Source organism: Schistocerca cancellata, chromosome 8 (genome assembly GCF_023864275.1).
Source record: "Schistocerca cancellata isolate TAMUIC-IGC-003103 chromosome 8, iqSchCanc2.1, whole genome shotgun sequence".
Lineage (NCBI taxonomy): Eukaryota > Metazoa > Arthropoda > Insecta > Orthoptera > Acrididae > Schistocerca > Schistocerca cancellata.
Window position 1 is genome coordinate 489,982,031 of NC_064633.1, and position 72,089 is coordinate 490,054,119.

Sequence of the window (72,089 nt, forward strand, 5' to 3'; positions counted from 1 at the left end):
ACATTTTGCTTCAGTGTTGGCGGTCCACAGCTGAATTCAGCGTTCCGCTAACAGTGAACCAGTGGCAGCTGGGAGATGCTTTTTACTGTTTCCATCATTAATATGTTGGCAGATTCGGCCAACTTATTACTCTGATTGCTATTGCAGGAGAGGTGGCAGGAAACTTACTTCCGCGTTTGTAAATCTGATACAGGTACAGCCCGGCAATAGTTAATTGAGAAATGCTGAACTGTTAACGGGCAATAGTTCACAATTCACTACAAACTTCAATCGATGCCATTTAAAAAATACTTGTAACAAACTGATATGAATATTAAATGCACCACGTGTGTGCTCTAATAAGTGCTCTGTCCGTAGAGGAATGATATTTTGTCTCTAGATACGTAAAATGATTAAAAATACACGATTAGCGAACCAGCAAGCCCGTTTCTTACCGTTGGCCACTCTGAACAGAGAGTAGCCCAAAACAAGCAATAACGTCAACAGCTTCTATTGCACGGCTTATTATGGTCATATACATAAATTGGAGCGTCAGCATCAAGCCCTGTCTCTAAATTTTTAAACATACAGTGTGAGGCGCGTACCTCTTTCACCTCAAATAACTTTTGACTTGCAAAACATACTTCTAACCTCTTAGACGATTAGTGTCCATGGGCTCGTAAACAAAGAGCAACAAGCATTTGGAACTTAATTAAACACCAAGATACAGACCTTAATTTCTTAAAACTGAAAGTATTATATTTTCTGCGTCAAAATAGCAGACCTATATGAAGCAAAATCAGTTTTTCTTGGGTTGACAGGAAATCACGACGTAAAACTACAATGAATATTATTTTTTGCCGTAGTTTCGGCCGCCTGAATGGCGCGCTGCAGAAAATATTACTCCACTCCTACGAAAACTAGCGCCGCCTCTATGAGACACAAAGTTATGGTTGAGTATCAGATTTTACCAAGGTTTAAATATTCACAGTATCAAAGACAATGACATACTGCCGAAAATCTATCAGTTTAATTTGTACCTAGTGAACTTCGTCTTGTCTCGACGACGCGAATATCCGTCGAGAATTGCTTAAACATCGTACAAGCCCTGTCTAGCTCCCGTCGAGAGTGGCGTAAAGCTTCGGGTGGTATTCAGTAACAGCACAAATATCCATAGGTGAATTGTATTTTGACTCTGTAATTTCTTGTCAGACATATAAAAGAGTTGTATCGCTGAATTTGTTTCGCACAGATCTGCTGCCATGGCGCCAAAAATACTACATACGCATTTTTTAAAATAGTTAGTGACCAATGTATTCTTTTAGAATATGTCACTAAAGTGATTTCTTGTATCGTAAGGAGATACGTATTTCGCGATAAAATAAATTCTGTCAGAACTATTTCCTTACGGCGCCAATTTAATATACTTCTTGCTGACCCTAGAATATTATACAAAATTATTTATTTTACTTTGTTCGTTTCGACACTTTAGGATCAGGGGTGACTTGTCCAGTACGTCTTATTTCTTCCCAATACCTCTTCGTTCTCTCGCTCCTCCTGGTTTTCTTCATATACAGGGTGTTTCAAAATTACACCGACAAACTTCGAGGGGATGTAGAAGGTGTCTTGAGAAACAAAATGAGGCTAGAAACTCGTGTCCGGAAATGTCACCCAACAATGCAACAGAGCGTCGAAGTTATAGGCGCCGGCGGCTGTACATGCATGTATGTACTGCGTGATTCCGTGATGATGATACAAACTTTCATGGATGATGCAGAAGGGTATATGTGTCAAGCTGAGGTAAAGGACCCTGGTCCGGAAACTAACGAGTTGAAAGTTATAATACAAAATCGTTCTGTTGCCTCTGATAGTGGAATACATGTACCGATATTGTTGTTACTATGATTGTAGGGTAAGCAACTTTCAGAGGTAGTAGTATGGAGTAAAACAAGAACAAATGTCTTGTAAACATGGACTCTAAAAAAAAAGAGCTGTGAGCATTTTTCAATAGAAGAAATGTGATTCAAAGTAGCGAAGATGAAAAATTGCTCATAGCTTCTCAGGTATGCATTCTAGAGCCAATGTTTACCTGACATTTTTTTTCTTATTATAATCCACACTCCCATCTCTGAAAGTTGCCTACCCTACAATCTTAGCAACGACAATACCGGCAGAAGTATTACACGGTCAGAGATCTGACAACGATTTTCATTTATAACTTTCGACTTGTTCGATTCCGGACCAGCGTCCCGTTGTTGCTGTTGTGGTCTTCAGTCCTGAGACTGGTTTGATGCAGCTCTCCATGCTACTCTATCCTGTGCAAGCTTCTTCATCTCCCAGTACCTACTGCACCCTACATCTTTTTGGATCTGCTTAGTGTATTCATCTCTTCAGGGTCCCGTAACTCAAATTTACATTTTTATCCTTCTCTATCATCCCTGAAAGTTTCTATCACCGTCATGGAATCACCCTATATAAACACAGGCGCCGGCGCCTATAACTTCGACACTCTGTGGCGATATTGGACGACGATTCCGGACACGATTTCCTACCCTCATGCAATTCCAAAAGACACATTCTACGTCTCTTTGAAGTTTGTGGGCGTAATTTTGAAACATCCTGTATACGCCTATAGCTGGACCTATCCTACAATGGTGGGTATGAATTTTTTTCAGTTATTCCAACTGTTTTGGAGTCGTCCCTGACATCTTTCATTCATTTATTCCATGTTCAGCACGACGCATTCCGTATCTTTTTGATCAACATAATAATGTGGCCGGCAAATCTCTTTATCGCGCTCCAAATCGGTTCAGCATTCTCATACAGCTACTGTCTTGATCTATGTATCCTGCCCGACTTGTTTATTCGTGCCACACATGTCTCTCAACATATTTCTTTCCTCCTCCTCTTCCAGCCGGAAGCAGGCTTTCTTGCCCAAGGTGGTTGTCTTCGTTGCGTATAATATGGTGTTTCTGATTGTCGACGTATAATGTCTCAGTTTAGCGTTCCTGGACAGGTTTTCCTTTCCATAGGTCATCTATGCAACATATTGTAATTTGTGCAGCGTTTGGTACCTGTCTGTAATGGTCTTGTTGGTCTGTAACCTGCCTATTATGCTTTCCTCGAGGTAACGGAAGCTGTTAACATCTTCTCCCACTTGACCGCCAGTTTTCCAGATGGTCTCTGTGTTCAGGTCCTTGGTCTTTTTGCACGCTAAGGCCGGCTTTTGTACCAACTACGTGAACATTTTTCAGTCCATTTGCATCTTTTACGTTGTCCTGTAGCTGCCATAAAATACGTAGGCAGGCAGTGTAATCAGCTACTTCACAATTTGTTCTTGTAAACGGATTAGTTCATAAAAGAATGGACGCTACTAAGCGATATGGGAAGTATCTGACGTTAGACTTCCCCTTAGTAGGATAAACATGAATTGCACGTAAACAGAATAAAAACGTAGCAGCGCGAGGAAAGAGTTAAGAAGAGTCCATTCTTTAACGTAAGTATGTCACGTCGAGTGGAAAAGTCAGTACTGGTACGTTATATGCTGGTATCTATTACCCCGCTAGGAAACAGTCTCCGCCAGCGGAGACGAATGAGGCAGGGAACAGACCAGAGCCGACGCGTTCGAGAAACGTGAGCAGCCAACGCACGCCGTGCACCGTCTACCACGGAGGCGCGTGCTGCTCATCGACAGTGCGCTGCCACCGCACTCGGGTTTCCCCTCGTTTGTCTGGCTTCAGCTAATTTCCTGGATATGGCCAGTCATCGCTGGAACGGCGCGTCATTCCAGTCCTCTCGTCTGCTCAACGGTACTCTCTCCTCATCTGCTCAGTGACACCTGTTGAGTGAGTTAAATCGCAGTAGCATTACGCGTGAGAGATGAGTCCTCGCAAAGAACAGCACGTCCAGTCAGTCCTGATGAGGACACTTAAAAATAGTCTAGCAGTGCGTCACAAACAGGTCCCAACTTACAATACGGCGCGGCATTGCACAGCGTCAACTCACCTGAAACAAAAGTAAGTAACACGTCAACAGCTGCAATGCACTCCTTATATAAGTTTTAATGCTGGCGCCAAAACTACATAATACGAAAAACTGATTTAAAAACCTTTATTAACAACGTGAGTGCCAAGTGACATCAAACTGGGCTCAGAGGGCTTAATAGCAACCACACCGTGCGAATCCACACTGAATGGCGTCGTAATGAAATCGCATTTGTCATTTGTAACTGTGTTAAAATAATGCAAGCGCTTGTGACTATGCTTAGCTTATTGGATTGTACACAAAATGTGGCACCGTTTGATCTATAGCAACTTCCTATCATTCACGCTCATAACGAAGCAGAATATTTTCCTCTTTGTCTCCGTACATATTCAGTACAAAAATTAAATTCAGTTTTAGAGAAAAAAATTTGCCAGGTGCGAGTACGACTTGCGCACTGAGGGTTCCGTGGCAAATTAATTATGTATGTAGACAGTTCATCCACACGGGAATCGAGAGTCTGTACCATTTTTGTCTACTTTGGCACTGATACCTGCAAGATATCGGTCCCAGTGAATACAAGATTTTCGGGACTGTTTTAATTTGAGTAACAGAAATGTGAATGACATGCAGGAGGCAGGCGATCATTATTAAAATAATCAATAGCTCTTCATTTAGGCTGAATTGGGTCGCAATGGTAAAAGTCAAACATCAGGCAAGGAATGACTTTACTGCTCACGCGACGCGTTTCGGAATTTATCCATCATATATCCAGGAGCGATTACTGCATGTAGATATGGCGTTTCAAGTTGTATGTGAAACAAACATTCGCAGACTACCACCGAAACGCGTCATATGAGTGATAAAGTCATTCCTTGCCTGTTACTTGATTTTTATCATTGCGACCCAGTCAGTCTGAATGTATAGCTATTGATTGTTTTAATTTAAAGTTTAACGTCGGACAGCAAATGAGAAAAGAAATATTTTTTCTTGTGAAATAATTAGAAATTGATTGCTTTCGGATTTTTTCTTTAACTGTAGTGTGAAACCTTGTTTCGTGTCAAATTACATGACTCTAGCCCAATGGGAAGTGAGATAAATTTCAACTTGATACGTTTGCCTGTTTCCGAGAAAAAGGGTTCTTAACAGACGGACAGACAGGCAACAAGGTGACCCTATTAGCGTTCCGTTCTTACCGATAGCGGTACGGAACCTGAAAATTATTGTAATCTGTCTCTTCTTTCCAACACCACCTTGAAGAAGCACTCCAGACTGTAGAAATTCTTACAGGTTGATCATTTGCAGCTTTTCGATACCATTTTACTGATCCCAGGAGTAGCAAGAAAGGAAGTTTAAGGTTTAACATCCAGTCAACAGAGGTCGTTAGGGACTTAGTAAAATTTCGGATAATGTAAGGCTAGGGAATGACATCACCTGGATGATTTAAAAATGAACCACCCCGACATTTGCCGTAAATGATTTAGGGAAACAATGGAAAACCTACATCTGGGTTGCCAGACATGGATTTGAAACATCGTCCTCACGAATGCGAGTCCACTGCAACACTTCGCTAGATCAGAAAGTAGCGTGGCTATTCTCATCTATTATATCAAGAATCGGCTTCCATTTCTTTACTACACCCACACAGGGGTGAAGGCAAACATGCCAAAACGGAATAAATCAGGTGATGATACACGAGCCTCAGGTGCACAAACGACTGGAGTGTAATGCCAATGGTCCTATGAGACCTACGTGTCGCCACAGTTCGAAAAAACATTAATTTACCACTAAAATGCAATACTTTGCACATATTTTAAAAAATGTTGTGAAGAATGATACTTTTTTGTACGCTAGGCGTGTTACACAATCTGACAGATGTAGCGAAAAATATTAAATAGTAAAAACTCATCTTTTACATGGAAGTCCCACTTATTTGTCTCCATTTCCGTGTGGAGATACAAGGTATCGTAATCTTGGGAATCCACATTTAAACGATCCAGAATAATTGAAGATCTGATATGTAAGAAGGGTGGTAAAGCGTTCCGCTATGACACACACTTGTGGTCTAACATTTTGATGCACTGTGTGCCACGCAGAACAGAACGTTTCTGAAGCGTTACTGAAGTCGTCTTATTACAGTAGATTTGTTAGCAACAAACGATGTTCACTCTTCTTTGTTGCTGTAAACAGCCATATCAATGAAACGCTGGCGAAATGAGCAAAAACATCATAGTATTAGCTACTGCTGACTTGTTTTGATTCTCTGAATTTCGGGTCAGCAAGAAAAACAGGGTTGAGATGTGATGGTTGATACACAAAGTCCAGTCACATTAATGTGACCACATAACTAGCAGTGGAGGGTATACAAAGGAGTCGGGGGCAGGCAAAGCAGTGCAGTCATTGCCGTAGTACGGAAACGGAGCGATTTATCTGAAGTTCGGCCGGCCGGGGTGGCCGAGAGGTTCTAGGCGCTACAGTCTGGAACCGCGCGACCGCTACGGTCGCAGGTTCGAATCCTGCCTCGGGCATGGATGTTTGTGATGTCCTTAGGTTAGTTAGGTTTAAGTGGTTCTAAGTTCTAGGGGACTGATGACCTCAGAAGTTAAATCCCATAGTGCTGAGAGCCATTTGAACCATTCGATTTATCTGAAGTTCAAAAGAGCATGATAGTTGGCTTTCGGACCAAGGGTGGAAGCATTTCCGCAACGGCTACGTTTGCAAACCGTTCGCGTGCCGTCGTGGTTAAAATATACCGTGCGTGGCAAAATGGCGCTATACAGAACCGACGCCGAGGCAACTGGTGCACCACGGACCATAGATGACTTGGACGAAAGACAGCTGCGGAGATGTATACGGGCCAATAGGCAGCCCGGATGAATCAAGGGGCTACCTACCAAAAGTGTCTCCTCAACGACCGTTCAACGAACGTTGCTGAGTACTGACCTCTGCAGCGTATGGGCCTCCGCATCAGGCGCCTGCTTCATTCACCCACACCGCCTGCTGTTCACTGACGACGATAGCTGGAATCTGCACGTCAATACAACTAGACGTCCACTGAGTGGCGACGGGTCGCCTATGTGGATGACTGACGGCCATTGGCGTGTACGGCGCGATGCGTCTGAAAGCAAACACCCTGCAACAATCGTCGGAAGGGTCCAGGCCGGAAAAGGGAGCGTTGTAGCTTGGGTAATGTTTACGTGGCATTCTCTGAGTGATTTCGTCATTCTCGAAGACACAATGAATCAACACTAGTAAGCACCTATCCTTGGGGACCATGCCCATCCCCACATGCAATTTGTTTTTCCTTGGCACAACGGCACCTACCAGCAGGACAATGCAACGTGTCACACAGCACGCAGCGTATGTGCATGGATCGATGAATATCACGATGAGTTTTCCGTACTCCATTGACCTCCAAACACGCTTGATTTAAACCCAATTGAGAATCTATGGGACCACCTCCTGTGGATCAGTTGTAGAATTTTGGAACATGTATTATGTTCGAGTATAATGACTTTTCTAGAGACTAGAAATCTACTCTGTAGGAATCAGCATGGGTTTCGAAAAAGACGATCATGTGAAACCCTGCTTGCGCTATTCGTCCAAGAGACTCAGAGGGCCATAGACACGGGTTCCCAGGTAAATGCCATGTTTCTTGACTTCCGCAAGGCGTTTGATACAGTTCCCCACAGCCGTTTAATGAACAAAGTAAAAGCATATGGACTATCAGACCAATTGTGTGATTGGATTGAAGAGTTCCTAGGTAACAGAACGCAGCATGTCATTCTCAATGGAGAGAAGTCTTCCGCAGTAAGAGTGATTTCAGGTGTGGAGCAGGGCAGTGTCGTGGGGCCGTTGCTATTCACAATATATACAGGGCTATTACAAATAATCGAAGCGATTTCATAAATTCACTGTAGCTCCATTTACTGACACATGGTCACGACACACTACAGATACGTAGAAAAACTCAAAGTTTTGTTCGGCTGAAGCCGCACTTCAGGTTTCTGCTGCCAGAGCGCTCAAGAGCGCAGTGAGACAAAATGGCGACAGGAGCCGAGAAAGCGTATGTCGTGCTTGAAATGCACTCACATCAGTCAGTCATAACAGTGCAACGACACTTCAGGACGAAGTTCAACAAAGGTCCACCAACTACTAACTCCATTCGGCGATGGTATGCGCAGTTTAAAGCTTCTGGATGCCTCTGTAAGGGGAAATCAACGGGTCGGCCTGCAGTGAGCGAAGAAACGGTTGAACGCGTGCGGGCAAGTTTCACACGTAGCCCGCGGAAGTCGACGAATAAAGCAAGCAGGGAGCTAAACGTACCACAGCCGACAGTTTGGAAAATCTTACGGAAAAGGCTAACGCAGAAGCCTTACCGTTTACAATTGCTTCAAGCCCTGGCACCCGATGACAAAGTCAAACGCTTTGAATTTTCGGCGCGGTTGCAACACCTCATGGAAGAGGATGCGTTCAGTGCGAAACTTGTTTTCAGTGATGAAGCAACATTTTTTCTTAATGGTGAAGTGAACAGACACAATGTGCGAATCTGGGCGGTAGAGAATCCTCACGCATTCGTGCAGCAAATTCGCAATTCACCAAAAGTTAACGTGTTTTGTGCAATCTCACGGTTTAAAGTTTACGGCCCCTTTTTCTTCTGCGAAAAAAACGTTACAGGACACGTGTATCTGGACATGCTGGAAAATTGGCTCATGCCACAACTGGAGACCGACAGCGCCGACTTCATCTTTCAACAGGATGGTGCTCCACCGCACTTCCATCATGATGTTCGGCATTTCTTATACAGGAGATTTTGAAACCGATGGATCGGTCGTGGTGGAGATCATGATCAGCAATTCATGTCATGGCCTCCACGCTCTCCCGACTTAACCCCATGCGATTTCTTTCTGTGGGGTTATGTGAAAGATTCAGTGTTTAAACCTCCTGTACCAAGAAACGTGCCAGAACTGCGAGCTCGCATCAACGATGCTTTCGAACTCATTGATGGGGCATGCTGCGCCGAGTGTGGGAGGAACTTGATTATCGGCTTGATGTCTGCCGAATCACTAAAGGGGCACATATCGAACGTTTGTGAATGCCTAAAAAAACTTTTTGAGTTTTTGTATGTGTGTGCAAAGCATTGTGAAAATATCTCAAATAATAAAGTTATTGTAGAGCTGTGAAATCGCTTCAATCATTTGTAATAACCCTGTATAAATGACCTTGAGGATAACATCGGAAGTTCACTGAGGCTTTTTACGGATGACGCTGTAGTATATCGAGAGGTTGTAACAATGGAAAATTGTACTGAAATGCAGGAGGATCTGCAACGAATTGACGGATGGTGCAGGGAATGGCAATTGAATCTCAATGTAGACAAGTGTAATGTGCTGCGAATACATAGACAGAAAGATCCTTTATCATTTAGCTACAATATAGCAGGTCAGTAACTGGAAGCAGTTAATTCCATTAATTGTCTGGGAGTAGGCATTAGGAGTGATCTAAAATGGAATGATCATATAAAATTAATCGTCGGTAAAGCAGATGCCAGACTGAGATTCATTGGAAGAATCCTAAGGAAATGCAGTCCGAAAACAAAGGAAGTAGGTTACAGTACACCTGTTCTCCCACTGCTTGAATACTGCTCACCGGTGTGGGATCCGTACCAGATGGGGTTGATAGAAGAGAGAGAAGAGATCCAACGGAGAGCAGCGCGCTTTGTTACAGGATCATTTAGTAATCGCGAAAGCGTTACGGAGATGATAGATAAACTCCAGTGGAAGACTCTGCAGGAGAGACGCTCAGTAGCTCGGTACAGGCTTTTGTTGAAGTTTCGAGAACATACCTTCACCGAGGAGTCAAGCAATATATTGCTCCCTCCTACGTATATCTCGCGAAGAGACGATGAGGAGATTAGAGCCCACACAGAGACATACCGACAATCTTTCTTTCCAAGAACAATACGAGATTGGAATAGAAGGGAGAACCGATAGAGGTACTCAAGGTATCCTCCGCCACACACCGTCAGGTGGCTTGTGGAGTATAGATGTAGATGTAGATCTAGATGTAGACCGCGAAACTAGCGCAGCTGGCCACAGCACTGGAGTCGGCATGGCTCCACATCTCTGCCGGTACATTCCAGAATACCACTGACACTCTTCCTGCATGTCTCTCAGCGTCCGCACTGCAAAAGGTGGTTTACTCAGGCTTTTGACAAGTGGTCACATTAATTAGAGTGGACAGTGTACATTTCTTCACAAGTTCTAACACCTTTCATAAAACTCTCCTTACAGCAAAGACAGTAAAGTATTTCGCATTTTTGGGGCCAAGAAAGATTCTAGGTACGTTCTCGGACGAACGAGTTACGTGTCATCGCGGTGTGGCCGTAGCACCGAGAATTCGGCAACTAGCTGGCGTTGGGAGTCCAATATACTACCAACGAGATTGTGAACTGTATTCTGGGTCATCATCGTTGTCGAGGTATTTCTATGACAAGAAGTGGCCAAAATGTGTATCTTCTACGATTATTTTCAGCTTCCTAGTCGATTCCCTGTTTCGGCATCGGGCAAAACAGAGTTTGAGGATTTTGTTACTGTGCAATGCGACACGGTTAACAAGTGCCAGTAATGGAAAAGTATACGAAACCGTTGGTGGTCATCGTCATTACCATGCCGTAAATGCAACAAATGGTTCAAATGGCTCTGAACACTATGGGACTTAACATCTGAGGTCATCAGTCCCCTAGAACTGAGAACTACTTAAACCTAACTAACCTAAGGACATCATACACATCCATGCCCGAGGCAGGATTCGAACCTGCGACCGTGGCGGTCGCACGATTCCAGACTGTAGCGCCTAGAACCGCTCGGCCACTCCGGCCGGCTAAAAGCAACACCTTACTGATGCAGCTGTGTCTCATCATTAGGTTGTAACTGCTGCGCTTCATAGCATTTGTTACAACTTGGGGTATGGATGCTCTGGCCCTACTTCTATATTTTCTCCCCAAAGTTCAAAGGCTTTTTTTCTTTGAGAATGCTCTTTGTACAGTTGTTTTGTGGAATTAGATTTCCATTTCATATCTGGTGTTAATGTTATATTTTAAAATGTGCTGCTGATTGCATATCCTTTCAGTACATGATTTCTTTGTGATTCTTCTCAATAACAACGCTTGAACTTTGAAATAGTTTATTAATTTGTGTTTCATTGCGAGTCGATCCAAGCATTTTACATTTCGTATACGTCTCGCTAACTCCCTGGAGCGCTAGTTCAGCAAGGTTTGCATATGGCTTCGTGGAAAATTGGAAAGCAGGCATGGTTCCGAATTCACCTCCATGTTCGACATAAAGTTTCAAATAAGGAGCGTTTGGAGCGTGTCCCAATCTGCAAAACGGAAGTTTCGTTGTGGAAACGACGGCGTCTCCTGTGAGGACAGTAAACTATATAGTGTTGAATAGTATCTTCCTTTCCACCGAGTACTTGATCGACTCTTAATCTAATAACTTCGGCATATACACTGAAGAGCCAAAGGAACTGGTACACCTGCCTAATATCGTGTAGGGCCCCCGGGAACACGCAGAAGTGCCGCAACATGACGTGGCATGCACTCGACTTATGTCTGAAGTAGTGCTGGAGGGTACTGACACCATGTATCCTGAGCTGTCCATAAGTCTGTAACAGTGCGAGGGGGTGGAGATCTCTTCTGAACAGAACGTTGTTATCAGATATGCTCAATAATATACATGTCTGGGGAGTTTGGTGGCCAGCGGAAGTGTTTAAACTAAGAACAGTGTTCCTGGAGCCAACATGTAGCAATTCTGGACCTGTGGGCTATAGCATTGTCCTGTTGGAATTGCCCAAGTCCGTCGGAATGCACAATGGACATGAATGGATGCAGGTGATCAGACAGGATGATTACGTAAGTGTAACCTGCCAGAGCCGTATCTAGACGTACTAGGGGTCCCATATCGCTTCAACTGTGCACGCTCCACACCATTACGGAGCCTCCACCAGCTTGAACAGTCCCTGCTGACATGCAGAGTCCCTGGATTCATAAGGTTGTCTCCATACCTGTACACGTCCATCCGCTCGATACAATTTGAAACGAGAGTCGTCCGACCAGGCAACATGTTTCCAGCCATCAACAGTCCAATGTCAGCGTTGACGGGCCCAGGCAAACCGTAAAGCTTTGTGTCGCGCTGTCATCAAGGGTACACGAGTGGGCCTTCGGCTCCAAAAGCCCATATCGATGATGTTTCGTTGAATGGTTCGCACGCTGACACTTACTTGTTGATGGTCCAGCATTGACATATGCAGTAATTTGAGGAAGGGTTGGACTTTCGTAGCGTTGAACGATTCGCTTCAGTCTTCATTGGTCCCTTTCTTGCACGATATTTTTCCGGTTACAGCGATGACGAAGATTTGATATTTTACGTATTCCTAATATTCACGGTACACTCGTGAAATGGTCGTACGGAAAATCCTCACTTTATCGCTACCTCAAAGACGCTGTTTCCTCCAGCTCGTGCGCCGATTACGACACCATGTTCAAACTCTCTTAACTCTTGATAACATGCCATTGCAACAGCAGTAACCGATCTATCAACTGCGCCAGACACTTGTAGTCTTATATAGGCGTTGCCGAACGCAGCGCCGTATTCTGTTTGTTTACATATGTCTGCATTTGAACATGCATGCCTATACCAGTGTCTCTGGCGCTTCATTGTATATTTGTACAGTACGACATATATGGTCGGAACTCATTTGTGTTGGAGCGCCATACTGCCTAATCAGTTCCTCCTCTTGCAGGTTGTATTGCAGTGGAATCGGTAGAGTAGTAGCCCAGAACTTGGTGGTAATTACCACCAACGAAATAAAAGAACACTTTTTGGAGATCAAAAATACTGTTCGATTACAGTTAGTCACCAAAGTAAATTACCGTATTAAAAAAAAATCAGTTGCCCTATTTTGTTAGAATTTTAACACTAATTCGTTCATCACGGCCCATTTTACGTCTACTGTTGGGATCAGCTCTTATCAATATTTTTCATCATTATGGTCTTCAGCTATAAGCATCCACGCCAACAGAATGTCAACTACCAGCCTCCTTTCGACTTTTTCTGTGTCTTTTCCTTCTGCTTTGAAACCCAGCAGAGACTTCCTTGGTGCGTCTACCATTCATTGGAAGGAAGAATGTCCCACTCACATCCATTTCGTTTTCATTGGCGTCATAATCACATATTCCATTGCTGAATGTTCCCTGATCCCTAAGTTTACTTTTCTATCTCTCGAAAATTCCCGTCCTCCGTATCTCAATCATTAGTCGATAATTTTCCACATTTTTTGATGGTCGCCTCACTTAAAATCCTTGTCTCACTGCCATATGATAGCAGTTTCTGTCTAGTTTGGTGGTGGTGGTGGTGGTGGTGGTGGTGGCAATGGCGGCGGCTTCCTCCAATGTATTTGGTGTCTTGCCCCTGTTGCTGGACATAATATTTGCAAAGGCATGCTGCATGGGAAAACAAATGAAGCGTGTGAGGTGGACGTTAATATATGTTATCGCATAGAGAGTAGTACTCATAGTTTTGAACATCCATTCACTGAAACTGGTAAGAGGGCAAATGACCACGCTTTTAAAAATCACATGCTAAAATGAAGGGAAAAAAATCAGGAAGAAATTGCTGAGGAAGAAATTGATAACACAAACACAACAGAGTTGTGAAGGAACCAAGGCAGTCGAACATCCTGTAAGATGTTGAAGTGGGCTTGGAGAAGAGCAACAATAATTGTGCAATTGAAATTACATGTGTGAAGCTGTGTGTGTATGCGTGTTTATGTAAATGTATTCATATACGAGATAGGAATTGAATATTAGATTTTCATTGTACACAATTAATACGATAAAATGTTTCCATATTACATTATCTACATTCTGTGGACTGTATACCATTTTGTCAGTGACGTGTACAAAGTGATCAAAAAGTGATTAAATGTTATTATTATTATTATTATTATTATTAGAAGTGGTGACCGTAAAGATTTAACATCATAAATTCTAGTACCTTCGTTCTGAACTCCATATTGTGTTTAAAAAAATGACAGGCCACATTTACTCTTCTGTTTCTTTCTGATACTGTCCATCCAATCGTGGTGATTTTATGATTTGGAATATGGAAAAAAAAGTAAATGCCTTGGTTGTATAACCGGTTTTAATCAATGAAAGAACATCTTCGGACAGTGCATTCGGGGAAAAGTTCTATCTCTCGAGTTGGCGAAGACAGTATTGCGTAAACAGGTTCTGGTACATCAAAACTGCCACATTTAATAGAAAGATAGGTTGAGTGTGTTTTGCTACCGAAAAGGTCCCAAGTATAAGGAATCACAACAACCTGCAGGTCTGAAACTATATTTCCTTGAAAAGTAGTGATCAGACCGCAAGCAGGGAACCGAATGGCCTTGAAACATGACTTGCGAAGTACATTGGCAAAGAACAAGCCCACAATAAAAGACTGTTGGAAATAAGCAGTACCTATCTTTCATCTACTGCTTGATTTACGGTTTTATGAAACACCTACAAAACTGCAGGAGTGGTACTATTTGAACGTTTACCGAACAATTTTTATCTATAAGAACCGCAATGTTTTTTAATCAAAGTTTCGTTGGTTGCTGAAGTTTGTTGGGGACATTGGCTGTGGTACTGGAGTGATGGTCTCCGAGAACTGGGACGACTGCGGCCGAGTAACGCGGGAGGCGACTCCACCCCTAAAGGTTCCGCGGCCGGCGACATTCCGACAGTGCGGCATGGGTGTGGGCCCGGCGTCGCTTTGAGGCAGGCGTGCGGTGCGGGTGGGTGTCATGGCGGCGGCGGGGGCGGCAGGTCGATAGCAGCGCGCGGCCACTTGAGGCCGCCGAGGCCGCCCCCACTGCCGCCCCCGCAGCTCGGCCGCAATCTAGCCACACCACGGACGGCGATTATCGCTCTCAGCTGCGCATCGACGCCGCCTCGCTGTCACGACAAGTGCAGAGTTCGCCAATAGCAGCGAAAACCCGCTTACATGTGACCTAGTCCAGTTTTAGGTCAGTGCACCCTACACTACGTTTCTCCTAGATAATACTCCCAAATTGCGATTGTCGATAGTCTCCCAAGTATCCCATCCACGTCTGCCGTAGCCTCGTCACTACAATCAAACCTTCTCTAACCTTAAATTTCAATGTTGATGTTGTTGATGATAATGATGATGATGATTGGTTGCTGGGGCGCTCAACTGCGCGATCAGCGCCCATACAAAGTCCCAATTTTTACACAGTCCAGATTTTACACAGTCTAATGATAGTAATGATGATGAGATGAGGACTACACAACACCCAGTCCCCGGGAAAATAAACAGAGGCGAATTGTCGAAACAGCTGGACAGGGTGAATGCTCCTAAAAATAGTTCAAATGGCTGTGAGCATTATGCTGAGGTCATCAGTCCCCTAGAACTTAGAACTACTTAAACCTAACTAACCTAGGGACATCACACACATCCATGCCCGAGGCAGGATTCGAACCTGCGACCGTAGCGGTCGCGCGGTTCCAGACTGTAGGGCCTTGAACCGCTCGGCCACTCCGGCCGGCGAATGCTCCTACAAAACGTTCTTCACATCTAACAGGCTTTCCGTTGACAAAGCAAGTACATGCCCTTTTTTTGCTTCAAAGCCCACGAAACACTAGCCGTAAGCTTTTCTGCAGACAAAATGAACATCCACCCAGCTTTCACTCACTGCTTTTTCGTTTTTGGGGCGAACTCTTGAACACAGTCTCAACAACAACTCTACCCACACAATCAACTCGCTTCTTTGTGAAACAGTCCTGGCATTCCCAGTATCTACTTTGCGGCACATACCACAAAATCAGCACCGTGAATAATCTGAGCTTCAGTTAATACACTCAGCGTCCCTATACTAAAATAAAGATAGCCCATTTGATAATTTTCCACCACTGAACCGAAAGCGAAGATAGTTTAATTCAGACGAATGCAACAGCAGCTGGTGATAAGACGTACAGTGTAGTGGGCGCTGCGCTGGCTTCACTAGCTAGTGCCTATACAATAAAGCCAACTTTCTCCCAAACATCCAGTCACTACAGTTTTTGTTGAAACCTGCACTGTTCCTCATTAGCCTCATGTGTCACCACGACCTGCCAACATTTTAACAACGATAGATAAATACAGTCATGAGCCAAAACATTATGACCACATGCTTAAGTGTTCTGCTCCATCTTTCAAACGCAGTTAAGCAGCGATTCTACGTGGCATGGATGTGACAAGTCCTTGATAGGTTTCCGGAGGTATCTTGCACCAGACATCTACGCACGGGTCACGCGATTCCCCTAAATTAGGGGAGGTGGCTCGTTAGGTCGTAGTTAGCGCTGCACAACGTTGTACGCGTGTTCCATCGGGCTCCGATCAAGCGAATTGAGTGATCAAGATATAATAATCATTTCACTTCATGCTCATCAAACCAGAGTCTCAAGATTCTGGCCTTGTGATAAGAACAGTTACCCTGCTGGAAGATGCCATCGCCACTGGGGTAAACATAAGCATCAAGGGATGGCATTAGCGGGCAATAATGTTCGTACAGTCCACAGCTGTTACGGTGCTTTCGGTTAATAACACAGATCCCATAGAACCCAGGTGAATGTCTCCCGTAGTATAATACGGCACTCACTAGCCTGTGTCCGCGGCGCGCACGGTGCATGTTTCGAGAAGCCATTCGTCTGGATAGTGGTGTATCCGGCACGAACATAAGAAAAGACATTCATCCGACCAGGCGACACGTTTTCATCGATCTACAACCCGATCTTGATGAACCTGTGCACACTGCAACTGTAATCGCCAATGTCGTTGGATCAACAGAGGAACAAGAAGAGGTATGAAACTTCCTGGCAGATTAAAACTGTGTGCCCGACCGAGACTCGAACTCGGGACCTTTGCCTTTCGCGGGCACAAGGTTAGAGCACTTGCTTCCTGGCAGATTAAAACTGTGTGCCCGACCGAGACTCGAACTCGGGACCTTTGCCTTTCGCGGGCAAGTGCTCTACCAAGGTTAGAGCACTTGCCAGCGAAAGGCAAAGGTCCCGAGTTCGAGTCTCGGTCGGGCACACAGTTTTAATCTGCCAGGAAGTTTCATATCAGCGCACACTCCGCTGCAGAGTGAAAATCTCATTCTGGAAGAAGAGGTAGTCTGCTACGGAATCCCATGTTCAACAATGTGCTTAGAAATACTTGCACCTGAAACAGCAATATGCTCAATCGCCAGATCTGCCACAGACGGCCGCCTAACCTGCTTCACAAACCGGGAACGTTCCCTACCTTCATGTTGTGTGGTGCGGCGTAGACGTCCAACACCTCCTACCCACTCGTGATTTCACCATCTTACATTTTCACGATAGTAGCACGCGAATAACCGTCGAGCTTCGCCATTTCCGAAAAGCTATTTCCCAGTCAGTCATCGGCCCATAACAATCTGCCCTCTGCAAGGCGCGTGTCTCTGTGGAGCTGCCCATTTACGAGCTGCCCATTTACGACCTGTATCGTCGCGAAGTTGCTTCCCCACTAGTCTCTGTTCCGCTTATATAAGAGGGGGTTCAATAAAGAATTAAACACATTCTTTTCTCGTCCAATTTCGGTCTAAAAATGGGGACTTTGTTGTGGGACATCGTGCAGTATTCATGCTTTAGTCTCTATAGTTTTATGAATTCCGACAGGTGGCGGAGCTATAGGTAGCCATCAAAATAGCGTCTGTAACGGAGGTGCTTCCCAAGCAGAGAGCTGTCACTGAGTTTCTTTTGGTGGACAACAAGAGCATCGTAGATATTCATAGAGGCTTGCAGAATGTCTATGGAGACCAGGCAGCGAACAAAGGCACGGAGGTCCGTTCGGCGAGACGTCTGTCATCGTCGCAACAAGGTCGCGCAAACCTGTCCGATATCCCGCGTGCCGGCCGGCAGCACACAGCTGTGACTCCTGCAGTGTTGGAACGTGCGGAAACACCAATTCGAGATGATCGATGGATCATCATCACACACCTCGCTGCTCAACTGGACGTCTCAGCTGGTAGTGCTGACACACACTTCCACTCAAAGGTGTGTCTCCACGGGGTTCCTCTCCGCCTAACAGAAGACCCCAAAGAGCAACGAAGGACCATCTGAACAAAAATACTTGCGCGTTACGAGGCTGGTCGTGACAACTTTTTGTCGACCATCGTCACTGGCGATAAAACTTGGGTTCATCACTTCGAACCGGAAACGAAACGGTAAGTCATGGACTGGCGCCACACTACCTATTCTCCGAAGAAAAAGTTCAATGCCGCACCCTCAGTCGGTGAAGTCATGGCGGTGGTCCTCTGGAATTATTCTGTTTGATGTGCTCCCTTCCTCGCACTGCAACTACCTTCTCTGAAGTGTATTGTGCTACCTGTCAGGAAACTGAAGAAACGACTTCAGTGTGTTCGTCGCCATAAAAATGCCCCGCACACCCCAGAGGAGCTCACGAAACTTCATTCGACAGTTCTTCCTCATCCACCCTACGGCCTGCATGTGGCACCTTCCGTCTTCCATCTACTTGGTCCTGTGAAGGATACACTCCGCGGGAAGCAATACGGGGGCATACATGCGGGCATACAGGACCTCCCAATAAGGTGGTGTAAGGCCTCCACATTGAACGGAGATTATGTTGAAATATAGGAATAACATGGTGCACTGGAATCTTGAATAAAGCAAAACCTGCTTTCAGAAAAAAAATGTTTTGCATTAATTACTGAACATAGTACATTCCTTACCGCGCGGAGCGTCTGCAACGCCACCTCGCTGCATTCAGTCTCGCCACTGGCAGTGGTCACAATGTTTGGGCTCATTAGTGTAAGTCCATCATCATCACCGATCCAGTTCCTTCAGTTTCTTCCCTATATTCGCCTGGTCAGTATTTTAATGCGTTCACCGTCTACGGTAGTTGGTTCTATTTCTCCGCTTTTCGTTCGTCGCACTATCTAACTGTCGTCTCAGTTTCGTTGATCGTTACACTGCCTCGCAGCTCCAACTCACATAGTGTCTTCTAGCTTCTTTTACTCTTTCCCCTTGGGAAAGATTTCTAAACTATAGCTTATCATCTTGTTTTCAGTGACGGAAAATGACAACTTTAGGATCTGTGACTGCAGTGTATTCCTCACATTTTAGAGCCACCTGTCATGTGATTCTAGCCTGACATCGCCGGCCAAGCATTTCAAGCAGTCTAGCTATGGCTACGATATTAGTGATCACTTGTTTCCCTAATTGTGAAATGGCAGAAGACTTCACGTTGCTAATATCTAGTATTCAACCATTTCCACACCTACAATGAGAATACCATGAGTAGTATTGTCATCTCCATTACACTGTAAATGATTCTATTGCATTCGGTTACAGTAACTTTGCTCGTTATGCACGGCCAGTCCCATTCATTTCTCAACGACTCCAGTAAAGAATTTCTCAATCCAGTAGAAAGACGTAATCACCATTAATACTTGCAGTCATGAAAAATAATTGAAAAACTACGAACATACAATTCTTATAATTGGTTCTAAAATTATGAACTTACTTTTTATTTCTTTTTTCAAGCCTTGGCAAACAACAAAAGCAACATGCGTACTACTTCACTGTTATGCACTGGAACTGAGTGTTGAGAATGAATTGATGATTTGCACACCCAAAATATCTACCTATTCGGTCTCTCTATTCCTTCAACGCCCTGCAGTTCTTCTACAGATGTTTGTTTTTTGCCTTGTATCACCATTATTATTTGTATTCTTTCCTGGTCCATTCGCGAATGGTGCACGGGAAAAGTGCCGGTAAATCTCCTTATCAGCACAAGTTTCTCTGACTCATCATTATGGTCTGCTCTTGAGGTTAATGGGAGGGTAACTTTTGTGCTGCTTGATTCTTCTTAGATATAATTTTAACAATAAAGGTCTTCGTGACACACATCGTCTCTTGTAGCATCTGCCACTGGAGTTTGTTTGGAATCTGAAAAATGCTCTCGTTTTTACTAAGCGAATCTACGGCGAAAGGTGCTCGTCTCATTTAAATCTTCGCTAATTCTTATATTAATCCAATCTGTTAAGCATCCCAGAATGAGGCTCAATGCACAAGAATGGTTCGAACGAAGGTTTTGTATCTTCTTTCACGCGTGAATTAACGAGTAACTTCCAGATTGTTGCTTCTTTCCAGCTATTTAATCGCAATACTTTACAATTATTTAGGCTGAGATTCCAAATGCAGTCCCTGCACGAATGGTTCATACTCCCGTACGAATTTCTGCATTTCACAAGTTCATGTCGTTGCGACTTTGCTGTATACAACGGCATCTTACGCGAACAACCCGACACAGCCTCCCATATTATCCATCAAATTATTTACATATATCGTGAACGGCAGATGCCTTCTTATACGACTTTGATTACTCCTGAAATTTCTAGTAAAGTAAATAGTCCCATGGGAAATGAGCGCAAGGGAGCAGGTGCCGGAATCGTGCACCGCCGTCCTAGGCACGGTTCTGGTGCAGGTGGTTTGCCATTGCCTTCCTGCCACCTGTTATGAATCGTCAAGTGTGTATCTGTGTCGTCGGGATGACTGATGAGTGCTTGCACAGTCTAGCGATGATGTTATGAATAAAAGGAAGGGAGAGGGTGAAATCCGATGCCGGCACATAGCCTATTCCTTGGGAATAGCAATAGGGGGGCGTCGAGCTTAACGCCCTCATCCGGTGGATGGATCACCATCAACATGCCCTCACTTCATGAGACAATGCGGAAGGATGTAGATTTAACCTACGATACTGGTGCAAAAACTGGTGATCAGGTACGCCAACCCCCTTGTCGACCAAATACTGACAGTGAAAATTTCTTCCGCCACCAGGATCCGAACCGGCTTACCTACGAGTTGAGCTCCAACGTACGGGCGTGCGTTAGAGAACTCGTTAGCAGACGCGGATTTCATCTGCTAGAAAGTTCCGAATTCCGTCACAAACTTGATCACATTGTAAATAAGCTCGTTTTTTGTTCACTATTCAGCAATGCAAATCCATATCAAACTTCTTTTGGAATTGAAGGAACACGGGATTCACCTGGTCACCGTTATCTCCTGAGTTTAGGACGATCGCTATTTGCGAAAACCATTTTGATTCCTATAGAGGTGGCTTCCGAAGCTAATGTTAGCTGCTAACATCACTTCATTTTTTCAATGAAACGGGAGCGTAAATAAAGTCTTAAGTAGAAAGCGTGACGATAAAAGCTAATACTCGACAGCAGTCCCCTTAACCATCGCGGAGTGCAGCGGATGCGCGATTTGAGACGCGGGTAGCCTGGTCTGCAGGGGTCCTCAGTCTGGGCATCACACGACGAACTACCTGTTTGCTGCCGTTCAGATTACGTAGCAAAAACTATTGAAAACACATTTTCTCGTGATAAACGCAATAGTACATGTGATGTGGAATGGAGCACCAGGTTTTCTAAAGGTCTGAAGGTTACGTATATCGTTAATAGCTGCCTACAATGACCAATGGCTCGTTTTTGTGAAATCGAATAGTTGCGAAATTACAGCTCGAGCGATTACGCAGATAAACGAGGAATACTCGTGCGAAAAAATTATTTCCAAACATCAGGAAAGACACATGAGAAACGGGTAAGACGATTAGAGTAAACAGACACGTGGAAAACCATTAGTACAATTCAGAAATAGAAAAATAATTGTTAATTTTGCAGTAGCAATCCAGAGAGAACTGTATAATTTAGATAATATTGGATTGCAGCATGTTAAAGGGCATTTAGCAGATAAGTTTAAAAACAAAAGGTCAATAAACAGAGGAAGGGGCTATACGACCAACGTTGTTAGCGTCAGCAAGTCTCGTACGGTCAAGTCTGGAAGTACGAAGCACGTAAACGAATTGAAACCAAAAAGCTAAACATTGCAAGTCTGAAAGTTAGACCTGCAGTAATGAATATGCAACTTCTCTCCCAACTTCATTCTTCCCTTCGCCACACTTCATACAACTGACAAGTAGACAACTGTTTCTTATGTAGCCAACTTGCGGTCGTAGAATAGTATAAAGTACGGTGATTACAGGTACATGGACACGGGAACAGCAGGGCGAGAATAAGAAGATGGCGAAAGAAAAGGCCAGATATGATAGCTGGTGTCAGCATCGGCCAAGCGGTGTAGGTGGAGATGGCCGAACATTACCACGGATGGGATCTCTCTACAGTTCATGTTCGAAACGTTTCTACCGCTGCGAATGTTTTGGGACGGAAGACATACAATTAGCTGTGCAAAGAATTTTTGGACAAACAGACCGCCACGTGACAACGGAAACTGTACGACAGGGTTGATAACGTTAGATATTTCATTCGTTTACTTCAACAATGCAGGTTGTTTCCATATACACTGCTGTTGCTCCATTGTACGGGTTGTACACTTCACATATACGCTATAGTAAAACGAAACCAGAAATACGCCACCGAGGTATCTGACTTGTACACGGTACCCAAAACTCAGTGACACCGATAGTTGGTAAGTCACTGATTAGCAGAAGCCGGCGGGGATTATCACTCGCTATACAGGGCGTAAAAACAGGCAGTGCCAAACTCCCAGTAAACGTTCCTCACACACAGGAAAGGAAAACGCATTACTTCTATAACTTGAAGGTCGTTCAATAACTAAATGTTTTTCTCGGAGCACTTCTATCCTATAGAGTTAGAATTTCAGGAAAATGTCAACATTTTACACGACGTTCTATGCGCCAGCGTTGAATAAGAGCACGTATGCCCTCTTGTTAAAAGCTCTTGTCCCGTGCTCGAAGACATTTTTTCACTGCATGAATTACGATCTTATCATCTTCAAAGAGGATCCCACGTACAGAACACTTCGGAGCCCAAACAATTTGCGAGTCCGTGAGTGGCAGGTCCGTGCTGTAGCAAGGATGAGGCTGTGACAGGACATTCCTAACAGCGCCGGTCATGGAGCTCAGTTTCTGCTTTTCCTCGTGCTTTAACTCTCCTTACCCATGGGCAAAAAGTACTCCTACAAACTGCACCTTTACCATACACTGCAAGCATACGATTATGGATATTCACCGAGGTTTCTTTCTCCGTATCCAAGAAATCAATTACAGCACGTTGCTTGTAGTTAATGCTTTGCGTAGACACCACTTCGATATTTCACTAGTGCTCTGCTATCAGTAGGAATTGTTTGTAACTTCGCACAGATACAGAATAAACATAAAATCTGAACTACCTATGAGAACGTTTATCTATATGTATCTATATTAACGGATGTAAATGCAAATAAATAAAAAAAATTTAGGCATTATTTACTGAACGACCATTGTCGAACTAGTTTTCTACAACCCTTCAAAGTACATTAATTTTAGGGAACACACAGTTAGCACTAACACATTGAAATGCCACCACAGTGTTTTTCTAGTTAAGAAAAATTACACAGTACCTTCTGGTGTATTCTTCTGCAAAACTGCTTCCAATTTGTAGTAATATTTATAGCTAAATAGCTGGTAAAATTCTTTGGCAACACTGTGATGTTTCACTCATTGATGCCAGGAATGGAAAGTTAGAACATGTTATATTTATAACCAGCTCAAATAACATCACAAAGAGAGAAAGAAGGTGATGACTTTTACACCACGCCGCCCTAGTATAAAAAACATACTTAAGTCTTTTCAAAGGTGGTGAGCACTGCTTTTAACCTCTAACGAGAATTGCTACAGTATGATGAACGTGTAGATTTTCATTGTGGCTCAGATGTCGAAGTATCGTCATACTTGGCCAGCACAAAAGATCTTGCTGCAACGGAATGCATGCCATAAGCCGGCATACAACTTCGAACTGGCCCATAAAATATATACAGCCACTTATTCTTCCTTGGGTAACAGCTGGTTAAAACACTGCAGAATCAATAATAGCAACTTTATCTCGTCCATCCGAGGCTTCTACAACAATTATGCTAAATTTAACACCACAACGTAATTTAAGTGTTCACCATTTCACACGTCTCTCGAGACTGCCTTCCACTTCTACTTAGAGAACGTTCTAGCGAGTAAAAAAAGAGGAACTTTTGCCGCCAAAACCCTCTCGCGTTGAAGTTCCTTGTGTATTAAAACTAAAGTCAAGGTACACAATTCACTATTTAAAAAGTAAAGTTCAAAAATATATCTACGATTTAAGAGTGCTAATTTATCTATCTAGCTGCTAGGTGAGCTCATTTTATCGCTGCTACCGCTAGATGGCACAAGCATACTGTGCTTGCTGTAACACCTCACTGCCTTCTATATATTGCTATCTAGCTGTGCACGGCTGATACTTACAATAACCAGTTACGCAAAAATTCTATATTATTGAAATGAAACAGTTTATACAAGGTGGTAATGATACTTGTATCGTTACAACATATACTGAGGTGACAAAGTCAACGTATAGCGATATGCACATAAACAAATGGTAGTATCGTGTACACGAAGTATAAAACGGGAGTGCTACAGCGGAGCTGTCTTTTGTAACAAGTGATTCACATAAAAAGGTTTACGATGTGATTGTGGCAGCACGATGGGACTTTGAATGCGGAATGGTTGTTGGAGCTACGCATGGGATATTCTATTTCAGAAATCGTTTGCGAATTCAATATTCCGAGATCCACAGTGTCACGAGTGTGCCGAGCATACCAAATATCACGCATTACCTCTCACCACGCACAACTCAGTGGCCGAAGGCCTTCACTTAATGACAGAGAGCCGTAGCGTTTGAGTACAGTTCTCAGTGCTAACAGACAAGCAACACTGAGTGAAATCACCGCAGAAATCAATGAGGGATGTACGACGAACGTATCAGTTAGGACACTGCGGTGAAATCTGGCGTTAATGGGCTATAGTAGCTTTCGTCCGTCGCGAGTGCCTTTGCTAACAGCACTACATCGCCTGCAACGCCCCTCCTGCGATCGTGACCATATCGGTTGGAGCCTTGACGACTGGAAAGCTGTGACTTGATCAGATGAGTGCTGATTTCAGTTGGTAAGAGCTGATGGTAGGCTTTGAGTGTGACGCGAACTCCATGAAACCGTGGATCCAAGTTATCAATAAGACACTGTGCAAGCTGGTGGTGGCGCCACAATGGTGTGCGCTGTGTTTACGTGGAACGGACTGGGTTCTCTGGTCCAACTCAACCGATCACTGATTGTTCTGCTACTTTGAGATCATATGAAGCCATTCATATTCCCAAACAACGATGTCATGTCACCGGGCCACAACTGTCCGCGACTGGTTTGAAGAACATTCTCGACAATTAGAGCGGATGATTTGTCCAGCCAGACCGCGCGACAAGAATCATACCGAACGTTTACGGGAAACAATTGAGAGGTCAGTTCGCGCACATCATCCCGCACCGGAAACACATCGCAATTGAGGACGCCTTTAGAGGCAGCATGGCTCAATATGTCTGTAGGGACTTCCAACGACTTGTTGAGTCTGTGCCACGTGCAATTGCTGCACTATGCCGGGCAAAAGGAAGTCCCACACGATATCAAGGGGTATCCCATCACTTTTGGAAGCTCAGTATGTATCAACCCGTCGTCCCATTCATTCTCGGACGCGACGAGAGTACTGCGTTTGACTTCTGAGCCTTCCACAATATGTACACGAAGACATACTGCATCTTGTGCCGAGGTTCGATACACAAGAGTTTTCAAATACCAACACAAATTAAAATCTCATGGATTTACGTCCTGAGAACATATGTTAGACCACAGAACTAGTCTACCTCTTCCTACAACAATAAACTCCATCAAGCGTAAGAAATAGGACATTTTGAACATTCTACGTAAGAAAAAGTGTTTCGTGTCGTACGCCTCCCTACCTGGATGTTTCTAGTGACTACTGTATTCTGAGCCGCGCGGGATTAGCCGAGCGGTCTCAGGCGCTGCAGTCATGGACTGTGCGGCTGGTCCCGGCGGAGGTTCGATTCTTCCCTCGGGCATGGGTGTGTGTGTGTGTGTTTGTCCTTAGGGTAATTTAGGTTAAGTGGTGTGAAAGCTTAGGGACTGATGACCTTAGCAGTTAAGTCCCATACGATTTCACACACATTTGAATACCGTATTATGAAGAGTTGTAAAAAAAAATGAAATCCAACATGGGAATCGTTCAATCCGACATGTCGACTCCTACCCTGAATTTTTTCACACAGGAAGAATACGCCGAAGGAACGCACTATCAAAATTTTAGCTACAATTATTTTTTTTTCTTAAATGTTAAAGTTAGTAATTTTTGCCGCACGAAGAACACACACGAATTTCAACCACTTGTCCACACCAAAAATGTCTCAAATGATCAATTTTTGAATAATTTGCAGGTCATATCGACAGCTAAACTGTTGCAGATGTAGTTATTACACAAGTGACTAGCACAGGAAAGAAAATCATGGCAGTCTATGATGTTACATTACAGACGACTTACATCAACTGGGACCTTAATTTGTCGACAGGAAATATTCTATAACAATACCTGCAGCACAGTTCTTATGGCAATTTATGAAAACGTATATTTTACTAACGATGCAACAGTCTCTTGTTTATTTGCTGCAGTCATTACAAACATGTGAAGCATAATATTGGATAACGAAAACAATCATTTTCTTTATCGAGAGGCTGAAGCATACAATTAGTTCCGGGTGGAAACCAGATTACATTAAGTCGTTTTGTCGTCCTCCTAAAGACAGAGGTGTCGTTATGTCTAGCCAACAGTCTAACAAAAGCTATGAATTATTGTCTGTAAATGGTACAAAGGCATTTTGACTGTAGCACTGAAAATTATTCTTTCTCATTTTTCTTAATTCTGTTACTTTTTTTGCAAAATACTGTTACACTTTTGCAAAAAAATCTGATTTTTAATTTTTAGTCCAAATTTGCTGTGATGTTCATGAAGATAGATATAAAGTTGCGAAAACGGTAATCCACTGATACAGTCTTTATGCGAATATGACGTAGCATTCATCGACTGCACAAGTGAAACTGTCTTTTTTTTTCGATCGAAACGATGAAATCCGGTTTGCACGCAGTTCGATTGGCATTATAAAAAGCACTTCAGAAAATAACTGGAGCAAGTCAACTACGAATTTCTCTATAGTATTGTCCATTAATGTCGCCTTCTACAGTATACACGTTTACTTGAAGTAAAACTCGTAATATTGCGGTTTTCTTTTCCGTATGATTTGCTGCATATGTTTAACTAGTTGAAGACGCTTGGAAATCAGTAATGTTTATTTTACTTGCAATTCGTAAAATACGGCATAATCTAGATCTCCTCTAGTATCGGTGCATTCACTCTCACGAGCAGTTCTAAATCTTTCGAATAGTTTTTGTTTCACACATTTGCAAGTTTTATTTGGGATATATTTCAAACTTCTTGTAAATCTTTCCTCCATTCATACAATTCACGTTCAAATTTTCTCATGCGTTTCATTTATCGCTAAAAGCTGTTACGGAACATGTTTTCTTTGGGCTAGGAAGGTACTCTATTTTTGCTCTGGACTTAAATTAGCACAACATTCATGGTTCGAATCACAATTCACGGAACCGTCAGAGTAGTTTCATGTGTCTAACGAAATGTCGACATCATTCGAATGAATGTCCAAGAAATTAACTAGTAAATAACACATAGATAGGTCTTCAGGAGAAGTATGTGACTTCGACTGCATACCATATCCTTCATACTTCATTTTTGCAAGATCGGGAACATTAATTGGATTCATCATTACTGTGAAACTCTGAACATGTACAAAGACAGATGCAAGTATATACCAAGAAAACAAAAATAAAATTAATTAAGTTTTATCTCCGCTGTTAATACTTACCGATACCGCAAAGGCAACTGATAATTATTACGAATATTAAATGAGTTGTAAATTCGAGAGAACAGTAACTGTGAACAACTGTATCGGAGGAACTATCAACGGAAACAAATTCACTTTATAAATTACGTTCAAGTTGCGCCGTGTTATCTGTTTACCGATGGGTAGTTAGCAGAGGATGTATGTCTGCTGTGTTGCGCATGCTCTGTCTGCTACAACTACGGTAGGGGTGACCTTTTCTCCAGCCACACGACGAGTTACGAATTTTGCAATTTTCAACAGTTTTAGAAATATTTCCAGTGTGTGTTAGCGGCCAAAATTTTAATGCCGTGTTTCTTTCGGTGTATTCTTCCTGTATATCGAGTTGGACAGTTCCCTCGTAAGATGGGAACAAAGGATTCCCGGACCCATATCCGTATTACATGTTTCCTTCTTCAGTGCGTCAGGAAAGTGTCCCGAAGTTCGATCGCACTTTTTTCACGCTATAAATTATTTGTCATAGCCCCATAATGTGTCTCGGATAACACTCTAGTCCTTATATCTGCTGCAGGTCGGTGACTTTCAGTTGGAAGGGTCCTGAAAAAAGAGGAGATAAGTACAACTGATACTAAAAAAAAAGATGGTTATACGCGATAAATTGAAACTGTATGCCACGTGGGTACTCGAGTCCAGACAACAGCTTTTCGCAGACAACGGTTTATTAATTGAGCTATCCGAACATGATGGTCGGGTAGAAATGAAGCGTCAACTTACCACTGGCATCAGTCTGTTCTTTCCAAATGCAACGGAGGTTCTCCCGAAACAATGCATTTCTTCCGGCGAAGATCAGTTTTAAAACCACTGGGCGCATTTGTTGGACATTATTACAAATAAATTATATCCGCTGTCCTAGAATTACTTTATTGAAGAAAGTTGCGAAAATGTGAAGCAAGATGGAGGTTCAACACCTGTCAGCAACGATGTTATTAGAGACGGTATGCACTCTCGGATGGGACTGGAATTGAAGTAGTTGTCACGCGTGTACTTCCAGAACAAACCTGTGGACGTTTACCTTTACCGATTTAGGGGAAGCACGGGAAGTCTAGCTGTGAATTGCGCTGCAAATATCATCCCGCTACTTCCAGCGGCTGTCCCGTTCCTTAACCAATGCGCCATTTCGTTCGGTAACACCTGTGGAGTTCCCTGCCGCCCTAAAGGCCCAATGTATGAAAGTCGCTCAGTGGATATCAAATTTTATATTAGTTTAGAAAATGAAATGAATTCTTTATGCCGTATAATTTGGCTAACTGAACGACATTCAGTGGTGGTTAAATTAACACAAGACATGACTGACAACACCGCCAAATCATCCACCAACACGTTTATCGGGTATCGACCATTGATATTAATCGCACGTCGTGAACACGCAGTATTTATTATTGAAGGTTTCTTGTTGTAAGAATGGAAGAAACTTCAAGAAACAAATCCACAGCCGAAAAAAATAGAAATAGCATTTCGTAAAGTAAACGGAAAAAAGATCATAAGTCTCATCGCTAAACACTACTGAAAACACAACGCTGTGGTGTATTCAGGGAGTGTGGTTTCGAAACATACTGTTATAATAATTATCTATATAGCCAGTATCTTAGGGAACACATCTTTCGGCAGCTGATTACTCAGACGACTGTGACGTCGCGCCTGGGTTCCAGATGTTACTGCGCATAATGAAAACATACGTACTATAGATCTTTGACCATCGATGTAGGAGGCTTTCTATGTGGATGATAGTTTCAGTATTTCACAAGTTTTAAAGCTATTGTTATTGAACGCTAAAGAAATCGACAACGCAGACAGCGACAGAGGTACCTAATTGCACTGTCAACTCGGGTAGAGCAGTCATCAGCCACAGGCTGGTTTGATTGGTTTGACCACCACAGTGATGTGGTGTGCATCATGGTCCTTTTGAATGTTTATTTACGTTATGCACGTTAGTGGTGCGATATTTTGTCGTGTTTTACGTCACGAAGTGCGTAGTGCTGCATGTCCAACTGAAATTCGCCCAAAAGCTCAGTGCCAATGTTACTTAGAAAATGTGCATGCAGACGACGCTTCCTGATGTAAGCGGAAATCAGACGAAGATGCACATACTATGTATTAAATGAATAAAATGAAACCCATATGAAAAATGTGCAATTTTAGTGCCGGCCGGAGTGGCCGTGCGGTACTAGGCGCTACAGCCTGGAAGCGAGCGACCGCTACGGTCGCAGGTTCGAATCCTGCCTCGGGCATGGATGTGTGTGATGTCCTTAGGTTAGTTAGGTTTAATTAGTTCTAAGTTCTAGGCGACTGATGACCTCAGAAGTTAAGTCGCATAGTGCTCAGAGCCATTTGAACCTTTTTTTTTTTTTTTTTTTGCAATTTTAGTAGGTGTGAAGACGGATCGGTAGTATCTGAAACAACGTTTTTTTTCGCATTTCGATGTCTCTTTTTTCACTAAATTTGATGACGACTTTCTAAGAAGTTTGAAACAGTAATGACACTATGCGTGATCTTATGCTGGAAAGATAAATGAAAAAATTTTGTACGAATATATTGTCTCGTGGCGACGAAAAATAACAAAATCTTTCGCGATCTTCCAGCCAAATCAGGTGGTTATATATCCACGGCCTCTCAGACGAGTACACCTCGTACACTGTCATCACCTGACAAAGGCCGAAGAGCACGCGTTTGAAAGCTCGTGTACGAGTGCGTTTAATCACTTGCGGAGGATAAAAGTTCGAGAAAATTCAGAAAGAATTTTATTTACAAGCGGGTGAGAATGTTCCCCTAAAGCGGTCAGGCTACGGTGTGGGAAAGCCGGCGGCCGGCGCCAAGCGAGCGCGGCAGCCGAGGCGAGGCGGCGGCGGGCGGCCGGCGGTCGCGGCCAGTGCTCCTCCAGACGCCGGCTCGGCTGCGCTCTGGCGCCCGCGCCCGCGCCGCTGGATCGGCTGACGTCACCGCGCTGCACAAACAGCATATCGATCACGTCACACGGGCGTCGCGTCGCGCCGCGCGCCACGTGCCGCCGGCCACGCCACGACACGCATCTGCCCAGCCCTAGCACAACTGCTCTTTAAATGCCGCCGCAGCTGTCGCTGACACCGCCAGCTCTCGGGCCGCTACCGCTTACCAGCCTCCGCAACCAGTGTGGCCATATCGCGACTGCTCCTTACCCGTTGACCTCAGTAAGTTTCAGAGGCTTGCGCCGGTTACGTAGTTTGGAAGCTCACTCGTGACAACAAGACACTGCCTGACAAAAATACACTAACAGAAACAAACTGCAGCACCAAGAAGGAGCTGTGAGGCATAAACGGAAGTTGGTAGGTGGGTTTCTACATCTGAAAGATGATCTCGTTTCAAAATTCGCGCCAGACGCATGAGAGTGGCGCTATGAGGATGCAAATCAGCTTTGCTTTAAATACGCGCTGTAACTGTCGTGAGCATTAGTTACCTTTGAGATTCGACGTGATGAGTTGACGTTAGTCAAAAGGCAACAAAGACGCCATTATCAGCACCTCGCTGAGTTTGAACGAGGTCGTGTAATAGAGCTACGAGAAGCTGGACTTTCCTTGCTGGCAGCGATGGTCACGGGAATGTACGGTTGCAAGACTGGGCTCCGGACGGCCACTTGGCACTACCGAGAGGGAAGATCATCGTCTTCGGCGCATGGGTCTGGCACATCCTACTGCATTCAGCAGCAGTTGGCGCCACAGTGACGCAACGAACTGTTCTAAATCGGTTGTAATGTGCATTCCACTGACCTCCAGACTTCAGTGCTGGCAGGCGAGGGTTTAATGGAGGGCAGGCTGACGGTCTTTGTGTTTTGTAATGGAATCTCATTATGCCTCGGTGCCAGTGATGGCTGCGTGTCGCTTAGAAGTAGCCAGGTGAGAGCCCACAACCAACCTGTCTGCGTGCTAGACACACGGGACCTACACCTTGAATTAGGGCCTCGGGTGCGATTTTGTATGACAGCAGCAGCACTCTCGTGGTTACCCCGAGCACCCTCAGTGCAAATCTGTTCGCCAGTCTGGTAATTCGACCCGTTGCGCTGCCATTCATTAACATCTTTCCAGGGGATGTTCGCAACAGAATAACCCATCATGCTCTACAGAGTATCGACATGTTGCCTTGGCCTTCTCGATCATCCATTCTGTCTCCAATAGGGCACATTCGGAACATCATCGGATAACAAACCCAGCGTCATCCACAACCAGTCTCAACCGTCCCTGTTCTGACTAGGCAAATGAAACACGCATGCAACTCCATTCCACAAAATGACATCCAGCACCTCTACAACAAAATGCACTTACACTAACCCGTGACATTGCAAAGTTAATCACTTAAATATGTTACATAGACAAACGTATTCTGGAACTTTCATTATTCTACATAAATTATTTTTTGGTGTTGCGATTTCTTTCCCTCAGTGTAGTTTAGCACCGAGAAGGAGAAGATGAAACGAAATGAAGCTTTACGGGTTGAGAAGGAATGTGACCTTATTTCACTGATTACAAAAGGAGTCAAATTTGTAAAAAACATGAGTCGACTGATCGCTATGTTGTAGGGCCCCTCTGACCTGTATGCATGCACTGGCTCGATTGGGAAGGGCGCCATGAAGCCATTGTCCGCAGCTCGTGGTCTAGTGGCTAGCGTGCCTCTGGATCACGGGGTCCCGGGTTCGATACCCGGCCGGGTTGTCGATTTTCTGTGCCCGAGGACTGGCTGTTTCTGTTGTCCTCATCATTTCACCACCACCAACACCACCACCACAATCATCATCATCATCATCATCATCATCATTCGTCACAGTGGCTCGAATGGATTGTCTGAAAAATTGGAGTTTGTAAAAATTCGGACTTTGTACGGGCGCTGATGGCCGAGCAGTGGAGCGCCCCACAAACGAAACGTCATCATCATAAAGCCGTTGTATCATGGCATGACGCAAGTTGGCCCACAACAGTTGTAGCTGACAGCCGTCAAGCTCGCTGACGATTGACATCCGCGCTAGTGCAGAACCGCGATTTATCGCTGAACAGAATGCGACGCCATTCATCAATAGTCCATGTTTCCTACTGAGGACAAAACTTCGAACAGAGCCATTTTTGTTGTGGTGTTAACGGCAGCCTAAGCATGGGGCGGTATTTCCCTTGTCCGGTTGACGCTAGTCCCTTATCAACGGTGCTGGATTACATGGAACGTGGCAGGGAGTCAATCACTTGTGTCCGGCTGCTCCTGGGCTCCGACCAACGGTGCGGCATGACACAGAATGTTGCTGTGAATGTATTACTTGTTCTCGGATAGCAGGTGCAGATATGAACACGTTACGATGTACTTGGTGCAGAAGACAATCATCCACCTTCGTGGTGGTCAGACGTGGTCCACTGGAACCTTGACGACGAGTATGCCTTCCCTCACGCTCCCCATGCAGTCCAACACTGGGACACGGTCACATGCGAATGCCCCATAAATCTGGATGCTGCACAATTGAAGCAGCCAGCCAAGTGGAAATCCGCAATGAGGCGCCTTGCAAACTCTCTCGGCAGCTAATAACGCTGTCTCAGACGACTACGTGGTATCTCCGCGTCCTTCACAGTGATCACTCAACAGCTGACATTGTTCATTGTTCTCGCCTTTTACATAACCTACCAGGCCTAGTAACAACACTAAACATGAACAACACTAACATTAGCAATGGTCGTTCTACCTATCACAGAGAATTCAAAGCGTAATAATTTACATACCCGTAAAGGTATGTACGTGCACGAAGTTACACTGACATCCTAATGTGAACAGAAAAACCTGACCTTTCTGGGGACGTCCGCACTGAAGCTGGTATCAATGACCATGAGGCAGTTGTGGCAACAATTAGTACCAAGTACAACTGCGAGCAAAACATGTAGAAAGTTTTACATGTTCAGTAAACTACATAAGAGGCAACAGCGTCAACTCGAAATACAGCACTGGGCAGTCGTATGTACAGCAACTGCGACTCAAATTTTGAAAAATATTAGACTAAGCACTGGATAGAGACGTACCTCATACGAGAGTTCATGACGGGAGGGATCGTCTATGGTACACAAGGAGAAAAAACGGAAAGGCGCAAAGTAATTGAACATAACTATATAGTCCCTTAGTGTTTCAATTTACAGCTGTTCTGTACATGACGAGTTTCTCGCGATAATTGTGTATACTTTTCATAGTGTAGAAAATGAGTCCTATCCCTAATTGAAAACTCTGTGGGATAAGAGTTCGTGTTAAAAGGGACCAAAGGCGGGGCGATCAAATGTATCAGGATACCTGGCTGAAAATGACTTACAAGTTCGTGGCGCCCTCCATCGGTAATGCTGGAATTCAGTATGGTGTTGGCCCACCCTTAACCAGCTTCCACTCTCGCAGGCATACGTTCAGTCAGGTGCTGGAATGTTTCTTGGGGAATGGCAGTCCATTCTTCACGGAGTGCTACACTGAGGAGAGGTATCGATGTCGGTCGCTGAGGCCTGGCACGATGTCAGCGTTCCAAAAAATCCCAAAGGTGTTCTATAGGATTCACGTCAGGACTCTGTGGAGGCTAGTCCATTCATTACATAGATATTATTGTCGTGTAACCACTCCGCCATAGGCCGTGCATTATGAACAGTTGCTCGATCGTGTTGAAAGATGTAATCGTCATCTCCGAATTGGTCATCTCCAAATTGGTCATCAACAGTGGGAAGCAAGGTGCTTAAAACATCAATGTAGGTCTGTGCTGTGATAGTCCCACACAAAACAACAAGGGGTGCAAGTCCCCTCCATGGAAAAAACGACCACACCATAACACCACCGCCTCCGAATTTTACTGTAGGTACTACACACGCTAGCAGATGACGTTCACCGGGAATTCGCCATACCCACACCCTGCCATCGGATAGCCACATTGTGTAACGTGATTCGTCACTCCACAAAACTTTTTTCCACTGTTCAATCGTCCAATGTTTACGCTCCTTACACCAAGCGAGGCGTCATTTGGCGTTAACCAGTGTGATGTGTGGCTTATGAGCAGCCGCTCGACCATGAAATTCAAGTTTTCTCACCTCCCGCCTGACTGTCATAGTACTTGCAGAGGATCCTGATGCAGTGTGGAATTCCTGTTTGATGGTCGGGACAGATGTCTGCCTATTACACATTACGACCCTCTTCAACTGTCGGCGGTCTCTGTCAGTCAACATACGAGATCGGCCTGTACGCTTTTGTGCTGTACGTGTCGCTTCACGTTTCCACATCACTATCACATCGGAAACAGTGGATCTAGAGATGTTTAGGAGTGTAGAAATCTCGCGCACAGACGTATGACACATGTGACATCCAATCACCTGACCACGTTCGAAGTATGTTGTGTGATGTCCTTAGGTTAGTTAGGTTTAAGTAGTTCTAAGTTCTAGGGGACTGATGACCATAGATGTTAAGTCCCATAGTGCTCAGAGCCATTTGAACCATTTTTCGAAGTCCGTGAGTTCTGCGGAGCACCCCATTCTGCTCTCTCACGATGTCTAATGACTACTGAGGTCGCTGATATGGAGTACCTGGCAGCAGGTGGCAGAACAATGAACCTAATATGAAAAACGTATGTGTCTGTGGGTATCCGGATACTTTTAATCACATAGTGTATCTCGACTGCCGTTCAACTTGTACGTCGAAGAAGAGGAACAAAGAGCAAGAGGAACAGGTACAAATATTAAGATTTGCAAAAAACGTGTTCGTCTTGGCCAGACGCGCGGAAGACTTAGATCACCTGTTGAATGAAATGGACAGAAAGCTTTGTTAGTACGGAATAGCGAAAAAAAAAGTTCAAATGTGTGTGAATCCCTAAGGGACCAAACTGCTGAGGTCATCAGTCCCTAGTGTTACACACTATTTAGACTAACTTAAACTAACTTATGCTAAGAACAACACACACACCCATGCCCAAGGGAGGACTCTATCTCCGGAGGGAGGGGCCGCGCAATCCATGACATGTCGCTGGCGGGAATATCGGTTACGGATAAACATAGAGAAATAAAAAAGGTGAACAACAACTGGCTTAACATTGAAATTTGCAACGACGTGGTAGCAGAAATAATGAGAGGAAGATTTAACTTCCTGTCGATGACTAGATCATTAAAAACGAAGGAAAAGCTCGGATGGGAGAAGAATGGAAAGGGAAAAATACACGAACGGGAATGGAAAAACGATGCATACGAACAGACGGTTGTAACATTTCGAAATTCTTTTATTTCAGTGGACCATGCGTAATAGCAAGTAACATCTGAAAATATGAGATCTATTTTCAGATAAATCCGTCTGAAGGGAACGAAAAGTGACAATACGAAAGAGCAAATTAGAAGGCTACCACCGCGACTGCGACGAGGGTCGGGAGCTGAATGTGGCCCTTCCCTTTAATGGCTCCGGAGAAGATTCCAGGGGAAGGAGGCGCTCAACAGTAGCAAGTGAGACGTCGCCCACGAAATAGAACACTGCGCGTGCCAGGCATCTGTAACCTCGATGTCACACGCCTTTCGCCAGACACTGTATCGTCCGCCTGGATATGATGTCTCGTATTTACGGCGAAATGTGGTACTAGAGAAGAACGGTAAAGATTAGATACGCAGATCGAGTACCGAAAGTAATGATACTGAATGGCACTGGGAAGGTAAATAGGGTGAAGCAAAAACGTTACATACCTAATGGCGTGCAACACAAACTTTTAATTTTCACTGTGTTCTCCAGGGTAGATTGGACTGTCTTGAAGTAGTTATCGAGCGAGATGTCGCAATAGTATGACACTGGACTCACTTTGGAACTATTGGGGTTCAAATCCCCGTTCTGCCATCCTGATGTAGTTTTACCGTGGATTCTCTAAGCTGATTAACACACGTGCACGACCAGTTTCCTTCCCAGATCCAAGATTGTTCTCCAATGAAGTCGTCGTCAGCGGAACGTTAAATCTTAGTCTCCTGTCCTACCATTCCTGCCTCACAATTGTTGGATGGGGTAAGACACTACACTCGCTGAGCCACTTGGTGGTTTCGTGTCAGCCAGTCTCTGCAAGCTGACGAGACGCAGCCCAGTATGGCAAAACACGTGGGAACCGAGTTTCATGGTGCAGCGCTCCAGCTCTTGGTTGATCTTGCACGCGCTGTGTCGAGCAGCTCCTTCCACTGTTCTCCGCAGCCGCGGATCTAGGTGCCACATTCAGCTCCCAGCCCACATCACAATTATTTGCTGTTTCGGCCTTCCCTTTTTTCTCTTCTTACAGATGCTGCAATCTCTTTAAACTGTCATGCAAAATAAGTGTCATATTTTTGCAGAAACGGAAATAATTTGAACTTGGAATCATGCCAAAGTCTCAAAAAAACTGTCGTACTTAAAGTCAAATTTAAGTCTGAGTGTGTGTACTGCGAATAAGGACTTGGCTGGCCAATTCAGAGTCTCGGAGATGGAATACACAGGCGGGATCTTTGGGCTTTCCGTAGTAATAATGATTTATTAACAATAATAAAAAATAATAGTAATAACGTGGCCGGCGCAAAGGGTCCGCTCGTGTGTTCCCAGCCACTGATCCAGCACCGCATCACGGCATCCAACAGCGTGTGCTTCGCCCGACTCATTACGCTGTCAGAACTATACGGGATACTGCAGGCCGGCTAGGGAGTCAAGAAATCGCGAGCCATAAACGTGACGTGCTTCCACATTTCAATCTACACAGTGTTGCCACGACGCAAAGTACTCTTTGCACTCTAGTATATCTTGCTAGTTGAAATGAATGTGTTACTGACATGTAAAGTCAACTATTGCACAAAATTTCAGAGTACGGTAGCGATGTCTACTGGTAATTTCTGCAGAGGAACTACCTCGGCATTTTCCTCAAGCGATTAAGGGAATGCAAGGAAAATCGAAATCACGACGGTGGGACGTGCATTTGGAACATATTCGTGCTGAAAGGGAGTCCAGTGTGTTTAGCACTCTACGCCACGATCGATCAGCGAATATTCGTTCCGCAAATATCTCCTCTGGTCTGTTGCAAGCAGTTTTAAGAATTGAAGTACAATAAAATAATCAGCCCGCGTCATTGTGTTTGAATGTTATTGAAGCCTTAATGCAAGGTGTGAAAGCGATACGATAGTTGCACCAAATAGCTAGTGGTGGTATAGCTGGGATCATACAACGGAACTGAATACTTCAGTAATGGAGTTGCGCGAACGAGTGATTGGCTGAATGGAATTTATCAGGGCTGAGGATTTTCGCACTTCAAAAATTTATTTCCTAATCATCAGATCATTCTTCCAGCCAACTAGACTCACGCACGATTTGATTGGCCACATAACAACTCTTGAACTCAGTTGAATTACGAGCTAGTGATTCCTGTAACAAATGGAAATTAATGGCATTCAAGGAAGAGTACCCTGTTTGTTCAATGATTGTAACTGAAACACCACAATCGAACACCTCAGCAAACTTAACTACCTACTGCGGTATCCACCCCTATTAAAGCTCCGCACCGAGCAGGAGCGCGCTCCATTAGGCGCGGCCGAGAAATGCATCGCTGGCCGCACTTCTCCGTGTGCGGCCCGCTACTAACATAGCAGGCCGCCGTCGTGCGCGCTTCAAACCACAGCGATTGGTCGCCCAGAATATACAGCGACCCCAGCCGCCGGCTCCATTAACTACTGAGCCTTATTTAACGCCGCTATTGACGCCTTGAAACGTGTTCTCTCATGCTATGTTCTACTCCACAACTCTGGAGTGCTACCCTTCGGTGGACCTGCTATTCGATGTTGATTTGGCTGCGCTCTAGACTTCGAATCCGAATGCTACGCTGGAAATTGGACTTCAACGTTCACTAGGTTTAATAAGACAGCGGACTGGTTATTTCACCAGAATTCTGCATTTCCTGGACATTGGTATAACCACCATCAATTCATATAATGTTCCATAAAGTGTACAGCTGCGACTTGGCGGTTGATAACAGAATTATTTGTATCAGTGTTGTATCAGTAAACCGTAGAACGGTGATACATTTATTGTGTTATTCCTCGTTATAACACTTAGGATGCTTGATTTCCTACAATCCAGATGAAGACCTGATATATATATTAAAAATAGTTGAAATGCTGTGTGGCATTGCAAACAGAAAACTTAGAAACGAAACAAGAAATGACACACAATTAAAACTATGTCAAGGGATGACGGTGGTTATGCTGTTGTATAGTTGTGACAATTGTACTCTGAATGCGGTGAAGAAGCGTGCAGCTTAAACAGCTGGAATAAAATTCGAGATAAGAACGGCTAGATCTACCGTTAGAAATCAGATGGAAACTACAGATGTGTAATATTAATGGAAAGACGTGAGAACAAAAACGCAACTGGTACGAGTGCCTCTTACCAGATAAATGTCTTTGCTCTGCTAATCGAAATGGGCGAGAAGGGGCGTTGGAAGCGCGTGAAAAAGGTGCGAGCATGACATTAAATACGAGAGCCTTTGGCAAGACCGAACTTGTCAACCTGGGTACCAGCCTATACATTGCTCCTGTTTATTCCAGCGGAAGGGACAACAGAGTTGATAAGAAAACGATGTGAGAGCTAGGTGTCGGAAACGATGGTACGCTGAGACACAGAAGTGGGTTGGAGAGTTCCACAGGACTGACGCAAAGTTTAATGGCTTGCTTTAAATGTTCACAAATGTAAAACTGTGCACTTCAAAAAACGTATAAGAGTCATATGACCACAATATCAATGAGTAGCAAAGAGGAATCAACCAACTCATACAAATACCTGGATGTAACAATATGAAGGCATACGAAATGGTACAATCACATAGGTTCAGTCGTTGGACTTGGGTTAATTCGTAGAATACGGTCGGTCGACAAAAGAGGCTGCTTACGAAACGCTTATGTATCCCATCTCAGAATACTGTTCAGGTATACGGAACCCATACGAAATATGACTAACAAGGGACATTGAACTTATGAAAAGAAGGGTAGGAGATACAGTGACAGGTTACCTAAAGCCACGGGAGAGCGTCACACTGGAGAACCTGAACTGGCAGATGGCTTTAGACAGACGTAAACTATCTCGCGAAAGCCTTCTAGGGGACTGATGACCTCAGATGTTAAGTCCCATAGTGCTTATAGCCATTTGAACCATTTTGAAAGCCTGCTAAAAAATTTCCAATAATCACCATTAAGTAGGGCTCCTTGACTACACTACATCTTCCATGTATCACTCCCCTACGGGCCGTGAAGTTATGATTAGACTAATTACAGTACTAACAAACGCATTTAAGCACTCGTTCTCCCTCTCTCCATTCGCAATAATAACGGGAAGAACCCAAAACATGTGGCACAATGCTAAGTACCCCCTGCCATGCACTTCACAAGGATTTGCACAGTACGTCTGCAGGTGTAGATGTACAGCACAGCACACACAGGGAACCACGAATGCGGCATCGACTGGCAGGCGCTCTCAGCGTCAGAGTTGTCCAGAAGGAGCGCGTTCACAGAGGATGATTTACTTACTTTTATTTGCTGCCTTCTGCTGATCACGTCCGCAGCTCGTGCTCGTCCGCGTTCTCGCTTCCCGAGCACGGGGTCCCGGGTGCGATTCCCGACTGGGTCAGGGTTTCTGGATGTTTGTGTTGCCATCATCATTTATTTCATCATCATTCATGAAAGTGGCGAGACTGGACTGAGCAAAGGTTGGGAATTGGTTCGGGTCTGATAACCGCGCGGTTGAGCGCCCCACAAACCAAACATCATCATCCTGTTTATCATGTCGTATTTTCACAATTTTAATATGTACATGAAATGAAGGTTATTTGGTTTCTCTGTACTGTAATATACGCTCAGGCTTTAAATACTTGGAAACGTAAGACTAATTAGGAAATTGTTTAAAAATTAGCAATAAGTATAAAAAAGATAGGAAAGTAGAATGATTGAAAATAGTTTAAATTTATAAGAAGGGCGTTCAATAAGTGAATCAATCCTATTTTCCTCGGCCAATTACGGTCGAAAAAAGTGGCTTTCGTTGTGGAACATCGTGGAATATTCCCGTTTCAGCCCCTATAGTTTCATCAAGTTCTGAGAGATGGCGGCGCCTTTCGTAGCCTTCAAAATGGCATCTGAAACGGAGGTGCGCTTCAAGCAGAGAGCTGCCATTTAATTTCTTTCGGCAGAAAACCAGAACATCGCAGATTTTCATAGGCGCTTGCAGGATGTCTACGGAGGCCTGGTAGTGAACAAAAGCACGGTGAGTCGTGTAAACCTGTCCGATCTCCCAGATGCAGGGCAGCCACACACTGCTGTGACTCTTGCAATTTTGGAATGTGTGAAAACTATCATCCGAGATGATCGACGGATTTCAATGAAACACCTCGCTGTGCAGCTGAACGTCTCTCCTCTGTTGGCAGCGCTGACACACTCGTTCACCAGTTGGGGTACTCAAAGCTGTGTGCCGGCTAGGCTCCTCGCTGCATAACAGGAGGAGTAACGAAGGTACAACTCGCTGTGCAGCTGAACGTCTCTCCTCTGTTGGCAGCGCTGACACACTCGTTCACCAGTTGGGGTACTCAAAGCTGTGTGCCGGCTAGGCTCCTCGCTGCATAACAGGAGGAGTAACGAAGGTACACCCGTGCGGAATTGCTTGCGCGTTACGAGGCTGATCGTGGCACTTTTTTGTCGAATATCGTCACAAGCGATGTAATATGGGTTCATCACTTCGAACCGGATACGAAACGGCAATCCATGGAGTGGCGCCACATCACCTATCCTCTGAAGAAGCATCCTCAGCCGGTAAAGTTATGGCGACGGCCTTCTGGGACTCTGAGCCGGCCGCGGTGGTCTCGCGGTTCTAGGTGCTCAGTCGGGAACCATGCGACTGCTACGGTCGCAGGTTCGAATCCTGCCTCGGGCATGGATGTGTGTGATGTCTTCAGGTTAGTTAGGTTTAAGTAGTTCTAAGTTCTAGGGGACTGAAGACCACAGATGTTAAGTCCCATAGTGCTCAGAGCCATTTGAGCCATTCTGGGAATCTGGGGTTATTCCGTTTGACGTCCTGCAAGGATTAAGTCGCAAGCGTATTGTGCTACCCCCAGGAAATTGTCGAAACGACTTCAGCGTGTTCGTCGACACAAAAATGCAAAGAACTGCTCCTTCTCGACGACAACGCAAGGCCTCACACCTTTGTGTACCCAAGAAGATACTCACAAACCTTCACTGGACTGATCTTCCTCATACACCATACAGCTCGAATCTCGCTCCTTTCGCCTTCCATAGGTTTGACTCAATGGGAGATGCCCTCCTTGGGAAGCAGTACGTGGATGATGGGGAAGGTATTAATGCAACAAAACGTTGGCTCCGACGTTGATTAGGAGAGCGGTATCATTCAGGCATACAGGCCATGTCAGTAAGGTGGCGCAAGGCCGTCACATTGGACGGAGATTGTGTTGAAAAAATAGGGCTTTGTAGCCAAACCGTGGGGAATAATACGGCGTATTGGAAGACTGAATAAAGCCAATATGCTGTCAGGAAAAAATGATGTTGGATTAGTTTTAACGCCCCTCATGGAATGCCACTGTCCACACGGGAGTACCTCGGGGAGACGTGTAGCTTCTCGCTCTTGGGCAGACATCGACCAATCTACTACCACTACTACTCGCCATCCGAGGCGAGGACCTCAGCAATACTTTCAGTCTCTGGTCCTTATATGGAGTATGCTATATCCAGTTTACATTCTATTTTTCATCTATTCTACACAGCAGCGTGTGCTGTCTTCTGTTGTCTTACAATATAATCTTACTGCCTAATGTACACTTGTTTTCGCGATGCACACGTCACTATCGCTAGTCACGTCTAATTATGATCTTATTCACAGTTTTACCAACCTAGACTCTTTAAACCTCTACAATATGTGTATGTATATGGGAGAACCAGATGAAAACCAAACATGTATAAAAGTAAGTAAACTGTTCATTTCTTTAAAAGTAATCGCCACAGATGTTAAAACATTTATCCCACTGTAAGACTACACGGTATATGGCTTATGGAAAAAAATGTTTGCGGTTGCCTACGTAACCGTAATTGCACCAAAACGCGCATCTCTATGTCCCAAACAAATCGACTGCGACGAATGTCTTTCTTCAGGACTCCAAAAACATAGAAATCGCAAGGGGAGAGATCGGGACTGTATGGAGGATGTGTAATGGCTTCGCAGCGAAACTTCAGCAGCGTAGTCGAAAAAACTTGGGACGAAGAGGTGCACGATTCCACAGGAAACCGTAAACAATTTTCTATGAAAGTATAGACCATGTTGGCTCACGGTGGGATAAATGTATTAAGAGTTATGGCGATTACTTTTGAAATAATAAACTGTCTTCTTAGTTTTTTCATCTGCCTCCATGTCACTTGACTGCCCCTTATATGTATGAGAACGCTGTGTTTTGTTTAATGAAGTGTTCAGTAGTGTTCCCTGTCTACGGATATAGGACTCACCTACGGTGACAACTAGCAATGCCTATGTTAGTACTTTAGACGTCGGCCCATCTTTCCATGTGCCGCTGTCGCCTGTAGTGTTTGCAGAGTCATTCGTCGCCTATGTTCGTTTCACTCTCGTTGCTGCAAGTACTGTTTACGTAACGCTCTGGATTTTCTGCCTGCACAGTCGTTGACACCAGTCTAAAACGCCTGGTCGCTCATCGATTTACGTTATGTAGTCGTGTGAGTGTGCTAGTCGTCTTTCCTGCGACCAACCATCACAGTACGGGCGGCAGTCGCAGCTGACGGAGAGGAGTGGAGTGGAGATGAAGAGCGGGCAGGCAGCAGGCGTGGCTCCCACAGAGCGGCCAGTCGCATCGCGGGCGCTGTGTCGGCGGTTGCCGCCTTTTCCGGTTTTCACCGCGGCCCGCGGCCGGCGTGGCCGTTCCCGTGGCATGGCGTGGCGTGTCGTGAAATGTGAGGGGTCAGCCGGCGGCCCAGAATAGACGCGCCCAGAGTGGAGTGCGGCGGCGGCGGCGGCGGCGACGCCACGCGACCAGCGCGCCCACACAATCGCCAGCCGCCGAGCGCCGCTTTGCCGGGAACGCCGCTAACCGCGGTACACTGACCTTTCTGCCGGCCGCTTAAATCAGCTCGAGTGCCCACTGTGGGGCAATCGGGCCCGAAGCACTTTCCGCTCGCAGTTGTCTGCTGGATCTCACCTATCACGACACAAACTGGAAATCCACCAAGACGAGGCGTACTTTATGCCTAATTCCTGCCCTTTTCTTAGCAACTTTTTTTTAAGGTTTAAGGTGCTGCTGGCGTCAAGTCTAGACTTGTATTCCTAACGCGAGCAATTAATGCCTCACGTGTATTGACTTTGTCCTCATAAACTATGTCTTTCATCTATTTCCTACACAAAAATCCACTGGTGTTAAATCGGGCGATCTGGGTAGCCACAGACGTGTAGCACCATGACCAATCCATTACTGGGGAAAATGTTCATTTAAATGCGTAGTAAAGGCGTTTGTGAAATGTGGAGGCGCGCCGTCACGTTGAAAATACATTTACAATCGCGCAGCAAGTGGAACATCTTCGAGCAAGAAGGGCAGTTCTTCTTGAAGGAACGGTAAGTATACATCTCGCCAGTTAGACGTCCTGGGAAAATGAATGTTCCAATAAAGTGAGTGTTGATTATACCAGACCACATATTTATCAGTAAATAAAATGAATTTGTGTAACTGCCGATTAGTATTTAATCAGATGCACAACTCCAACCGAAGGGCAGGACTCCCGGATGTAAATGATGCACTTTTTGTTTATGGGAAGGATGCAGATTACTGCACTTCAATGTACGCCATAGCTTAGATTGTGAAATGCCTAATCGTTGAGAGATACGTCGTGTACTGGTACCCGGGCTACGTTGAACAGCATCCACAATGTCATCATCGTCTTCACGTATCGAGCGCTCGTACTGATTATGAACTCTAGGTCGAGAACCTGTCTCCCGTAGCATTCGAAATACTCCGCCAATGGTTCCTGCATTCGGAATCTTCCGAGTTCGATAACGTACGCGATATTCGTCAACTGCAGCCGTAGCATTACCATCACTGTTGCCGTAAATAAACACCATAACGGCGTATTCCTCTGTCGTAAATTTGAAAGTCATCCAAAAAAATGGTTCAAATGGCTCTGAGCACTATGGGACTTAACATCTGAGGTCATCAGTCCCCTAGACTTAGAACTACTTATAAGGACATCACACACACCCATGCCCGAGGCAGGATTCGAACCTGCGACCGTAGCGATCGCGCGGTTCCAGACTGAAGCGCCTAGAACCGCTCGGCCACTCCGGCCGGCGAAAGGCATCCCTATTTTATAAATAATTAACGAACTACAACAGTTACTACGTGATTTCACTTAAATACACTGTTGTTATTATGTTCTTGAATGAACAATACAGAAACTAAGTCGTTTCAAAGTTAGGAAACGACTGAAACAACTCACTAACGGTTGACAACAATAACATAAGCATTACTTGTATAATAATCTTTGCTTCTAGGGGGATGTTCTGGAAAACTACAGCAAATACACACCTGGGACATGTTTTATTAGATTCACCAGACCAATAACAACATAAATGGAAATCGTGCTTTACTTTAACCTCGTACAGTTTTGCGTTGGCTTCATATCAGCTTAGCTTAGCTTATGTTTAGCATAACGATGCATGTAAGAGCTCGTAGCAGAAATATTTCAGGCAGAAAGTGCGTGATATTTTCTCAGCCACTATCATAATATTTTCTCCATATGACCTGTCTGCAGATTTTAAACATTACTGTCAAATGTTTCGTAAATCCGTAAGGCCAAAATCTGCCATTCAGAGAGTAATTCGTATACCAGTTATGCTCATTCCCGTCTCCTCCTTCCCCCTCGACATTAGATCGCGTAAGAATGATTAATGGTACACCGTAGTATGACTACAAATGTGTTTAAATTTACTGCAGTTACACGAAATGCATGTCCGAGGTACTATGGTGTTCCTTCACAGTCTACTAAGTGGAGATTTTTAGAGTAAGGACTGTCGAAACGCACAGTCCTGACTCATATTCTGTTTGGCTATCCAAATTTCGTAGAATTCACCCTCTTAGTGTTCTTTAGAATATTATCTGACGTTACGCGAATGTTTGAGGTCCTCTTCCGCGTAGATAGTAAACACGGTAGAACGTGACATGTGCTCGGCCAATTTCCTCGCTAATTCCTGTGCGGCCGGTATTACAAGTTGTCACACCAGCCACAAATTACCAGTCATCAACTCATTTGAGTAATGACCGAGCTCGTTGATGATGACCGCAAATGTTACTTCCTCAATAATTATCAGCAGCGGGTAACGGCAGCTAGGTATTCCGGCAAGTTATTTTGCAAATGGACTCAGCGTCTAGAAACACTCCTCAAATATTTAGGCAACGCTGTGGCTCTTTCTGTTACCTCAAATTCTGCTTGTGTGTAAGAACTCTTTCGTTCCGTGTGTGATTTCAACAAGTTTCTTCCATAGAACACACTGAGCTCTGAGAACTAACTTCTTTCTCTCTGAAAAGCAAGCCTCTTAATGGCAATTATCCAGTGGTCTGCTCGTAGGAGGTCGATGCGTTGGGAGAAATTATCCTTTGCGCTGTCGGCCAACTTGGAGCGAGAACAGGAGTTCTGCAGGTACGTACCGGCTCGAGGGGCGTGTGGTAATCAGCGCCGTTAAGCGCCTGGAAAGAGTTCCACTGCAGCGCTGGTGGCGGCGACACGCCGCGAGAACTTTCACGGCACAGTGCCGCAGCCGGGCGAAAGTGTGGGAATGCGGCGCGCCGGCCCGTATCGCAGGGCGGATCACCGCTGCAAGCGCCCACCCCACCGCGTATCTACTCTAGCTACCGCCGCACCGGACAAGAGTTTGCTGAGCTCCACGTCACTCTGTCACGCATCATACTGTCACTAGGGAATACGTCATTCGGAAGCACTCCGTCTACTTACGTACACCTGAAACGTTCCTTTCATCTGTGCCTCAAAAATTCCCTGGCGTCGCTCGAAATCATACTCACAGGCACGGTCAGAACTCACGCACTCTTCGCGTGTTACGACGTGTCAGATGCGAGATCGTTACAATTAAACCTCCACTACTTACCCCATTGTAGGCGGGAAAATAATTACCGTATGGTACAAAACTTTAGAGGAATAAAGCGCTGCAGGATCTACTTTGTTAGTAGTGTTAGTGTCATGACCTGCCGTTAGGCGCCGCTACTGGTACGGCGACACAGGTGTGAAACAGAAGAATCAGTGTGCATTACAGCTGCAGGCAGTCAACACGTGTCTGATCAAGGTGAGCAGGGCTTTATTCCTATAGCTGTTCTACCAAAACAACAGCAATGGTGACGCTGCTCTTAGGGAGTACTGACGCTTTAAAGGAATACGGAGAGGTGTTCTTTCCGCACAGGAGTTGAAGAACATTATTCGGAAGTTCGGATAACTGGCGATTTGAGAAACTGCTCCTGGCTGCCACAAATTTTTGAAGAAGTTACTGCTGCTAGGCTTAGAATGATGTACACAATGTGCGACCTTCAAGCAATGCACAAGCTGTGTTACGACAGCTGAACATTCCACGGTCCACCGCTCGAAAAATGCTATGTGCAGTTGTGAAATAGCATCCGTGCAAACTACACATTACTCACCAACTTTTCCTACGTGACGCAGACATTCGAGAAGATGTAATCAAGAAATGTTAACTCTCATGTGGAAATTAAAACGTGTTTCTTTCCATGGTTTATTCGTTTTCTCTCTCCCGCGTGTCTTTATAAATGTTTCTACAAAATTTCATTGCCCTACGATCACTCGTTTTTCATTAGGGCCCTCTTAATTAGCGAAAGTTTCATTACGACCACCTAGTAGATGTCTTACTGCACCACAGATTTGATTCTATTGGTTTCGTTTATTAATGTAAACTGTTGTGTAGTCATGCTTTTTCAGTTTTATGTCAAAGTTTTTTCCTGTTTGCTCCCTTTATATTTATTTACAGTTCAACTTTTTACCGTTTACATTGCATTACCACCATACTGTCAAAGATGTCATTTACTGTGCGTTTGTGGTTCAATCTACATGTGTAACTTCTTTTCCAATGTCGTTTGCGAACTCTGTAACTTCTTTGGCGACAATAGTCAGTTAATGACTGATGACTGATGATGGCCTTGTAAGCCGAAAACTGGTTAACACAATAAATACTGTAGAACAAAAGCAAACTAGAACTTTTCATTTATTTGGAAATTTATGATAAGTTCCTATGGGACCAAACTGCTGAGATCATCGGTCCGTAGGCTTACACACTACTTAATCTAGCTTAAACTAACTTACACTAAGGACAACGCACACACCCATGCCCGAGGGAGGACTCGAAACTCCAACGGAGGGAGCCGCGCGAACCGTGCAAGGCGCCCTAGACCACGCGGCTTTCATTTATTAATTCGAAACATTTACTGGTGGACATGGAATAAATTTCAGCATTGTTCCACACGTAAAGAAAGTCTAAATAACACGTAAAGGAAGTCTAAATAAGGGTCGTTAGCCTCGCTTTAATTCACGAGACAGGTGAAACAGTGAGAACTATGGGGAGCGGGAAATTCACTCAACTGTAAAGCCATTAACTGAAAGCCCTGTAGTTATCTGACTACTCTTAGGAAATATCACGAGATGCGACCTCTAGGCTAACACGGCTACCAGGCCACACACCACCTACAGCAGTCCGCAGCTCGTGGTCGTGCGGTAGCGTTCTCGCTTCCCACGCCCGGGTTCCCGGGTTCGATTCCCGGCGGGGTCAGGGATTTTCTCTGCCTCTTGATGACTGGGAGTTGTGTGCTGTCCTTAGGTTAGTTAGGTTTAAGTAGTTCTAAGTTCTAGGGGACTGATACCAAAGCTGTTAAGTCCGATAGTGCTCAGAACCATTTTAACCATTTTTGAACCGCCTACAACTAGTGTCAACCAACTGCCGCCGATAATCGCCATAACAACAAACAGGAATATAGTTCGAAGACAACAAGGAAAGAGCGACACAAAACACAGCATTAAAATTTCAGCGGTAGCGAATATTTTTGGCTTCAATGGAAACATCACCAAGATTTTCGTTTACTAAATACCACCGACCATCTAGCGACTCAGCTCCACCAACTAGTTTAAGGTCTCTGCCTGTTGAGCGTGTGCACCCACGCTAATCGGTGACACCGCAATGGTTCAACACGAAATTTACACTCGGAAACGGAAGCAGACTTTCATAATTACTTACTTTTCCGTAGTGCTAGAAATAGCAAGATTGATCACGAAGTATCACCTTCTCCCCCGCTTCTGAAAAGCACAACGAAAACATTGGATCGGCCCAAGAGGGTTGCCGGCTCCAAACAAGTGCAAGAAAATATTTAGCTGTTAGGTCACTGCTCCCGCTTAAAGCGCTGCTTCCTGTCAGGACTTACACCAGTTTTTCTGCAGAGGCCATCGTGGGCTAATCACTCGACCCGGAGCCGGCCTCGTACGTATGTCCATACTAGTACCCATTTACGAGGGTTAGGGGAAGACCGGCCCATTACCTCGAGACAGGAGGAAACCTCTTTCCCTGGCGTACATAACGGCTACAGAGACGAACCAAGCGGCGTGGTCCGAAACTGATACGTTACATACTTCCAAACAGACCTCTTTTTCGCTGTAATGTACCTCACTTCCATACGTCATATGCTACTTCACAATAAAAGCATGTGAAAAATATTATCTGTTGCTGTGCAGCATGTAGTTGGCAGATTCTATTTATTCTATTTTTTTCCTATTCTTGAACACGGTATCAGCAGCATGCTTCATACCTCCTGTACGCTGTCCGAACAAAACACAGCAAGCAGGAGGTCTTCCACACCGTATGATGCACACAGTGGCGGTCGCTAGCCTGCCATGAGAAATCATGTCGTGAAAACAGCTACAATCACAGACACGCACTTGGTCCATTTCGTTTACCGATATGCGGCTTCCAGTACTCGCTTTTTTTCCATTGCCGTTACTTAACAGTAGATCTTTACGTAAGGAAACAAACAGTACTGTTCGTGGGTCATTACGGAATTATTCGCACATCTGTTATCAGTATTCAGCGTCTTATTACTTGCAACTCTACATCTACACACACACTCCACAAGCGAACGCACGGTGCGTGGTGGAGGGTACCCGCACCACTACCAGTCATTTCCTTTCCTGTTCCATTCGGAAATAGAGCGTCGGAAAAACGTCGTATACGTCTCCTATCTTATGTTCATGGTCCTTGCAAGAAATATATGCCGGTGGTAGTAGAATCATTCTGCAGTCAGCTTGAAATGCCGGTTCTCTAAATTTTCTCAATGGTGTTCCTCGAGAAGATCGTCGCCTTCTCTCCAGGGATTCCGTGCCAGGTATTATTTGCGGGAAAAATAAACATTTGCTTTGAACAGTACACGGTAATACGTGTAGTTACAGAGTAATATTTTCCGAAACACAAGTTGATGTGTTGTTGTACGTTCTTCCCACTTTGATTACGAAAGTTCAAATGTGAAGTTTCAAATCCTGAAGTTATCAGGAATAAAACACAATTCGCGGAAGCTTTCCTACAATTTCTACAGGTAACAGACGGCAGTTATTAGAGTGGCATGACATAGAATGGGAGGCACTAGTTGAGAACGAGTGCGACAGAGTTGTGATATCTGCCGTGTTTTGTTCAATACGCACATTACGCAAACAGTAAAGGAAGCTAACAAGAAATTGGGAAAGGGAATTAAAGTCCAAGAAGAAAAAAATATTAACTAGAAGGCTTGCAAATGACAATATAATTCCGGCACAGCGACAAAGAAATTGGAAGATCGGTTGAACGGAATGGATAATATTAAGGTTACAGAGTGAAAATTACGTTGTTAACGGAGCTTACTTGAATTCAATCAGGTGCATCTAAGGAAGCTCTATTAGAATGTGTGGCATTAGAAGCAGCAACGTAACTGATGGTGGTAGAATCAGAATGGATACAAAATGCAGCCTCGCAAATAGCATGAAAAACTATTATGAAAGTATCTGTATGGAAGTGAAACATCAACCGTAAGCAGCACAGAAAAAGAGACAAGATGGTTTTGTAACGTGGCCTTGAAGAAGAATGTTGAAGATTAGATGAGGAGATCGAAGAGGTAGTGAGGAGGTATTGAATCATACCGAGGAGAAATGAGGTCGGTGGCACGATATAGTTTTAAAAAAGGGATTGGTTCGTAAAGCACCTCCTGAATTATCAGGGAATACTCAATTTGGAAATGGAGGAAAACACTGACGATAGAAATTTCAGTTAACAGCTATAAGATACAGTAGACAAGCAGATTTTTTTTTATTGTAACAGATGCAGTAGGATGAAGAACGGCATCAAACTAAGCTTCGGATTGAAAACCATGAAAAAATGCACAACCTGATTTCGTCTAAAAACGTAAATTGAGGAGGCCGTGTTGTATAAATTCAGATTTTCATTTGATCTCGTGCCGTTTTCAGAATTAATTTGCTCTATTTTCGGCCTGAGCACAACAGTCTTGGCCCTCCCACTTGATCACGCGGGACCTGCACGGCCAACGCACCGTTGCACCTGAGCCAGAGCTGCCGGCAGAGCGGCCGCAGCGTGGGCCACGCGGCTCGAGCCGCCCAGTGTCTGCTCAGCTGCCAAGGCCGGCCCGCCACAGTTACGTAACGGCCAGCGCTGTGACGTCACGACGCACTCTGGCGCCGCAGCGGCGGCGTCGCGAACTCAGCTCCCGCCACACTTCTGCCAATTATTAGTCCTACCAGCTGACACTCGCACCAGCGTATACAGTACCAGGGCAGAAGGCAACTTGGTAGCCAGAAGTGTGTGCGCGTGCGTGTGTGTGTGTGTGTGTGTGTGTGTGTGTGTGTGTGCGCGCGCTTCTGACGAGCAACTCGTGAAGAAAAATTTCGCGCGCGCGCGGGCGCGCACACACACACACACACACACACACACTTCTAGGTACTAAGTTATAAGACACTGATCTCGCATTCGAAACGACGACAGTTCAAATATTCTCAAGGCATCCAGATTTGCTTTTACCATGTTTACTCTACGACGCTTAAGAAAAATGACACAGCGATTTCCTCCCCTGTCTTTCCTCAATCAGAATTTGTGCCTTATACACTGTTTGTTAAGACGCCAAATCTTCCTTCCTTCTATAAATCTATACATCGATTCATTCATTCACCCATCCATCCCTCATTAATCACATAAGACTCAAACTCTTGAGCCCAGACGGCTTGCCTTTGGCGCCGGCTTTTGTGGCCGAGCAGTTCTAGGTGCTTCAGTCCGGAACCGCGCTGCTGCTACGCTCGCAGGTGCGAGTCCTGCCTCGGGCATGGATGTGTGTGATGTCCTTAGTTAGTTAGGTTTAAGTACACTCCTGGAAATGGAAAAAAGAACACATTGACACCGGTGTGTCAGACCCACCATACTTGCTCCGGACACTGCGAGAGGGCTGTACAAGCAATGATCACACGCACGGCACAGCGGACACACCAGGAACCGCGGTGTTGGCCGTCGAATGGCGCTAGCTGCGCAGCATTTGTGCACCGCCGCCGTCAGTGTCAGCCAGTTTGCCGTGGCATACGGAGCTCCATCGCAGTCTTTAACACTGGTAGCATGCCGCGACAGCGTGGACGTGAACCGTATGTGCAGTTGACGGACTTTGAGCGAGGGCGTATAGTGGGCATGCGGGAGGCCAGGTGGACGTACCGCCGAATTGCTCAACACGTGGGGCGTGAGGTCTCCACAGTACATCGATGTTGTCGCCAGTGGTCGGCGGAAGGTGCACGTGCCCGTCGACCTGGGACCGGACCGCAGCGACGCACGGATGCACGCCAAGACCGTAGGATCCTACGCAGTGCCGTAGGGGACCGCACCGCCACTTCCCAGCAAATTAGGGACACTGTTGCTCCTGGGGTATCGGCGAGGACCATTCGCAACCGTCTCCATGAAGCTGGGCTACGGTCCCGCACACCGTTAGGCCGTCTTCCGCTCACGCCCCAACATCGTGCAGCCCGCCTCCAGTGGTGTCGCGACAGGCGTGAATGGAGGGAGACGTGTCGTCTTCAGCGATGAGAGTCGCTTCTGCCTTGGTGCCAATGATGGTCGTATGCGTGTTTGGCGCCGTGCAGGTGAGCGCCACAATCAGGACTGCATACGACCGAGGCACACAGGGCCAACACCCGGCATCATGGTGTGGGGAGCGATCTCCTACACTGGCCGTACACCACTGGTGATCGTCGAGGGGACACTGAATAGTGCACGGTACATCCAAACCGTCATCGAACCCATCGTTCTACCATTCCTAGACCGGCAAGGGAACTTGCTGTTCCAACAGGACAATGCACGTCCGCATGTATCCCGTGCCACCCAACGTGCTCTAGAAGGTGTAAGTCAACTACCCTGGCCAGCAAGATCTCCGGATCTGTCCCCCATTGAGCATGTTTGGGACTGGATGAAGCGTCGTCTCACGCGGTCTGCACGTCCAGCACGAACGCTGGTCCAACTGAGGCGCCAGGTGGAAATGGCATGGCAAGCCGTTCCACAGGACTACATCCAGCATCTCTACGATCGTCTCCATGGGAGAATAGCAGCCTGCATTGCTGCGAAAGGTGGATATACACTGTACTAGTGCCGACATTGTGCATGCTCTGTTGCCTGTGTCTATGTGCCTGTGGTTCTGTCAGTGTGATCATGTGATGTATCTGACCCCAGGAATGTGTCAATAAAGTTTCCCCTTCCTGGGACAATGAATTCACGGTGTTCTTATTTCAATTTCCAGGAGTGTAGTTCTAAGTTCTAGGGGACTGATGACCTCAGATGTTAAGTCCCATAGCGCTCAGAACCATTTGAACCATTTGTTGCACGAAATCGCGCTGACTGGCTTTACATGCAGCATTTTAGGGAATAACACGAAGTTTCGTCTGCACGTCAGCTACGAATTGCTCTATAGTGTTACCTATTAATGACATCTCACCTGCATGTTTACTTGAGGTAAGCTTTGTAATTTTGCGTCTTCTTTTTCCGTATAATTACCTGAATATGTTTGATCAGATCGTCTATGCCTGGAAATCAATACCATTCATCTCACTAGCAGTTCAGTGTGTCCTGTCTTGTAGATGGTTCAGTACCGGTGCCCTGACTCTCAAGAGCGGTTCTAAATCTTTCGAATAGGTTTTATTACACTTAGCGAGTTTCATTTTGGCATATATTTCGTACTTTGTGCAAATCTTTCTTCTACTTGTACAATTAATGTTCAGATTTTACGAAACGAAACCGGCTTCACGCAGTGCTTATGTATAAGAGTTTTCTCCCTCCTCTTTTCAACTAAACAAATCATAGCCTTTTCTTTCTCACTAGAAGCTATTACTCTATATTTTACTTTGGGCTCGGAAGATGCTCTATTTTTGTTCTGCAATTTAATTAACACAACAATCATGAATCGTCCGAGTTATTTCCTGTTTGCTCAAATGTTCCCACAATCTCTCACGAAATGCCGACATCATTCGAGTGAATATCCAAAAAATTGACTAATAAACAACACGTATGTAAGTGTTCAGGAGAACCAGATGATTTCAATTGCATACGATATTCTTCGTATTTCATATCTGGCATATTACTGTGAAACTCTGGAACCTGTATGAAGACAAATGCTATTAGCAAGTATATACGAAGAAATCACAAATAAAAGTAATTCAGTTTTATTTCCATTGTTAACACTTAACCAATACCGCAAAAGCAACCACTAATTATTATGGATATTAAATGAGTTGCAAATTCGAGCGAATAGTATCTGTGAACAATCGTGTAGAGAAACTTATGGGAAACTGAAATTCGTTTTAAAATTACGATAGAGTTCTGCTGTGTCACCTGTATACCGATGTGCCGTCAACCAAGGATACGTACCCGCCCCACTGATACGCTGCGGAGCCAACAGGCTAGTTGGACGGTGTGTGTTTCAGTGGAAGCCCCCCCCCTCCCCCGCTCTAAAGTGTAACTGTCAGAAAAACTCCTGGGGATGTTGATCAACTCGCACATCACGTTGCCACAGTGTATGTCGTCAGTGTGTTGACCTATCATGTGAATTTCTGCACTTTGTCGCAGGTTCTTATCAATAACACCAAGTCTCGTCATCTGTGATTATTTCTTTCTAGGAAAGTATTGCCTAGGTTTTGCATTTCAATCGATTCGCGGCAGCCGTTAAAGCGTAGTTATTTTGTCCGAGAGTCGAAGTGTGTGGGACAAATTTTACACACGCTTCTCTCTTCTTCAAAACATTCGGGAGAAGGTCCTGAACACTGAACTTCATAGATTTTCCGTTTTTTGTTCAATTTCATTTTGTGACAGCAACGCTGACACACTGCGGCTGCACGTCCTCTATTCAACAATGCCTGCTCCCTGCTGACTGATCGAATGCGTATCTGTTCTTGACATTTGTTAGTTCAAACTGCCACTGCAGTTACTGCGCTGGCATCGTTTGAACGCCAGGAAGAAAATGAGCCTCGGAACGTTTTGGGGGGACGGTGTAGAGCTGTTTTGTTGCTGTGGTCGGATTTCGGAATCTTTCTGAAAGTGTCTGGATTGCTACAGGGCTTTTATTTGTTGACTTTGCAGTAGGGAGAAGTTAATGCGACCATTAATTAAATTGATTGGACAATGCAGTAGTGCAGAGAAGTAGTCTGCACCGCCAGCAAATGCTTCCCATTACATCTGGAGAGCAGTCCGTCGTGTAATCTGTCTCGCGCGCTGCACGCTACCAATAAAGGTGCGTGACTCGCCGCGGTTAGGAATTGGGGCAACGCTACGGAGGCGACGAAGAACGGACGTAAAAAAGGTTTCAAATGCGCAAAAGGTGAAGTGGAAAGGAATATAATTTTTGATCTGTGATGTAAATACAAATACAGAACATTCATAATGAGTTTATCTAAGAGCTTCAGAACATTTGCAATACAGTTTATTTAGTTGTTTGAAATGTGTTTCGTCGTTACGAGCTAAGAGTGTTTCCGGGTAGACCGATACAAAATAAATGGGAAAAAATTACGGCCATGGTTGCCTGTTGTAACAGCCACAGAAGGCGGGCACGGCATGGCAGGGCAGAGCCGCGCTGCCCGCCCGGCCTGCCCCCGGGCGCAGTGCACCTGCGTCTGCCGTTGGCAAGGCCGCCCGCTTTTCACGGTAAACCGCTGCCCGGCCGCGCATGCGCAGCGCAGTGCCTCACCTACACCTGTCACGACGTTTTTGTCAACGGCGAGATCGCCTCTCCAGCGCCGGCAGCACTCAATCTCGTCGCGCTGGCGCTCACTTTACGTTCCAGCACGCTGCTCCCAACAATTACCACACACGGTGCTCCACATTTTATGTCTGAAGTATTCGAAACAGTTCCCTATCACGCAATAAGAGACGATTCACAACGGTCGTAACGGGATACCTCACAACAGCAATGGTCCTTCCAATGCCGTAACATTCAGCATTAACGTCTCCTGTCAGCTATCAACGATTTTAGCTAATGAATCACAAACTACTTCTCTCTAACTAAATAAATCAATTCAAATTATGGCCTGAACGATGAAATAATGTAGTGCTTAATATGTAAATGTGACCATCTAAAAAAGTACATATATCCCTCACAAAAGTTATGTCTTAAATGAAAAAATAACCTTTATAGAACAATGACTGCTGGCTTTTAATTGCCTCTCAATATAACTTCGCGTTTTTTTAAAGGAGTGGTGTACCGTTTTATGTAATTTTACAATATGCTGTAAGCTCTACTAATGTTAGCAGCGAAAGGTTGAGAATACTAAGATCTGAGAAATGAGGTGCCGTACGTTTTTCTACACATCACACACTCCTGGAAATTGAAATAAGAACACCGTGAATTCATTGTCCCAGGAAGTGGAAACTTTATTGACACATTCCTGGGGTCAGATACATCACATGATCACACTGACAGAACCACAGGCACATAGACACAGGCAACAGAGCATGCACAATGTCGGCACTAGTACAGTGTATATCCACCTTTCGCAGCAATGCAGGCTGCTATTCTCCCATGGAGACGATCGTAGAGATGCTGGATGTAGTCCTGTGGAACGGCTTGCCATGCCATTTCCACCTGGCGCCTCAGTTGGACCAGCGTTCGTGCTGGACGTGCAGACCGCGTGAGACGACGCTTCATCCAGTCCCAAACATGCTCAATGGGGGACAGATCCGGAGATCTTGCTGGCCAGGGTAGTTGACTTACACCTTCTAGAGCACGTTGGGTGGCACGGGATACATGCGGACGTGCATTGTCCTGTTGGAACAGCAAGTTCCCTTGCCGGTCTAGGAATGGTAGAACGATGGGTTCGATGACGGTTTGGATGTACCGTGCACTATTCAGTGTCCCCTCGACGATCACCAGTGGTGTACGGCCAGTGTAGGAGATCGCTCCCCACACCATGATGCCGGGTGTTGGCCCTGTGTGCCTCGGTCGTATGCAGTCCTGATTGTGGCGCTCACCTGCACGGCGCCAAACACGCATACGACCATCATTGGCACCAAGGCAGAAGCGACTCTCATCGCTGAAGACGACACGTCTCCATTCGTCCCTCCATTCACGCCTGTCGCGACACCACTGGAGGCGGGCTGCACGATGTTGGGGCGTGAGCGGAAGACGGCCTAACGGTGTGCGGGGCCATAGCCCAGCTTCATGGAGACGGTTGCGAATGGTCCTCGCCGATACCCCAGGAGCAACAGTGTCCCTAATTTGCTGGGAAGTGGCGGTGCGGTCCCCTACGGCACTGCGTAGGATCCTACGGCCTTGGCGTGCATCCGTGCGTCGCTGCGGTCCAGTCCCAGGTCGACGGGCACGTGCACCTTCCGCCGACCACTGGCGACAACATCGATGTACTGTGGAGACATCACGCCCCACGTGTTGAGCAATTCGGCGGTACGTCCAGCCGGCCTCCCGCATGCCCACTATACGCCCTCGCTCAAAGTCCGTCAACTGCACATACGGTTCACGTCCACGCTGTCGCGGCATGCTACCAGTGTTAAAGACTGCGATGGAGCTCCGTATGCCACGGCAAACTGGCTGACACTGACGGCGGCGGTGCACAAATGCTGCGCAGCTAGCGCCATTCGACGGCCAACACCGCGGTTCCTGGTGTGTCCGCTGTGCCGTGCGTGTGATCATTGCTTGTACAGCCCTCTCGCAGTGTCCGGAGCAAGTATGGTGGGTCTGACACACCGGTGTCAATGTGTTCTTTTTTCCATTTCCAGGAGTATAGTTTCATTTCACTTACTTTGAAAACATCGTGTAACTGCTGTCAGAATGTGCACTTCCAAACACATACACCCTAGCATCTAACTCGACTGGCCTTTTGACGAAGTTTACATTCTAACCACTGAAATGCAACGTACAACCCCGTTCATCGCATCTGACGTGGCGTGAAATGTCGTTAAAAAAGGAGTTAATCTGTCCAAAAACCTTGTTTGCTTGGTCGGAAGATAAGAGATTTGAAGTTTTGACGATGTAGAGAAAAATGTTTCCTGCGAGTGCGTACCATGCCTTGCCGAAATACAGATTTCGATATTCTAAACGATGTATGAAATATTGTGGATGTCAGAGTAACATCGTTCGCCTGACACTGCTGTTCAGAATTTAAAACATGCAATACTGCACTGAATTGTAATTTACAGGTTGTACCTCGCAGTTAATTTCGTGTTAGTTATAATCGCGTTTGTCTTTTGTAGTGTTGTCACTTTTGTAACTAAGAGTATAAATGGAAGAAAATGCAGGTATTATATGTCCCAAAACAGTTAAGTAAGTAAACGTAGTAAAAAAAAATTAACAAGAATTGCATACAGTAGGCTGGAACGACTGGTATACGCAACAGTGAAGTAACATCAGTTTGGGTTTTGGGCAAAAGTACGAACACTTAAAGGTTTGCAATTGACGCAGTAATGCTGCCAGAGAACGCAAAGAACCTGGAAGATGAGTGGTATGGATCTTATAGTGTCTTGAAAAGATGTTACAAGATCACCCCCGACAAAATTCAAAAAATGGTTCAAATGGCTCTGAGCACTATGGGACTTAACATCTATGGTCATCAGTCCCCTAGAACTTAGAACTACTCAAACCTAAGTAACCTAAGGACATCACACAACACCCAGTCATCTCGAGGCAGAGAAAATCCCTGACCCCGCCGGGAATCGAACCCGGGCGTGGGAAGCGAGAACGCTACCGCACGACCACGAGCTGCGGACCGGACAAAATTAAAATAAGGGCAACGAAGGGTAGTCAAATTAAGACAGGTTTTTCTCAGTGATTTAGATTACCAAATCAGACACTAATGTGTTAATGGGGTTTTGTTATTTGTACAACAATATAATTGACAACAGTTGAAATAAGAAAGATATGAGATAGACTGTCAATAACAAGAAAAGGTTGCCTCAAAAAGAGTGTGCAAAGGAAGTACACTATGATCTAATTTATGTTTAAATGTTATGAAGTCTCTTCTGCAAGTATTCGTTCGGAGTGTAGTTATACGTTGAACTGAAAATAGGACGATAAAGAATGAAGACAAGAAAGGGGAGAAGATTTTGAAATATGGCGATACAGGAAAACGCTGACATTTAGCTGGGTATATCGGACAAGTAATGAAGTTCTGACTCCTCGAATCAGGGAGAAAAGTGCGCGGTCTTACCAGTTGACTAAAACGAGGGATCCGCTGATAGGGAGTATCCTCACGCATCAAGGAATCGTCAATTTACTACTGGAGGGAAGTCTGGAAGGTAGATATTGCGGAGAGAGATCAAGATTTGAACACAGTAAGCAGGTTGAAATGGATGTAGACTGCAGAAGTAATGCGGAGATGACGAGGCTTGCCCAGGATAGCCTAGCGAGCAGAGCTGCATCACACGTGTCTTCAAATTGATGACTGCGATAAAAATATTTTCGCCTAAGTTATAATGACGTCAGTGCACTGCGATACTATAATTTCTGTAGACAATTGATTGTCGCGGGCCCTTGCACTTGGCGGGGGTGGTTTAAAGGAAGCAGAAGGTGGGGGCGGGGGACGCGGCCGCCGGCACCGCCGCACGCGCCGCGCCGCGCCGGCCGCAGAGGCGCGCTAATCAATAGGCCAGAGGCACAGCCGGCTGTCCCCTCCCCGTGGCCTCGCGACTTCACAGCCGCGCGGCGCGAGAGCCTACACCACGGCCGTGCACCGAGCACGGCAGGCAACCGACGCCTCCTTCCCTACAGTCAAAACGAATACAACAATGCACACCTGACGAACTGTGTGACTACGGCCAACCTGTTATGAGCACCGTAACCGTCAACCACGCACGCGGTGTACTCGTAAAATCATTGGACTGTTCGGCGGGTGCGTTTAAAGTTTTGTTTTTCTTTTTTATCTGACCACTACAAGGAGCTACTGAGTTGCAGCATTACTATTCTTATGGAAACTGGTTTTTGGTGCCATGGATGTGTGTGATGTCCTTAGGTTAGTTAGGTTTAAGTAGTTCTAAGTTCAAGGGGACTGATGACCACAGATGTTACGTCCCATAGTGCTCAGAGCCATTTGAACCATTCAGTGATATAAGCAAATGTTTTCTGCAAAGTGTGTTGCATAGAATTAGTAGTAAAGAAGTAAGAAAATTAAAACATCTTGCCTGATGCTGAAGTTTCAGCAAACGAACAAGAAAAATGTAGTAATCGATAAAGTTTTTTGCTTCCCATCATTTTGTGGACGGTGTCACGCGAGACACTTTGTTGGAAGTCGCTAACCGCTCTCATTTTAAAATACTCGATGTATGAAGTCCAGGTATATGCGTGTCGTCAGTTATGCTGCTTAAGGCCCAACATGTATATGTAACTGCAATACTTCTCTTATTACGTTAAGCTTTAAACGTAAGATTGTAACTCTTAATAAGTAGATCAAGATCGCATTTTAAATTTTTAAATTCGATAAATAAATTAACTCCGTCCAAACAGGCCTTGGAAGGCCCAACGGTACCTACCGGCCGCCGTGTCATCCTCAGCCCACAGGCGTCACTGGATGCGGATATGGAGGAAGGTGTGGTCAGCACACCGCTCTCCCGGCCGTATGTCAGTTTACGTGACCAGAGCCGCTACTTCTCAATCAAGTAGCCCCTCGGTTTGCCTCACAAGGGCTGAGTGCACCCCGCTTGCCACCAACAGCGCCCGGCAGACCGGATGGCCACCCTTCCCAGTGCTAGCACAGCGCGACAGCGCTTAACTTCGGTGATCTGACGGGAACCGGTGTTACCACTGCGACAAAGCCGTTGACCAATTCCCGGTCAATAATCACACGAAATAATGAAAATCAAATTATTCGTGCCCCTGCAGGCCGTTAGATAGTCAACCTGCAATGGGGTGGTAATTCCGAGATAGTCGCTTAGCACGGAACTATCGTAGCACAAAAAAGAAAAGTGATGTTCCTCTCCTCACAGTATGGTTGGGAATCAGCTGCCTCAGTCCTCATTTCACCTCCCTCGTCAAAAATTTTGGCATGTGAACATATGCGCTCTCTTAACACACTACATTTTAAATCCTTCTACCCAGTCTCTCTTAGCAGTTAAGTCTTCATACTCAGCACCACCCTCTCACCACCACTGTCTTTGTATCTCCCTTCTCCGATTGCCTCCTTTCTCTCCTACTGATTTGCAGTATATCCCACTGCCACTATTTCCTCGTTCACTCATACTGTCTCCTTTTGTCTTTCTTTCCCATTGCCACTGCCTGCAACGTACCTCGGCAGCTAAAAATATTCTGAGGAGTCAAACTTATTTTCTCTCCTGTACCCATGTATTTAAAATTTCGGTCCCAAATGCGCCCTCCACTATATCTACGTGTCAAAGTTCGCCAGTCTGGGAGGATCCAAATCCCCCCCACCCTCAGGCTATGTAATGTCCCTGCTCACTTGCATTTTACATTTCCACAGTCTTCTCTATCTTTTGCTTCCACTGTTGGTGTCACCATTTACCTCTCTTTTACTTTGACACATATAAACAAATAAGTGCGCATAAGATACGGTTAATACAAAATAGTTTGATTTAAATTTTTTCTGGATATTTGCTCATCGGTCGCATTTAATTGAAAACGCCTGGCCTGTGATTTGTATCTCAAAACAGTAAAATCTTATTAGAAACATTTTACTGAATTTGCAGTGTTTCCAGTTTCACATAATTTTTGCAAATCATTTTAAGTTGTTTTCAAGCATTTAAGGGCCTTTCTGGTTCTTTTATGTCTCTGCAGTACCACTTAGGGCATATTTGTACAGGAGTGAAGTACCCACAATACAGAGAGACAACACGACATGGAATTTTATTAGTGAAGAAATGTTGAATAGAAACATGATTTTGTCATCTTAGAATCCTTGTGGTAACCCTTGCCATGTGTGCAGTACGTCAGTTGAAACTACGTTTACGTCTCGGACCGGATATTGAATGCATAAGTACAGTAATTTTGAACCTCTGGATCTCGGTAAAGGATAATGATATCGAAAAAAGGTTCATGGTTCCCTGAAAATATATGGCAAAAATTTCGACGATTTGCCATGAATGAAAATTACAGAAGTACTCATCCCCAAAATTCAAACATTTGTTACCCAAAAATCACAGTTTTCAGGATGTATCTGAATAGCTGATACAGATTTTCGAAAATGAGGAAATGGCTTGTCTAGAGGACTGTCTAAAGAATGTATAGTTAAAATTTGAGCCATCCTCTGCGGTTAGATATTTAAATAATTGCGGCCCACGGTGCAAAACGTGTAAAACCGATTTTTTGTGTAATTACGGTAACTTTGAACTACTGAATCTCCACAACGAATAATGATATTCATGGTTAACTGGGGGTTTTCTCAGGAACCATAAACAAACGACATTTTTACTAGCCGCCTACGGTCCACCCTAAACCACTCCTAATGCATAACAACTAACCGATTTGTTCCATTTGCCTCGGCTGGAGCAAGTGTTGAATTTTGAATGTGTACTGCAGGATAGCTGCAGCATGCCCGTTCATCCGATAGATATACAAACGATCGCTAGGCCAAAGGCTAATCAAAACACTTGACCCCTTGTCTCTACGACCAATAGAACCCGCGATATGACCCCTGAAAAATCACATTTTCGCGTGCGTCTTTTTGGAACAGACGTGCCGATAACGGGTTCCGGCAGATATTTCCAATTTCGTTTTTGTCGTTTGTAGCTGTAGTCAGCGGAACCAAATACTGCTCATGTAGTCTTTCCTCCGACGACCAGTATCGACGAAAAGCTTCGGTCTGAATCCCGCAACAAGTAAAATGATTTTTATAGTGGAATTTTTCGTGCTCATTCTATATAGAGCAGACTCAAATTAATCTATTGTGATATTTGTTTTATCGTTGTGTATTAATAGGGACAGTGAAACACGAAGAATAACTAGCATGCCAGCAGTGACTAACTTGTGCCGTCGCTGCCGAGACAGCAGAGAAAATGCGCCCGACGACTCTTAGGAGGGACACCCGGTACGTATCCATTCCGTGACGCCCCAGCCCAAGTGAGCAGCGGCAGACCCCCCTCCCAGCCAACGGCCGCGCTAAATCGGCCAGATGGCTGACCTGTGCAGTCTCCCCGGCGCCCAGTCAATAGCGGCGTTTAGCAGGGGGCGCCGCGACGCCACACCACTATGGCGAGGGCGCAGCGTCTGTCTGCCGCACGACGGTGTGCGCTTCGGTTCCTACAGTCTTTCTTGACTATCTCGAATAGTACGTACGTCCCGTCTTCCGAGACGCCGTGACGTCGCAGGTGTCTCGCTCGTGTCCGCGGCCTAAAACCACCAACTGGTGTTAAAGTTCTTTGACAAAGTTTTTACAGACGTTAGTGCCACGGACCAACTTTTAAGATTTCATAAAACTTCTTTTGCTAAAGGTATTTAATACAATTCTTTTAGAGTGCAGTATCATCATTAGCGATATGCAACGCGGGTGACAAAGAAAAGTTTATCAGCGGAATTGCTGCAGTCTTAATGACGGTTGATTGTCAGCTTTGCTAATATCCACTTTAAAATCGTCATTATTCGAACTTCAACGCTAAATGTTACGAACAACCGTAACTGATTTCAGCGAAGATTTCGATACCGATCACAGACAGGAAAACGTACAATACTATCAGCCAATCCACTGCTTCCAGCAGGCCCTCTGCCCTCTGCAACGACCACATAATTATAAACTCCAGAAAGATAAATATAAAATAGGCTAAGGTTCCAAGCTATAGGGGAGAACAGTCGCACAAAAAAATCCTACAGAAAAAAGCTATTTTATTCTTTTCAACTTTATTTCACCTTCCTTGAATTTAATTTTCTTAGACTATAGTTCTGCTACTTAAAACATTACTGCTGTATTTGTGTATCGGCTCCCGCTGTTGGAGGTTCGAGTCCTCCCTCGGGCATGTGTGTGTGTGTGTGTGTGTGTGTGTGTGTGTGTGTGTGTGTGTGTGTGTGTGTGTGTGTGTGCGTTGTTGTTAGTTTAAGTTGTATTAAGTAGTGCTTAGGCCTACGGACCGATGAACTCAGCAGTTTTGTCCCATAAGACCTTACCACAAATTTCCAAATTTGTAGTTGTGAATTCGTATTACCACAAATACAACGTAGTGCCTTAGTATTAATGGTACTTGAAATAAAAACTTTCTTGTACGCACTCAGAACCAGTCAGTACCCTGGTATGGCATTTAGAATGTTCTTAATAAATTATTTTGCCGGCCGCGGTGGTCTAGCGGTTCTAGGCGCTCAGACCGAAACCGCGCGACTGCTACGGTCGCAGGTTCGAATCCTGCCTCGGGCATGGATGTGTGTGATGTCCTTAGGTTAGTTAGGTTTAAGTAGTTCTAAGTTCTAGGGGACTGATGACCACAGATGTTAAGTCCCATAGTGCTCAGAGCCAATAAATTATTTTCTAATTTGTCGCACAATATTTTGCGGCGATTAGATGAGCAGCATTATTCAGTTGTATCAGAGTACCGACTCAATTTTCTTGATACCAACAACTTAGCTACAAAAAATATACATTGTTTCTTGATTCTTGTGCAAATGTGAGATTTGGCAGTTAGGGAGTTTCACATTTCCACTCTTCAGTAACACAAGTGAGTGAAGTCGAGTACTCTATAAGTGTGTTAATCACGTGAACTTTGTCCTGTGTCATTTTATTTTAATTGCTTGTATGACGTACTTTCTCGGGCGAAGATTGGGGAGCAGCGCTTTATTAGCTGAAGCCAGTGAGGGAAACGGTCTAGAACTCGCGTTCAGCCAGACCAGTATGCCAACCCAACTGTTGGTAATATACCGCACAGTTCCCACCTGAAGGTAAAAGAAAGGCCAAATTGAAAAAAGGCTCACAGGAAACAACGACCACATTAGCGAATAATATCAACGAAACCACTAAGCAACGTCCAACGTCGTTACAAGAAAAAGCTTTTTTCCCTACCATCGGGTATTAATTAGTCCCGTATCATGTAGCAATAGTCGAAAATCACACTCCAGCGCCTACTGTGGTGTACTCTCGCTTGAGGGGAAAAAAATAGAAACCTTACATTGTTGAAAGTTCCATCGTGAAGGGTGTCACAACAGAGAAAAAGAACTAACACAATATTCATGGTGTTCAGTTTTAGAGCCACTGAAGAAACTGCATTATAGTACTCTTGACTGATAATTGTCTCACCTCTCGCCCTCTTCGTTATGAACGTCACTCTCAAAGCACAACATTTCTACCTAGTCACAGACATTTACAGTTTTGTGTGTCACAAAAAGATCACGCCTCCTACAGACACCAAAACCAACCTCCTAACTGTTGCACGAGATTAAAGCGATGTTAATGAAGGCCAGTTGTCCTCTAGTAATGACAACAGAAAATGAGGAGACAAAAAATGGAGGAGAAGTTCTGACTGCAATTTCCGACATGAGCACAAAAAGATGCCACTTGTCACCAGCCGATGATTACGCATTTGCCAAGCCATAGCCGGTCTTGGAGGAAGACGAAGAAACGAATGCACATGGAGTCGACGTGTAAAGCCGGTATCCTTCAGGCAAAGAGCGTCACTCAGGACCTAGTTATGGTTTTGGTACCATTATAACTACTTTCGCAATTGCTTCACAATCATCGTGAATAGTTACAAGTTGCAGTACACCGTAACTAGGTCTTGCTTCTGCGCAGTTTACACTGTTTTTGCGAGTAGGGTACATAAGATGAATGAGTATGCTTGGTGTTCTATCCTGCCTAATTGTCAAAGATGAGGTATCTAGGGAACCTGCTTCTCGGATCTAAAAACTAAAACTGAACTCCGTCCAAACAGGCCTAGGAAGGCCCAACAGTACCGACCGGCCGCTGTCATCCTCAGCCCACAGGCGTCACTCGATGCGGGTACGGAGGAGCATATGGTCAGCACGCATACGGTCAGTTTGCGAGACCGGAGCCGCTACTTCTCAATCAAGTAGCTCCTCAGTTTGTCTCACAAGGGCTGAGTGCACCCAGCTTGCCAACAGCGCTCGGCAGACCGGATGGTCACCCATCCACGTGCTAGCCCAGCCCGACAGCGCTGAACTTCGGGGATCTGACGCGAACCGGTGTTACAACTGCGGCAATGCCATTGGCTTGCTTCTCGAATCGCTGGAGAGCAATTCAAGCAAGTCGTATTAAAGAGTTTTATTACGAAATGAATAATTAAAACAGTTAACTATGACAATAACAAAGAAGTGTCGCAAGTAAAGGGCGACATGCAAATAAGAAATAGGAAAATAATTAAAAAATGTGAAGATAAGGATAAAACAAAGTACCAACAATGCGTGGTGAACTGTACGCGAAAGAAAAAACGGACCCCATGAGACATACGAAACTTGATTTATTTATCAATACTGTGAGATGGATACTGTTTCGACGTGGAATGAAAGGAAGATGGCCTCTTAGAAAAATGAAGATCGCACATGCTATGGGTGTGAAGCTGTTGTAGTTGGCCAAGACGCTCCAAAATTTGGCACATGATGACTGGAAAAAGATAATTAACGCATGGAAACCTTATTATAATTGTTTAATTAAGCCATGTATGGAAGTGAAACGTGGACGATAAATAGTTTAGACAAAAAGACAACAGAAGCTTTCAAAATGTGGTGCTACAGAAGAATGCTGAAGATTAGATGGGTAGATCACATAACTAATGAGGAGGTATTGAATAGAACTGGGGAGAAAAGAAATTTGTGGCACAACTTGACTAGAAGAAGGGATCGGCTGGTAGGACTTCTGAGGCATCAAGGGATCACCAATTTAGTACTGGAGGGCAGCGTGGAGGGTAAAAATCGTAGAGGGAGACGAAGAGATGAATACACTACGCAGATTTAGAAGGATGTAGGTTGCAGTAGGTACTGGGAGATCAAGAAGCTCGTACAGGATAGAGTAGCATGGAGAGCTGCATCAAACCAGTCTCTGGACTGAAGACCACAACAACAACATCATCATCATTAAAAGTTTTAGCTTCTACTTTTTATTTATAACTTCATTTACCAAACGAAGAACTGCTATCAAAAGTATGAAATTTTTGTATCTACATAATTTACTTATTTAATTCTATAAATATACTGTATTTATTCCCCAATTCGTTTAGTTTGATTTGGGAATTTTCAGCGACGAGTCGATATGCTGAGAAGACTAGCCTACATATCAGAAGAAGAGAAGGAGAAGAATTCCAGCCAGATTATCTAAAGCTGATCGTGAAGCACCCGGCTACAGTGATGGTCTGACCTGTGTTTTCTTGATATGACTGCGGGCGGATATATGCTATAGACGAAATAATTAGACAACGAACAGTACACTAAAGTATTGAGAAATCGACTATTGCCTCAAATACGAAACTGGTTACCTGAAAATAATGTATGTTTATGAGAGATGGGGCTCCATGCCATGAATTAAAAAAAGTAATGGAATTTTTAAGAGAGAACAATATGAAAGTTCGTGACTGACCTGGAAACAGCCCATACTTGAATAATCTCTGGGCAAAAAAGACATCCACCAAAACTGATTTGCTTCAAAAGCTTATACAAATCGCGTTTCATGGTGACGATATAAAAAAAAAACTGTGTCACACGTTAACAGAGGGTATGCCAAGGCGAATCAAGGCACTTATTAAAGCCAAGGTTTAAGCATAAAAGGCGTTGTTAACAAGTAACCTCTACAAAACGAAATTAAACTTGTTGAAATGAATATTTTAAGGTGTACTGTAATAATTTGGGGACAGATGTAGGGGATTTCCACATCTGATTCAGGAGTTTGTCGTCGGTCGTTGGAGCAATGAAGGATAAGTGGCAACTGCAAAAAAGTTGACGTCATTCCCGTGTTTAAGAGGGGTCTTAGGACAGATGAACATAATTATAGGCCTATATCGCTGACGTCAATCTGTTATAGAATACTGGAACGCGTTTTATACTCACACATAATGACGTGTTTCGAGAACGAAAATCTGCTCTGTAAAAATCAACGTGGATTCCGCAAACAGCGATCTTCCGAAACGCAGCTCGCAGCGTTTCTCCATGAGATCTCCCTTGCTGTTTGATCCCGTGTACTTCGACTTGGGAAGGCATTTGCCACAGTCACGTTCTGCGTTTGGTGAAAAAAAGTACGAGTTTACAGACTATGGGACTGGATTCAAGACTTTCTTCCAGACAGAACACATCGCTCGTAATGGAACATTAACGACAGATGTAAAGCCAGTTAGATGAGTACCCCAAGGACTGAATGCTTTCTCAGAAAGTTATTTTGAACAATTAGTTCATGAGCCCAATCAAAGCGTAAATGGTTGCGAAGGCATACTTGATCTCTTAGCAACAAATAATTTTGGGCAAAAGTGAGTATCGTGACGAATACAGGGATTAGCGACCACAAGGCAGTTGCTGCTTGGCTGAATACCGTAAGTATATCTATTTAAAAATGCTGATAAAAATGCTCTTAAGGCCGTTTTAAAAGACAGTCTTCACTCCTTCCGATCTGATCATGGAAGCGAAGAAAAATTGTGGAATGATCTGAAAGAGATCGCATGGACAGCAATTGAGAGATATATAGACCTACCACATAAATTAATAAGTGTTGGTACTGATCCCCCATGCTACACAAAACGGATCAGATCGCTGTTGCAGAAGCAGCGAAAAAAGCAAGCCAAATTTAAAAGAACGCAAAATCCCCAAGAATGGCAAAGTTTTACAGACGTTCGAAATATAGCGCGTACTGCAAGATGCTTTTAATAATTTCCATAACGAAATTCTGTCTCGAAATCTCGCAGAAAACTCAAAGAGATTCTGATCACACATAAAGCACACCAATGACAAGGCGGTAACAACGGCCGGCCGGAGTGGCCGTGCGGTTCTAGGCGCTACAGTCTGGAACCGAGCGACCGTTACGGTCGCAGGTTCGAATCCTGCCTCGGGCATGGATGTGTGATGTCCTTAGGTTAGTTAGGTTTAATTAGTTCTAAGTTCTAGGCGACTGATGACCTCAGAAGTTAAGTCGCATAGTGCTCAGAGCCATTTGATAACAACGGTGAAGTCACTGATGACAGTACCACTAAGGCAGAGTTATTAGACACTGTTTTCCGAAACTCCTTCACCAAAGAAGGCGAAGTAAATATTCCCGAATTCCAATCAAGAACAACTGCGAAGATGAGAAACACAGAAGTAGATATCATCTGTTTAACAAAGCAGCTTAAATCACTTAATAAAGCCAAGGCCTCCGGTCCAGTTTGGATACCAGTCAGGTTCCTTTCAGAGTATGCTGATACAATAGCTGCATATTTAGCAATTATATACAACCACTCGCTCACAGAAAGATCCAAAAAGGGAAGTGGGAGTAATCCGTTGAATTACAGGCCTATATCACTAACGTCGATTTGCAATTAAATAAAATTTTCCATGACTAACATTCTCTCGTGATCTTCCCAGCTAGGAATTAAGCAAATATTTTGTCGACAAAATACCTAACTTCATGTTAGAATCCAGTCAAACAAAATTCGTATGACTAAAACTACTCTTCTCGTCTTCCCGGCTACTTAGAAACCAGTAATTGAATGATAAATTGTTCTGTTTGCCTGCGTGAACGCCAATCATGACTAGGACGACGACGGCATAAGCCAGGCTGTTCCAGCCCGCCCTGCTCCGCAGAGCGTTGTTGCTCGGTGTGAAGCGTCAAACGGGCCGGCACGGCACGGAGGAGCCTTCCTGTGCTGTCGGAACAGCCCGTTTAAAACATCTGCACTGTCTTCATTCCATCGGTCAGCGTGCTGCTTGGATGTGGTGAAATATTTCACAGCGAGTGTATTTGTTTAACGTCAAGCATGCCGAAAGTAGCCAGCTCTAACTCATCTCTGATTCGTCAGTGGTTACAAGAATTTCATGCTGTATCTACAGAAGGAAGAGTTATTCACTGCAGTGTGTGCAACAAAGACGTAAGTAAAACGTTAACCTTTTATTTGCTACGCCCACTCAAAAAAGAAAACGATGATGCCACTGTTTTTCCTTGGACCAGACACATGCGAATGCAAAAATATTGTTTCTAAACCCTTAATGTAGGTTTTGCTAAGCAGAGCTCGTACGTAAATACTTCCACAAAGTATTTCTCATTTCTTTTTGTTTTTAGGAACATTCTGAACATTCGCATTTAAGTCAGCATGTTGCAGGGATTAAAAGCTAGGCAAATTTAAAAAAATAACTCACAAACTTCTAACAAACGTTTGTAACCAAACCAAATGCAACAAACAAGAACGATTTTCACCGTGACCTGGGTCGAGCCATTGTTGCAGAAAACATACCGCTCAGTGCAGTATAAAGTAGCCAGTCCAAAAGTTTTCTTGAGAACTACTGTCACCGCAGCATCCCATTATAATGCACACCGAGAAAGAACTACACTCCTGGAAATGGAAAAAAGAACACATTGACACCGATGTGTCAGACCCACCATACTTGCTCCGGACACTGGGAGAGGGCTGTACAAGCAATGATCACACGCACGGCACAGTGGACACACCAGGAACCGCGGTGTTGGCCGTCGAATGGCGCTAGCTGCGCAGCATTTGTGCACCGCCGCCGTCAGTGTCAGCCAGTTTGCCGTGGCATACGGAGCTCCATCGCAGTCTTTAACACTGGTAGCATGCCGCGACAGCGTGGACGTGAACCGTATGTGCAGTTGACGGACTTTGAGCGAGGGCGTATAGTGGGCATGCGGGAGGCCAGGTGGACGTACCGCCGAATTGCTCAACACGTGGGGCGTGAGGTCTCCACAGTACATCGATGTTGTCGCCAGTGGTCGGCGGAAGGTGCACGTGCCCGTCGACATGGGACCGGACCGCAGCGACGCACGGATGCACGCCAAGACCGTAGGATCCTACGCAGTGCCGTAGGGGACCGCACCGCCACTTCCCAGCAAATTAGGGACACTGTTGCTCCTGGGGTATCGGCGAGGACCATTTGCAACCGTCTCCATGAAGCTGGGCTACGGTCCCGCACACCGTTAGGCCGTCTTCCGCTCACGCCCCAACATCGTGCAGCCCGCCTCCAGTGGTGTCGCGACAGGCGTGAATGGAGGGAGACGTGTCGTCTTCAGCGATGAGAGTCGCTTCTGCCTTGGTGCCAATGATGGTCGTATGCGTGTTTGGCGCCGTGCAGGTGAGCGCCACAATCAGGACTGCATACGACCGAGGCACACAGGGCCAACACCCGGCATCATGGTGTGGGGAGCGATCTCCTACACTGGCCGTACACCACTGGTGATCGTCGAGGGGACACTGAATAGTGCACAGTACATCCAAACCGTCATCGAACCCATCGTTCTACCATTCCTAGACCGGCAAGGGAACTTGCTGTTCCAACAGGACAATGCACGTCCGCATGTATCCCGTGCCACCCAACGTGCTCTAGAAGGTGTAAGTCAACTACCCTGGCCAGCAAGATCTCCGGATCTGTCCCCCATTGAGCATGTTTGGGACTGGATGAAGCGTCGTCTCACGCGGTCTGCACGTCCAGCACGAACGCTGGTCCAACTGAGGCGCCAGGTGGAAATGGCATGGCAAGCCGTTCCACAGGACTACATCCAGCATCTCTACGATCG